Source organism: Vigna unguiculata, chromosome 4, assembly GCF_004118075.2.
Source record: "Vigna unguiculata cultivar IT97K-499-35 chromosome 4, ASM411807v1, whole genome shotgun sequence".
In the NCBI taxonomy this organism is placed as follows: domain Eukaryota; kingdom Viridiplantae; phylum Streptophyta; class Magnoliopsida; order Fabales; family Fabaceae; genus Vigna; species Vigna unguiculata.
The window spans coordinates 38,910,476-38,982,564 of record NC_040282.1 but is presented as its reverse complement, the minus strand read 5'-3'; the positions used below and the strand labels follow the sequence as shown (position 1 = coordinate 38,982,564).

At 30.0% G+C, this 72,089-nt stretch overlaps 6 protein-coding genes across 10 annotated transcripts; 5 read left to right on the top strand and 1 right to left on the bottom strand.

Moving 5' to 3' along the window:
• The first annotated feature begins 11,108 nt into the window (after positions 1 to 11,108).
• LOC114181531 (cysteine-rich receptor-like protein kinase 25) lies at positions 11,109 to 16,000 on the top strand. Of its 2 annotated transcripts, XM_028068004.1 has the most exons (7): positions 11,110 to 12,783; positions 14,203 to 14,343; positions 14,433 to 14,554; positions 14,620 to 14,830; positions 14,938 to 15,175; positions 15,263 to 15,419; positions 15,551 to 16,000. In XM_028068004.1, exons 1-7 carry the CDS (start codon positions 11,265 to 11,267, stop codon positions 15,869 to 15,871), a joined length of 2,709 nt encoding a protein of 902 aa, XP_027923805.1. In that variant the 5' UTR covers positions 11,110 to 11,264; the 3' UTR covers positions 15,872 to 16,000. The 2 variants fall into 2 exon arrangements, with proteins under 2 accessions (XP_027923806.1, XP_027923805.1); XM_028068005.1 differs by lacking the exon at positions 14,203 to 14,343 and having other exon boundaries at positions 11,109 to 12,783.
• Positions 16,001 to 19,906: 3,906 nt separating this feature from the next.
• Positions 19,907 to 23,124, top strand: LOC114181249 (cytochrome P450 704C1-like). Its single transcript, XM_028067652.1, has 6 exons — positions 19,907 to 20,282; positions 20,392 to 20,607; positions 20,694 to 20,987; positions 21,566 to 21,886; positions 22,091 to 22,294; positions 22,645 to 23,124. Exons 1-6 carry the CDS (start codon positions 19,983 to 19,985, stop codon positions 22,834 to 22,836), a joined length of 1,527 nt encoding a protein of 508 aa, XP_027923453.1. The 5' UTR covers positions 19,907 to 19,982; the 3' UTR covers positions 22,837 to 23,124.
• A 3,953-nt stretch (positions 23,125 to 27,077) lies between these two features.
• Positions 27,078 to 29,705, top strand: LOC114181416 (subtilisin-like protease SBT1.3). Its single transcript, XM_028067867.1, has one exon. It carries the CDS (start codon positions 27,145 to 27,147, stop codon positions 29,491 to 29,493), a length of 2,349 nt encoding a protein of 782 aa, XP_027923668.1. The 5' UTR covers positions 27,078 to 27,144; the 3' UTR covers positions 29,494 to 29,705.
• Positions 29,706 to 34,402: 4,697 nt separating this feature from the next.
• On the top strand, positions 34,403 to 40,269 carry LOC114182356 (glycosyltransferase family 64 protein C4-like). Its single transcript, XM_028069221.1, has 5 exons — positions 34,403 to 34,863; positions 36,635 to 37,031; positions 37,713 to 37,876; positions 37,987 to 38,057; positions 39,937 to 40,269. The coding sequence occupies exons 1-5, from the start codon at positions 34,595 to 34,597 to the stop codon at positions 40,095 to 40,097; spliced, it is 1,062 nt and encodes a 353-aa protein (XP_027925022.1). The 5' UTR covers positions 34,403 to 34,594; the 3' UTR covers positions 40,098 to 40,269.
• Positions 40,270 to 47,796: 7,527 nt separating this feature from the next.
• LOC114181979 (receptor-like serine/threonine-protein kinase At4g25390) lies at positions 47,797 to 50,654 on the top strand. 2 transcript variants are annotated; one of them, XM_028068706.1, is made up of 2 exons: positions 47,797 to 49,987; positions 50,408 to 50,654. In XM_028068706.1, exons 1-2 carry the CDS (start codon positions 48,021 to 48,023, stop codon positions 50,637 to 50,639), a joined length of 2,199 nt encoding a protein of 732 aa, XP_027924507.1. In that variant the 5' UTR covers positions 47,797 to 48,020; the 3' UTR covers positions 50,640 to 50,654. The 2 variants fall into 2 exon arrangements, with proteins under 2 accessions (XP_027924507.1, XP_027924508.1); XM_028068707.1 differs by lacking the exon at positions 50,408 to 50,654 and adding an exon at positions 50,225 to 50,357 and having other exon boundaries at positions 47,798 to 49,987.
• Positions 50,655 to 56,727: 6,073 nt separating this feature from the next.
• LOC114181335 (transcription factor bHLH118-like) lies at positions 56,728 to 58,519 on the bottom strand. 3 transcript variants are annotated; one of them, XM_028067762.1, is made up of 3 exons: positions 57,995 to 58,519; positions 57,379 to 57,729; positions 56,728 to 57,262 (listed from the first exon to the last, which is right to left on the bottom strand). In XM_028067762.1, exons 1-3 carry the CDS (start codon positions 58,304 to 58,306, stop codon positions 57,248 to 57,250), a joined length of 678 nt encoding a protein of 225 aa, XP_027923563.1. In that variant the 5' UTR covers positions 58,307 to 58,519; the 3' UTR covers positions 56,728 to 57,247. The 3 variants fall into 3 exon arrangements, with proteins under 3 accessions (XP_027923563.1, XP_027923561.1, XP_027923562.1); XM_028067760.1 differs by having other exon boundaries at positions 56,728 to 57,284; positions 57,995 to 58,512; XM_028067761.1 differs by having other exon boundaries at positions 56,728 to 57,284; positions 57,379 to 57,714; positions 57,995 to 58,306.
• Between the last annotated feature and the right edge of the window lie 13,570 nt (positions 58,520 to 72,089).

Sequence of the window (72,089 nt, the reverse complement as noted above, 5' to 3'; positions counted from 1 at the left end):
GAGCCTTCTAGCGAGCAGTGGGTTCCGCGCGAAGAAAGATACATTGACGACAAAGGTGTCTGGTACTCGCTAAGAGTTTTCTTTTTATTATTTTTTTTGTCTGTGGATATAGATGTACTAATGAATACTTGCTTGTTGTGTTTGGATTTATTTTTTATTCTATATTTGGGGAAGAAGCTCAAATTTTCTTACAATTATTTTCCCTTTTCTTGCGTAGGTTAAGTTATGTGTGAATTTCAACAATTGTAATTGATGTTTAAAATTATCTTATTAATTCAAACACTTGTCCTTGGATGTAAGTGATGAGAGCAAGATGAAGAAAAATGGAGGAGAGAATGAAAACGTGTTAAATACTTTTTATAATATTATCAGTTTAATCGGTATGAAAAGTCAAACTTTTTATATGATTATGGAACTTGTATTAAAAAATAAATACATTCTATATTCTATATTCTATATAATTTTAATTTTTTTTAAATGTAAAATTCAAAAAACTTTGAAATTCCTCGGTTTTAAAGTCGTTTTTAACTTTTAGATTATACAAGCCAAAAACATAAAATGGAAAGTTTTTTATGCGGAATGCAAGAAAAAACATGTGGAGCTGCAAGAAGAAATTGTCGAAGACAAGTATGAAGCGGGCCCTCATTGGGCAGAGTACACCGACTTTAATCTTCTGCTTCCTGCAACCACTTAATTACAGTCTTCACCCCCTACTATAAAAAAATCTTTGGATCCTGACCTAATTCTTCTCCATTCATTTGTTTTTAAAATAAACTTAAAATATGTTAATAGTAGTTAATAAATTAAATAAGTTAATGAATTAATCAATGTAAGTAGTTAATAAGTTAATCGATCTGGTTAGTAATGAATTAGTATAGTTAATATTAGAAATGTCAAAATGGTTTTCAACCCGTGAGCCAACCCGGCTCACTACGGGTTTGAGCCGGGTTGGGTTGAGAAAAATTCAACTTTTTCAAAAGTGGGTTGAACTCAACCCGGCTCACTTAACCCACGGGTTAAACGGGTTCGAGCCGAGTTGAAGGTGGGTTAGCCCACTTAACCCACCAACATTTTTTTTTAAATTTTCTTTTAATTTTTTTAAATTTTTTTAATAATTATTTACTACTCCTATTATATTTGTTCACAATTTCATATTTTTAAATGCTAGAATGTTGCTTAATTATATTTGAATAGTTTGAATGTTTAATTAATTTGATTGTCAAGTTATATAGGTTGATACTTTAATCTTTAACTATAATCTTTATAGTAAATTACTCAAGTAACTGTATTATAAACAATTTTTTCTAAATTAGCATGAAAAAAATGTATAGTTTTTTTATTTATATTTTGTTGAATAGCATGACAGAAAATTTTTAATATTAGTCATGCTTTCTTAGACTATATGGATACTTTCTTGGAAATAATTCTTCATATATTGGTCGTGAGCATAATCAAAACATTGGTTCTTGATTTTATTATGATTGTCATCTCATGGGTTACTTAAAAATTTATTTAAATATTTGAATACTAAAAAAATAAATAAATAATTTTTTTAGGTTACAAAATTTCTAACTTACCATAAAGTGAGCCGGGTTGGGTTCACTCATTTTCAACCCGGCTCGTGGTGAGCCAACTCGTGTGTTTTGACATGTCTAGTTAATATATTAACTATTATAGATAATTAATATATTAGTTGTTATAGTCTTTTGAATGTTTGTAAATTGTATTGTAAATTTTATAAATCAATAGGAACAACTCAAGAGTGGAATAAACCATCTGCCGTTGTAAACCGTGTGTTGCATCTCCACCACTAGGGGTGATTATGAATTGAATTTTTAATGATCTAATCCACATCCATTTTGGATCCAAGTAATTACATTAGATTTTCGATCCAAATCCATTTTTTCAAAAAAAGTAGATTGGATTTTTAAAAATTCAGATCCAAATATTTAGATCAAGTTTAAATCCAGATCTAAATATTCTAAATATTTGGATCAAATTCAAAATTCAAAATTCAAAATTCATTTTTCATAAAATAAATTCAAATTAAATTTTTTAAAACTTGTGTCCATAGGACTGACACCATAGAATTTGACAGATTTTTTGTCGGGGCCAACGAGGCCAAATTTCAGCATGGGATGAACTTGGATGACTTTCAAACGAATTTCGGTCGGGGACGACGTGATCAAATTTGGGCCAAGGTCGACTTGACAAAATTTCAGTCGAGATCAACTTGACTGGATTCGACTGAATTTCGGCCAGGGCCAATTTTTCCTAATACGACCAAATTTTGGCCAGAGCCGACTTGGCCAAATATGGCCACATTTGGGCCAGAGCCTGATCACTCAACGGTCAGAGTTGACTCCACTAAATTCGTCGACCGGGACCGACTTGACTGAACATGACCAATTTTTTATCACAACCGACTAAGTTGAATTTAGTCAAATTTTGTTCGGGAGTTACTCGACCGAATACGGCTAAATTTGGGCTAGTGCCGACTCGACCAAATTTTGGTCATGACCAACTTGACTGAATTTGGCTAAATTTAGGTTAGGACCGACTCACCTAAATATGACCAAATTTCGGTCATGATCGACTCTGCCGAATATGACCAAATTCAGGTAAGGACCAACTCAGTCAAATTTTAGTTGAGGCCAACACGACTGAATTTTGAACGGAGCCGACTCGACTGAATTCGACCGAATTTCGGTCATGGCCGACTCAGTTGAATACGGCCAAATTTTGATCGTGACCGACTCATTTGAATACGACCAAATTTCATCCTAGGCCGTCTCAACCGAATACGATCAAATTTGGGTCAGGGCCGACTCGACCAAATCTTAATCGGGGCCAACTCGATTGAATTCGACCGAATTTTGACTGGAGCCAGCTAGGCTAAATACAACCAAATTTTGTTAGCGGTTGTCTCGGCCAAATACAGTCAAATTTTGTCTAGGTCAACCTAATGCAGTCAAATTTGGGTCGGGGTGAACTCAACCGAATACTTCAAAACTTTGTCCAAGACCAGCTGGGCCAAATTTCGGTCGGGATCGACTTGACAAAATTTGGCCTAATTCAGCCAAATTTTGTATAGGATCATGCCAACTCAATCAAATATGACTAAATTTAAATCTGTTAGTACAAATTTATGGATACAATAACAATTCTTTTATTAAACTTCTAAAATTTTCAATTAAATTGTAAGGTTTAAAGTTTATGAATATAAATTTCAAGGATTAGTGTTTACGGACGTCTCACGTCGCATGTCGCATGTCGTTTGTCTCACGTTTCACGTCTCATGTCGCACATCGCACGCCGCACGTCTCTCACGTCCCACGTCTCTCACGTCTCACGTTTCACGTCCCAATCTCTCACGTACCACGTCCCACGTGTCATGTGTTACGTTTATCGTCTCACGTCTCATGTCTCACGTCTCACGTCCCACGTCCCACGTCCCACGTCCCACGTCTCACGTCTCACGTCCCACGTCCCACGTCCCACGTCTCATGTCTCACGTCCCACGTCCCACGTCCCACGTCCCACGTCCCACGTCCCACGTCTCACGTCCCACATCTCACGTTCCACGTCTCATGTCTCATGTCTCACGTCTCACGTCTCACGTCTCACGTCTCACGTTCCACGTCTCATGTCCCATGTCTCACGTCTTACTTTTGACGTATCACATCTCACGTCTCTCGTTTCATGTCTCACGTACACCTTCCACGTCTCACGTCCTACGTCCTACGTTCCACGTCTCATGTTCCACGTCCTACGTCTCAAGTCTCAGGTTTCAGGTTTCAGGTCTCACGTCTCACGTCTCACATCCCACATCCAATGTATCACGCCCACCTTCCACGTCCCACGTAGCACGTCTCACGTCCCACGTTGCACGTCTCACATTATTACACTGAAATACTTGATTCTTTCATAAAATAATGGTGCTTTGGTTTAGTGGTTCCAATGTATTGCTAAGGTTCTTCTTTGGTGTTTATCTTTCAGCAAAACTAGTTTGGATTCTTTTTTTAAATCCAGATCCAAATATTTGGATTAAGATTTAAATCCAATCCAAATATTTGGATCAAGTTCAAAATCACGAATACATTCTTTATAAAAGAAATTTAAATTGAATTTTCTAAAACTTGTGTCCTTAAGGTTGACACGACTCAGCCTCAGGCCGACTCAGCCTGTTTGGGTCGTCGAGCTGACTCAGCCTGTCCGGGTCGTTGGGCCCGCTATACCTATCAGAATCGTCGGGCTTGCCCAGTCCGTACAAGTCATCGGTCATGACCTGACCGAGTCATTATACTGGCCTAGCCCAGCCCATTCGGGTCTTCGGGCCTGCTTGGCCCGTTTGGGTCATCGGGCCTGCCTATTCGGGTCGTCGGGTCAACTCAGTTAGTCTGGGTCGTTGGGCCCACTCGGCCCATCAAGGTCGTCGAGCCTGCCCAGTCTATACAGGTTGTTAGGAACGACCCGTTTGAGTTGTCGGGCCGGTCCAGCCTAGTCCATCTGAGTCTTCAAGCCTGCTTGGCCCACTCGGGTCATCAGGCTTACCCGACTTTTTCGGGTCGTTGGGCCTGACTGACTTTTCTGGTTTGTTGGGTCCGCCTAGTCCCGTTCGTGTCTTTAGACCCGCCCAACCCGTTATAATCATCAGGCTCGCACAACCCTTCAAGATCGTCGGGCCTTCCTGGTCCGTACAAGTCGTCGAGCAAGGCCCATCCGAGTTTGAATTTAGTCTAATCCATTTCAACATTTAGCCTACCCCAACTAAAAATTTAAATTGAAAATTTGGATTGAATTTTTTGGATTATCCACATTTGAAAATCTTGATTTAGAGAATGAATATTCAATCCATAAAATATATAAAATATATATTAGATTGAAATTCAAATCCATTAAAATAGATTTTAAATTGATTGGATCGGAGCAAAAATGGATCAGATCAAAAAAATTAGATTTTTTGTCCACCCCTAAAAATGAAGATCTTCATCGTCTTCTATTCGATGTTCAAACACATGGAGGTGTTGATTATTACTTTTTCTAACCGATGTTGATTTTTCTTCAGTGATAACAGTTCTTATGATTTTCTCACTTAAAAGTTAATTCTTCTTTGTTACATTATTCAGAATAGTTTTTTAACTATTTCTTCAACCGAAGTTAACTACACACTAAAAATCTCTCAGTTAACACTCATAAAAAAGAATTATACTTGAAGAGGCTGAAAGTTTTCTCTATTAACATGAAAGAACATGACCAGTATTAGACAAAATTAATTTATAAAAGATGTCAACTAAATAAATTATAGTTAATATCCATTTGAATAACATATTTTATTTTCTTTATAAATAAAAATATAAATGGTCAATCTAAAAGAATACAAATAAAATATACATAAAATATCTAAAATTTCAAATGTTTATTTTTGTTTAAATGATTTTTTTTAGAAAATAATTTTAAACAATGTACTAATTTTTAAGGTTATATAAGTTTTATTTGCTAAATGTAATGTAAAATTGGAACTCATTTCTCAAACTTTCATACATTTTGTTATCTAAACATAAATATTGAATGGATATAGTCGTCATAAGCCAATAATATTAAATTTGTTTGTACAAGTAAACAAAATAGCTCAAACATCATCCATAAGTGTGGAATAAAAATTTAACGTAATTTGATTAAAAACAGTGTACCTATGTAGTTTTACAATTTGAGAATTATATCAAAGTTTGGAAGAAAGAAAAAATCTAATTTTACATCAAAATTATGAGTTAAAATCATATTTAGCCTTATTTTTCAAATTTTCTAAATTTTCTACCAAAAGATCATATTTTATTACGTAACTCTTGATAGAAATATAAGTATCCTTTATTAGAAAGTCTCTAGTGTATATGGTAGTGTCAAAGTGGGTTAGAACCCGTACGTTAACCCGATCCATCACAGATTCGAGTTGGATTGGGTTGAAATTTTTTTATAAATTTCAATAGGGTCAATTTTTGACCCGACTTACCAAGAACCAGGCTCGCCTAGGTTGAACCTGTGGTGAGCTGGGTTGGCTCATCAACCCACCCGTAGATAAATGGTCACACAATTTGTTTGTATTTGAGTTGGGTTGAACTGTTTTTCTTTTTAGCCAACATATTGGATTGACAAATGCAAACATAATATTTTTGTGATTTTGGTTTGTATTTGGGGTTGATCATTATCTTGAAATATATTGAAGTTTATTTAGATTTTAATCGCAATTATAATTTAGTTTTTTGGAACTGAAAAAATATATATACTTTTTAAGTGAGTTAGTAAACCAACTCGATTAATACACTAACATGTAATGAGTCAGGTTGAATTCAAAATGTTTAACTCTTTAACAAATGAATCAGAATGAATTGATTTAACGAGTAACATGTGGTGGGTCAACCTTATGAACCGTTTTGACCGTCTAAGTGTAAGTGTATGTATAGTAATTTGATGGAAGGATGATGAATTTCATGGAAACATCCAACATCCAACCTCATAAAACACATGGTAAATGCTGTGCCTCTTTTTGCATCATTGGCACCACCTAACCTTTCATTCTCATGCTCAATTGACTTGACTTACTATTGCAAATCAAACCCGGAAACACTTCCTCGTCATCTTAAAGCAAACAAAAAAAATGATGTACGAAACATGATCCAAGAGCTCGTTGACACATCCATGACTTCCTGTAACATTTTCTTCCTCTTTATCCTTGTTAGCTTCCTGTAACAAGAGTATATTTGGGGTTTAAAATTTTGGACTATTACATCAAAATTAATCTATAAATCCTATTCATTTTCACTAACATGTGGATTCAAAATGTATAACTTAACGTTGGTGTATCTCACACAAATATTAATATTTTAATTTTACTTAATGTTGGTGTATCCCACACAAATGTTATTATTTTAATTTCTATCCATTTAAATGTTTACTCTTATTCTTTTACTTCCTTTACTTACATTTTTATAAAAAATGAAATTTCTTTTATTATTTAGTGTGTGAGTTTGACTGATGTTATCTCTTTATAAATATTCTTTTTTTTCTTAATTAGCATGCGTTTGGCTAATATTACACCTATATAAGTAAAATTTTAATTTTATTATTAGTTAGCTTGTGTTTAGATAATGATAATCCTTTATAAATTAAAATTATTTGTTTTATTCTTCGGCTAGCATTTTTTATTACTTAGAGTGGATTTGGTCGACGCTATACCTATACTAATATAATTTTAATTTTGTTTTACTATTTAGCTTGTGATGCATGATACCACTCCTTTATAAATTAACATCGTAAAAAAAAAAAAATCATTTAGATGATCAATTGAGCACACCATCAAACGTGAACCTTCGCTACATCCAAATCTTCGTATTTCTAAAGTTTACAAACTATGATATCTTTTCTCTTGTCTCCAAGATTGTTTACATCATTTTGCATTGCAAATTGACAAAACCTAGGGGTTCTAAAAATATTGATACTATTAATTCTATTATTCATTCACCTTCTAAACGAGGAACATGACATTTCCATACAATAACTTATTGTAACTCAATTATTTAATAGATAAAACAATGAAAAGAAGCTAATACATGTTTTTGGTTGTGTAATTTTAACTTAAATTTATCGTAATGAGTAAATTTTCAAAAAAAAAAAAAACATATGTAAAGTAATTTGTTTTTTCAAAATACAACTTTAAAAGTGAAATCCAAAACATGACTTCTATGTATTATTAAGCTTTTCCGAGGTGGTCTTTTGATTACATATGGTTTTTTCCATTATCTCTCTTCTAGGAAAGATTTTTTTTTCTTTTTTCCAAAAAAATATTTGTTAAGGCAAAACAGATCCAATTGGGAGTTATTGATGTTATACTCTATGAGATAAATTCAATTTAATTAAGCTATGAATCCAAAAGTTCTTCTCAAATTTAGAAAATTATTTCGTTCAATAACTAAAGATCCTAATTATAGAACGAACAATGAAAAAGATTCTTGAACATCTATATAAGTTTAGGTATTGTTACTCTCACGAACATAGTCCCAAATATATGACTTCAATTCTTTTATATATATATATATATATATATATATATATATATATATATATTAATTAATTAGACTCAAATATAAGAAAATGATTCAGTTCAATAATTAAATATCTGATTCTCAAACTAGCAATCAAAAATATTCTTAAATATAAGAAAATGATTTAGTTCAATGATTAAATATCTGATGCTCAAACATCCAAAAGATTCTTATAACACACACACACAAATTAAATTTTAAATGAGAAAAACTAACGTAAAAAAATTTAAAATGAGAAAAATATATTTAATAAAAATTTAAGGAAGTAAAACAATTTAAAAATTCCGATTTCAATTTTCATTTAATAAAAAATTACTAAAAATATCTGAAAATAAAAATATTATATTTATATAAAAACTTAAAAAGCATAACATTTTAAAAAAAATTACAAATAAAATTACTAAAAATATTTTTTTAAAATAAAAAAGTATTTTCATATCACAATGCAAAAGAAATTAAAAAAAAAAGAAGTACCAATAGATTTTTTTTTCAACACTTTTACCTTTTTTTAAGTTGTTTAAATTTGTATTTAGTTTTTTATGATTTTTAATTTTTTATATAAACATAATTTGAATGTATTTTTTAATAATTTAATTAATAAATAAATATTACAATTGGAATATTTTTCTTATTTTACCTTTTAAGATTTCTAAATTTTTATTTAAATATATTTGTTTATTTTTAAATTTATTCTTATATGTGAATTTTATTTTATAAAAGCATATATGTAAATATTTTATAAAACAAATAATATCTTTTATTATTTAATTTAAATTATAAAGTATTTTAAGATAAAATAATAATATTTCTATCAAACAAAAAAAATTGAAAAAGTAGAATAAATTAAGAAAAGTGAAATCATGGCGATGAAGGACCACCTCTAAAAAAAAGTTAAAATCTAAAATCGATATTTAAAAGTAGGACAATTTTTTTTTTTTGCAAGAAACTAATTGCACATTTAAAAACCGTAAGAAAATTACTTTCAAAATCTAAATTTGTAGAAAAAGGTAATTGTTGTTTTTAAATTAATTTTTTTAGGAAATATTTTACATTTTTTTTTGTAAAAAATTGTTATGAATACTTTTTATAAAAATTTAGAAGAAATTTTCTAAAAAATTTGAAAATTTCACTATAACTAATTACTTACAAAAATATTATTTATCGATTAAAATTCGTAAAAAAATGTAAGAAACACTTTTCTGCAAATTTTTGTAAAAATTCAACAAAAAAAATCTAAAATCTAAATAATTTTAGTATGCTAGTAGTGAAGATACACAGTAAAAAAAACTCTTAAATAATAATAAAATTTAGTGTCCAAAAATTATTAATTACTATGTCACATATTTAAATATCAATTTATAAAAGATAATTATTTAAATAATTAATATTATAAATGAAAATTTTTAATTGATAATTAAATTTTAGAAATTAATTATAATTTTTATTCATTTTTAACTTATAAATTAATATTTAAATTAATTATTATAGTTATCAACATTTTTTTGTAAAATTGGTTATAAATTTATGAGTATGATTTTTTTTCTTAAAAAATTGAAGTTTAAATTTCATCTAAAATATAAAATTTCAAAAATTTTCATAACATTTTCTCTTTTTAGCATTCCCAGAAAATTGATGAAAACGAAGAAAAACCGACGTTAATTTGGTAGGCCGAAAATGCATCCTCTAAACCCAAAAGCTATAATATTTTGCATCGACTTAGGAATCTTCGCAATTTACCATATGTACTAGAAAGCAAAATATAAGCTAGTTAGAAGAGAAAATTCTCAACTAAGAAAGACTTCTCAATTGTCTTTAATTCAACCTTAATAAAAGTGAAATGAATATATTTATTTTCTTAGATGATATACCTCAAGTAATTGGAAAAGGCATTTTATATATAATTTGTAAAATATTTAAATATATAGTGTTTGGAATTTAAAGATGAGTTTAAACAATGACCTTGAGGAGAAATGGAGTTTCGATTGGAGGTTAGTCTATTCCTTCTAGAAAAATCTCAACATTGAGTTTATTTTTTCATTTTAAATTGATTTATTTTAATATTTCATTTGAATTAAGTTATTGTAATTTATTATATTTTAATTTCATTGTTTAAATAGAGTATTTTAGTTATGATCTTTAATGACGTGAATAAAAGTATTTTAAGTATAAGCAATTTGATGGAAGTATTCTGGCCAAAATCCATTTCCTTAAAAGTAGTGTCAAATAAAAAGTTGAAGGTCCAAAATAAAATATTTAAATTTTATATATTTAATTATTATTAATATAAAAAAAATATATATATAATTTAATATTAAAAATTTTGTATATATTTTTAAAAAAAATAATAATTTTGAAATTGCATTTTATATGAAACTTATTTTAAATAAAATTTTCTAATTTTTTATTTTCTTGGATAATATAATATTTGAGAAGACTCTTTTATAATAAATTCTAAAGAATTAATATAAAACATTTTGTCTAATATGAAACGTTTCACTTATAATTTTTTGAATCTTAAGAAATTATTCTTTAATTCAATAGTTAAATTTCTAGGATCATACTTGAAGATGAGTGAAGAAGTAAATTTGTATTGTTTTTTTCTTTAAGGATATTTTTCCTTTTATTTTTCTAAAACAAAATGAATCTATTATTTTATTTTTCATCAATATATTTATTTAAAAAAAAACCAGATTAAAAATATTTTATCAAAATCTAATTAAAAATTAAGAGATAAATATAAAAAATATAAAAAGAATAATATATTGATATCTTTTTTCCTCTTATTTTTTCTTTTACATTCATAATGAGCTGAAAAAAGATATCAATAAATTTTATTAATTTTTACTAGGTTTAACTTTTTATTTTATTATTCATTAGTATTAAATATTATATTTTATAAAAAATAAATAAATCTAAAGAAAATTAAAAAAATCTTGGATGCCCTTCTAAGGTCCCACTGCTTAAGGACAGAACATCATGATTCATTATAACTGGGAGAGACTTTTCTTCGTGAATGATGTCTTTTTCTTCCGTCCATTCATTCTTTCTCGCCTTGTCTATGTTTTCTGTTTACTTGACTTGCCTCGTCGATGACTTACTTTTCCAAGCCAAACACCAGCACGCTTCCTCGTCATAATAATAAAAACAAAAAATGGTTCAGAAAACATGATCCAAGAGCTCGTAAGCACATCCATGGCTTCCTGTAACATTTTCTTCCTCTTTATCCTTGTTAGCTTCCTCACTTTTGCAACTGCTCACGCACAGTCCGACTCCGACCCTGTCTATCTATTCCACAATTGCCCTATGGGCAACACAACAGATGGCAGCACCTTCCAATCCAATCTCAACATCCTACTCTCCTCCTTATCAGATAACGCCCCCGACAACAACGGATTCTACAACAACACTGTCTCTGGACAAAACCCCTCGGACTCTGTCTTTGGACTTTTCATGTGCAGGGGTGACGTCCCTTCTCAGCTTTGTCACCAATGTGTCCAAAATGCAACCCACCGATTATCCTCAGAGTGTTCCTTGGCTAAGCAAGCTGTGATTTGGTACGATGAGTGCACCGTTCGTTACTCCAACAACTCATTCTTCTCCACTTTCTCCACCAGACCTAGAATTGGCCTGTTGAACACTGCTAATATCTCAAACCAGGAAAGTTTCATGACTTTACTGTTTCAGACCATGAACAAAACTGCAAATGAAGCCGCTGCTGCTGTCGGTAACAAGTTTGCAACAAGGCAAGCATATATTTCTGGATTTCAGAACCTTTATTGTCTAGCTCAGTGCACTCCGGACTTGTCACTCAGTGACTGTAGAAGGTGTCTGAGTGGAGTGATAGGGGACCTTCCCTGGTGCTGCCAGGGGAAGCAGGGAGGGAGAGTTCTATACCCCAGCTGTAATGTTAGGTATGAACTTTACCCTTTCTATCGCTCCATAGAAGGACCTGAAGATTCAGGATTTTCAGAAGATCCAACTTATCTAAACCACAATTGCTCAACTAATGTAACTGCTGGCAGCACTTTCAAAATGTATGTAGAGACCCTCCTCACTTACATGTCCACCAATGCCACCGATGGAAAAATGTTTTATAAGGGCAGCGTGGAGAACATTGTGAATGGGCTCTTCATGTGCCAAGGTGGTCTTCCATCTGGGCTCTGTCAACAATGCGTCACCAAAGCAACCCTCCGAATATCCTCAGCGTGCAATTCGTTTCAAGAGGGTGTAATTTGGTACAGCCATTGCATGCTTCGCTATTCCTATCGCTATTTCTTCTCCCGAGTACAAAAAATCCCAACTTTTCAACTGTTGAAAGTCACCAGTGCCTCCAGCTCCGCCCCTGAGCAAGAGTTCTTCGCTTTTACACTATCAACTATGTTGGCTAATCTGGCGAAGGAGACACAGGATAGTGATGAGAGATATCTGACTAAATCATCGAAATTGAATGCTTTACAAACGCTTTATGCGTTAAGCCAATGTACGCAGGATTTATCTAGTGATGATTGTAGGGGCTGTTTGGAAGATATAAATGGAAATATCCCTTGGTCTCTCTTGGGAAGCGTGGGGGGAAGAGTTTTGAATCCCAGTTGCAGTCTCAGGTTTGAATTGTTCCAATTTTACGGCTTTGGTGACCAACCTCAACGGCCAAAATCAGGTGATCCTTCTCCATCTCCCCACAAAGGTAAACACTAAACTCACTGTTTTTTCTAATGTTGATATTTTAGTTTATGAAAATGCTACTTTTAAAACTATAATTTTTTTACAATCATATCCTTACCTATTTTGTATTTATTTTAGAATCGATTATTTTATCTATAACAATATATAAAAAAAAGACATATCTTTGTGACATTTCGTTATTTTAATTTTACACTTAATTATTAATTTAAAAATTAATTATTTTATAAATAATTTACCTTTTACCTTTATTCTAAAAACCTCTTTTTATCTTCAATCGTTATTGTAAGAACTTTTGTTGTGTACATACCTTATTTTTCTAATTTTACATTTAACAACTTTTTAGAAATTAATTATATATTTTTTATTGATCTTAACTTAAATTTTTATGAAAATTAAAAAAATGCAAACACATGTACATTTTGATACTATAATATTAGTCTATTAAAAAATGTGAACACATATATATAATATTAGTCTAATACACATAAGGTATTTGATACTATTTTTAACTTAATCTTAAAGAAGTGAGTTTATGGATCTTTTATTTTATATAATGTTTAATTTTGTATTTTCTACTTAAGGTGAGATTTTGATTAATACTTGAATTATTCTCGATAATACTAAACATTAATAGGAGTTTGCAAGTGACCACAATGAAAAGTCTCGTTCTTACTTTTCTTCTATGTCTATTAATCAAACAACCATATTGGTTCAATTGAGTATTCCTACTTAACATTAGTCTAACACACATAAGGCATTTGATACCATTTTTAACCCAAAATCTCAAAGAAGTGAGTTCATGGATCTTTCATCTTATATAATGTTTAACTTTGTCTTTTCTACCCAATATAGAACTTTGATTCACACTTGAATTATTCTCGATACTATTAAACATTAGTAGGGGTATGCAAGTAACCACAATGAGAACTCTCGTTCTTACTTTTCTTCTATGTTTATTCATCACGCAACCATATTGGTTTAATTCAGTACACCTACTTAATTGCAACCTCAATGGTACTTATTTAGTTTGAAATTGGCTAAAGACATGGTTTAATTATAGTTTATTAACAATAAATTTGATTTGGATATGGACTTTAACTCATGATTCTAATATCATATTAAGAAGTAGACTTTAAATCTAACTCAATATTACAAAATCAGTTTGTGAGATAAAATTTACATCCATTTATAAATTTTAAATTAATCTTATTTCTAATCGATGTGGGAATTCTAAAAAAAACACATTACAAACGTATTTATAGAACAAGAAATATTGTATATCATTTCTTTATGTTATATAAAATTGACAATTAATTCTATAAATTGACTTGAGATCATTAATAAAATAAACAAATTTTAGAAATTATGAGTACATCATGGGCAATTTAACTATACTATATTTATGTTGATTGTTTTGCAGGAAAAAGAAAAGTATCATTATTGCTAACAATGATCTTGATTATTGTACCCACAATTGTTTCAGTGATACTCTTCTTTTTGGTCTACTATTTGATAAAGAGTAAAGTAAGAAAAAGTGCTAAGACTATTCTAAAAGAAAATTGTAAGTATAGTTAAAAATGCATGGTCCTTCTAAATTTCATTATCTTTATCATTTTAATTTTACAATTCATTCTTATATTCTCGATTCAGTTGGTAATGAAAGTGTCACTTTAGAGCCATTGCAATTCAGTTTGACGGTAATTGAAGTTGCAACCAACAACTTCTCAAAGGAGAATAGGATTGGAAAAGGTGGATTTGGAGAAGTTTATAAGGTGAGAACATATGACATATTACTTTTGTATTCAATTTTTCATCTAAATGATAATTTAATTTTTAGGGTATTCTCCTTGATGGACGACAAATCGCAGTAAAGAAACTGTCAAAAAGTTCTAAGCAAGGTGCAAATGAGTTCAAGAATGAAGTTTTATTGATAGCCAAACTTCAACATAGAAATCTTGTGACATTTATTGGTTTTTGTCTTGAAGATCAAAACAAAATTCTAATATATGAATATGTGCTGAACAAGAGTCTCGACTATTTTTTATTTGGTTTGACTTTTCTACCCTTAAACTTTTCATTGTTATTTATGTAGATATTATGTATATTTTTTATAAATTATATATTTTATACTTACATCTCTCACTTGAATATGTAGATTCTCAACAAGCAAATTTGTTAGGATGGTCTGATCGTTATAACATTATTGGAGGGATTGCTCGCGGAATTCTTTATTTACATGAATATTCTCGACTCAAAGTCATACATGGTGATCTTAAACCTAGTAATATCTTATTAGATGAAAATATGATTCCAAAAATTTCAGATTTTGGTTTGGCTAGAATTATTGAAATACATGAAGACCAAGCGAGTACAAATAGAATTGTTGGAACATAGTACGTTTGAAAAAAAAAATCCTTATCATTTCATCTTTACTTCTTCACATAATATGTTTTGATTATATTCACATTTTATTTTTGTAGTGGTTACATGTCTCCAGAATATGCGATGCTCGGACATTTTTCAGAAAAATCAGATGTTTTTAGTTTTGGTGTCATGGTTTTAGAAATTATCACTGGAAAAAGGAATGCAAATTCTTATGATCAACCATATGGTGTTGGTGATGGCCTGTCAAGTTATGTGAGTATATCATCTAAAAATTTGGATCCAAGAAATTTATGCTTTTGCTGCTATAGGGGACATCTTTGATCATCTTTTAGATTGATTCAATTGCAGTTAATTCAGAAATTCTAATTCAAAATTTGTTACAGGTTTGGAGACAATGGAGGAGTGATAGCTTGTGTATATTAGACCCTAGTATTAAAGAAAAATATTGTGAAGAAGAAGTTATTAAATGCACTCAAATTGGTTTATTATGTGTTCAACAAAATCCTGATGCAAGACCAACAATGATGGAAGTTGTTTCATATTTTAGCAATCATTCGATTGAATTGCCAGATCCAGAAGAACCTGCATTCTTCTTGCATGGTAGAATGGATTCAAGACCAGTTCCACATTCCAAACAACATACCAATGGCCACACCCCATTTTCCATTAATGAAATGCCAACGAGTCAATTTCTTCCTCGATAGTGAATTTTTTTCTTAAATTTCAAGTGTCTATAGAATTGGTAATTAGTAACATGTAATGGTCTTAAGACGTTTAAATCCATACGAATTGATGTTAATTTTTTTCGAAGAAATACTCAATTTAGAAAGAAATAGTATGAATCTCCATATCTCTCATGTGATAATACCTATATGATTTGTAGTTAAATATCATAATATAAATTTACTGTGCTGATTTTCTCCATCACATTTTTTTATTTTAACAATAAGATAAATAAATTAATTTAAGTTATTTATTTTGAGCATTCTGGTGAATAATTTTTTTATGTTAAATATTTACGGGACGTATAGTAATAGAGTAAATTAATATGCGGATTTTTTTCAAAACAGGGTTAGTTTTCCTGATATTTACAAAATGGGGGTTGGTTAACTCTTAATTTACATTCCAGGACGATGTTATCATGATCCGAATTAGGTAGAAATATCAAAAAAATTCGTACTAATTGGTATCTGTGGATAAAATCTGCAATTGATAAAAAATAAATATTGTAAATTGATATCCGCAGTAAGAGGTACAAATATTTTTAATACCCAAATATTAACGGAGTGGGTACGGGTATCATAGTATTTGTACTTATGAATACCCATATTCGCTATACTTTAATTTAAATTAACAAAAAAATAAAAAAAACATGATTAAAATATTATCATATTGATTTTGAATAAGTTATTTTTTTATCAATTAGTTTTAAAAAAATCATTTTTATGTAAATTGTCATTTAACACTATTTAAATGAGTTATTTGGAATAAAGTTATGAATGTTATGTATTTTATTTTATTTAAATTTACGATTAAAATATCTTGTTAAATATTTATTTTTATTTTTTTAAATACTCGCGAGTATCCGTGGATATTAAAAAATTATACAAATATCCACATAACGGGACAAATATTTATTTAACAAATAAGGTACGAAAGAGCTATTACACATACTATACTCGCTTGTTGACATTCCTATTTCCAATGACTTCAAATCTGAAATCATTATGTGTAGGAACATTTTTCATGTAAATTTAGTGTAAAAATATTGTCACATTGTGACAAAAAATATGAATATGTCAGTAATAATAAAAAATTGTCTCGAAAGCTTTTTTTTTACTACAAAAACAGAGCACTCATATCTTTTTTTTCTTCTTCATTTTTTAACCCTTGCCAGACAACTTTGTTCATATAAACTTATAATTCATGCACCCTCACTACACTTCACTCCATTCACATATGTGGTGACCAATCACACCCATATTTCTCTATATTAATTAGTTTGAGTTTAGCGACGCTAATCTTTTATAAACTCAAATTATTTGTTTTATTCTTCAGCTGGCTATTTTTACTGGGTTTGGTTGACACTACACCTTTACTAATACAATTTTAATTTTCTTTTATTATTTTAAATTTTTTTATTCTTCAATGTGAGCTTGCTTTGGCACCACCCCTTTATAAATAAAATTTAACTTATTTTATTATTTAGCATGAGTTTGGTTGTTGCTACACCTATATAAATAAAACTTTAACTTTTTTTTATTTAGCATGGGTTTGGGAGACTACTCTTTTATACAACTTTTCAACTTTTTTCAAGATAGGTCTGACGGACTCCAACTTTTTATAAATAAAAAGTAGTTTTTTATTGTTTAGCATTTTGGAAATAAAAATTAAATTTGTTTTTATTAGTGTACCGGCAGACTGTCCCGCTTTGATCTTCAGTTGGAGCTAACTTGTCTCAATCTTCATTTCAGGTCAACTTGTTTTGAATTTTGATCATAATTTGCTTATCTTGTCCTTTGCCTCACCTTCTGTTGGTTGTCTCGTTTTGATCTTCAATCTGACTTACTTTGCCTAACATTTGTTCTAACCTGCTCAACTCGAACTACTTCCTTGACTTGAACTTTGATTCTGGCCAACTCGATTTGACCTTTATTTTGCGTCGACTCAACTCTAATAACTTTGGTCTGAGTAGATTCGAGTTGACCTTGAATTGAAATAACTTGGGTTAACATTTGATCTAGACTAAATGTGTTGTACTTAAAAGTTAATTAAAATTTTATGGTGGGATCAAACCTACTTCATCCTCATCTATCATATGCGACTTTAGGGACTAAGACTATTTTTACCTTACTCATTTAGTAATCCTAAAGAGACTTATTTAGGAGTAGATAAGATTGGACCTAAAGATTATGATTAAATTTACACTTCTAATAACTAGTGATGAAAAATGTCAAAAAATAAAATAAAATCCACGGACACTTGGTACTATTTGTCACTTATGGTTTGCTTGGTTTAGAAAAAATAAAGTGAAAGCAAAATAATTTATAAAAGAAAAAGGAGTAAAAGATATCTTCAATTAAAAAAATTGTAAGGTATAAAAAAATATATAAAAATAATGATATAATTTGATAAAAAGATTAAAACTAGTTTTAATATAAAAAATCATCTTACAGAATTATTAAAATATCTCATAAATAGTCTTAGATTACTAATTTTATTATTTCATTGATAAGTTTTGTCTTAAGAAAAATCCTACCAAATTTTTGTATATAAATTCAAAAGAACAATATTTGATATGAATTTTAGTAAATACTACTATCTTTTCATTAGTTATTTTTTCTCAATCAAACAAACTCAATTAATATTCCCCTCCTACCTTTCGACCCCACTCTCCTCTTTAATTCTATTTCTTCTGCGCGAAACATGGTGATGAAGATCTACCATAACATGTAGTATAACTTTTCAACATATTGGAACTAATTATGGAAATACTTTTTTTCTTAACGATTTTCTTTTTTGGCATATACCTATATACATGTAACAATATATTTAAGGGCCCAACAATCTATTAATTATGTGAATAATTTAGAAAGACATATAGGGGCTAAAAAGAATAAAAGAGTACAGAAAGAATCATGATTCAAATTAGTCACCCTTAATATTATTAAAAGAAATAAAAGGATTTAATATTAAACTTTGAGTACTATAATGTTTTTTTGATGTTTTAGGACAAATAACTATCTTATATAGTTCAAAATTAAGGACAATTTAAATATAATTTTCTTTTTAAATGTTTTGAGACGTTTTTTTTAAATAAAACCATAAAATTTTAGATTTTAATTTTTGGATGCAATAATCGATCATAATAATGTTATATCAACAACCTTATGATCGAAATATTTGTGTTATGTGGAAACGAAAACAAAATTCTAAAAACGAACATTTCTTATTACTAAAAAAATTTATATTTCGTGTTAATTTTGTTTTGAATTTTTTTTTAGAAAATATTTATAAATTTTGTTATGAAAAAAAATTGTAAGAAATTACTGCTAATTTTTTTACAAAATATTTTGTATAAAACACTTTTCGCAATAAATTTTATAAGAAATACTTGCGAATTTTATAATTTTGTAGGAAATAATTATCCACGAAAGAATTACTTGTCAATTAAAATTTTTAGAAAAGATAGTAGGAAAAAGTCTTTTCTTATAAAGTTTTTTAAGAAATTTGCAAGAAAATTCCTATATAATATGAGAATTTGTAATAGTATCTTATCGAGATAATAAAAATATTTTTTAAAATAAACTTTTATTTCCTTTGGAACTTGAGTTGGAGCTTGTTCCACATCCTCCATGACTTCAGAATTTAGACGAAAAACAATATAAATCAACCTTGAAGTTGGTCTTATTAAAAATCAATAATTGAGAGATAACTAATAATTAGCTTACATATTTATTGTTGATGCAGATTAATAAATATATTCACACCGGTCCATTAATATTACCTAAAATGATTGTTACAATAATGGTCACGTAAACCCAATTTAGAAAAAATGAACCACTCTTAAAGTTGGTCTTCTACTTTGAGAACCTATACCTACTTGAAAATAGTTTAGAACGCAATTTAGTTACTTAACCTTTATTGTATGTGAGGATGCAACATGAGAAACTTTTCTACCTTCATGGTCAACATCACATACTATAGTATACTATATAAGCACTTTCCTTCCAATTGCAAATGATCATATAATAATCATTTTGCCAATTATCTCTCTCTTCATCTTCTTCCTGACCAGCTTAAAATCTTCTCATCATGAGATTCTTGGAATTTCATTGTGATCCAATGTTTGCAATTGCAACCTTTGCAGCTATAGCTATAACAGTGTTTGTGATATTCAGAAGTTTCATGTGCAAGAAAGGAAGGTACCATGTGGTTGCGGGAACTATGTTAGAACTGCTGCTCAACTTCCGCAATCTGCACGATTACATGACTGCTCTTGCCAGAAAACACAAGAGTTACCGATTGCTTTGGTTTCGCAGGAGCGAAATTTACACTGTGGACCCTGTCAACGTTGAATACATCCTCAAAACAAACTTTGCAAACTATGTGAAGGTACTTTCGAATTAACCTTATAGTTTTTGTCTGAATAGTTGAATACACAATCTTTTTCACCCTTCCTTCGAAATTTTATCACTTTTATTCTGGTGTGCTGTTGTTACAGGGCTGGTACCACTATGAGAAATTGACAGATCTTTTAGGAGATGGAATATTCTCGGTGGACGGCGAGAAGTGGCTACAGCAGAGAAAGGTTTCGAGCTATGAAATTGGCACCAAAGCAGTGAGAGATTTTAGCCTTCAAGTGTTCAAATCCAATGCAGTAAAACTTGCAGGAGTTGTTTCAAAAACAGCTACGTCAAATAATCCAGTTGATTTCCAAGTAAGATTTTGTTATAAAAATTGGTGAAATCCATTATAAATAAAATAAAAAATCTATAATATTAATCCAATGGTGTTTATTGACAGGAATTGTTTATGAAATCAACCTTAGACTCGGTCTTTAAGATTGTCCTGGGTGTAGACTTGAACACCATATACGGAACATACGAAGAAGGCACTCAATTCTCCAATGCCTTTGATGAAGCAAGTGCTATAACGCTGTATCGGTATGTTGATGTTTTCTGGAAGCTCAAGCGTTTTCTCAACATTGGATCAGAGGCAGTACTTAGAAACCGTATTAAAGAGGTGGATGATTTTGTTTACAAACTAATCACAATCAAGACAGAGCAAGTGCAGCAGAATTCACAATCTGATTTTCCTGTGAGTCAAATTTTTTCACCCCTCTTGTTATATTAAGAGTAAATAATATATGCATTCACAATGGAAGCCTTTTTAAGCTGGCAATGGCATACGGTCATAAATTGTTACATATCATAAGGCTTAACTCGACCTATGGCTTATGGCTTATATTGTGAATTGACTTTATTTCTAACTTGACATCGACTAGAGATAAGGTCAAGTTATAATATATAAGTGGTACAGATCTCACCTTATATCAGAATCATAAATTAAAATTTATCTTAACGAAATTTTATGTTTGTTGGATCTATTATTTCATCCGTTATTGAACTACCCATACCATTAATGTTTAATATCACGTTCGAGATATTCGAGATATATATGTCTCGACGTGTGAGAAAGTGTATTGGAAATTTCACACAAGACTAATTTATAATATATAAGTAGGTTCAAATCTCATCTTATACGTCGATTTTTGTAAAGTTTAGTTAAACTTAAAATTCAATTCATTCTTAAAATGTTGAAATTCTAAGAAAAATTTACGACAATTGAGCATAGATATTAAATTCTTGTGATTTGATATGTATATCTGTTGACAGGAGAAAAAAGCAGATATGGTGTCAAGGTTTCTGGCACTGAATGAGACAGATCCCAAGTACCTAAGAGACATTATTCTCAGCTTCGTGATTGCAGGAAGAGATACAACAGCTGCTACTCTTTCCTGGTTCTTCTACATGCTATGCAAGCACCCTCATATCCAAGAAAAAGTTGTGCATGAAGTTGGAGAAGTAACAGAATTGAAGAACACTTGTAGTATTGATGAACTCGCAGATAGGCTAACCGATGAGGCACTGGGAAAAATGCACTATTTGCATGCAGCTTTAACTGAAACACTCAGACTTTACCCTGCGGTTCCACTTGTAATGAACTTGTGCACTATATGCATTAAAATCAAACGTTAAAAAACCAAAAAGAAACAGCATCAACACTTCAGAAGTTAAAGTGTGAAGAAAGAACTGTTAATATTTGAACAAACTTTAACAATTTATCATTCTGCATTTTATCACCATCTCCCTTAAGAGTCCATATTCTGTCTAAAGATTTTATCTGTGATGATGCTACAGGATGGGAAACTTTGCTTATCAGATGAAACTTTACCTGATGGATTTAGAATTAGGAAAGGTGATTCTATATCATATCAGTCATATTCCATGGGTAGGATGGAATTCATCTGGGGTGAAGATGCAGATGAATTTCGACCAGAGAGATGGCTTGATGAAACTGGAACTTTTCAACCACAAAGTCCTTTCAAGTTCACAGCCTTTCAGGTTAGCTTATTATGAAAACTTTGATAATATGTGAAGAATGTGTTAGGTTTTCACCAAGGGAGTGAAAAAAATCTATAGAAGATATTAAAACACAATAATTTTATAGTTCTTTTTACTTATATAATAGTCATTTTTTCTCGATTTTATCCGGCCTGGTACGTGATACTTTTTGTTGGAAGTCTCACATCGACAATTTCATAATATATAAGTGAAGTGCAAACCTCACCTTACAAGCTGGTTTTGGTGGGGTTGAGTTAGATTTAAAACTCAGTTCTAACATGTTAGATAGCTTGTTAAATGCTTTCTTGAGTAATTGAAACTTTGAAATTGAAGTTGTTGTGACTATGCAGGCCGGTCCAAGAATTTGTCTGGGGAAAGATTTTGCATATAGGCAGATGAAAACTTTTGCTGCTGTTCTTTGTCACAGCTACATATTCAAGCTGCGTGTCCAAAATGAATGGGTGAATTATAAGACTATGCTCACTCTTCACATTGATGGTGGTCTTCATCTGCATGCTTCTCAAAGATTCCAGCCAAACTGAATATCACAACGGTTCTGGTTTATTATCACCAATGGATAATATGTTGGGAATATTATTGGTAAAATAAAGACTGCGTTTGGGTGAATATAATTACTGCAGTTTGAATAAAGCAGTGTAGTGGATGGATTCATTTTCAGTGTAGATTACAATATAATTGTTTAATTTAAAACATAGATTTAATAGCATTTTTTATCTGTAACTATATATCACCTTATTGTGAGATATAAAATGTTACAATAAAATCTTTATTATAATACTTGTGACACCCGAGATGATTATTTTGCATGACATAGTTGGTTTAAGGATATATTTGATAACATTCTTGAAGTAGTTCTTGTAGAAAAACAATTTCAACTTTCATAAATTATAATTAATTTACGAATAAATTATTTTGTAGAAGTTGGATTTGTGCATGAATAAGTTTTACAATTTTTCTAATTAATTTTTGCACAAATTACAACTTATTTATCATTTGTAATGCTTTCAAGAAGGAGAAAAATATAGCGTACTTCTTATTTGCATGCTAGAATATGCTATGGAGAGGTTTTTTATAGAGATGAACAACATCTACTCTCGAATCTCTTAAGGGTGATAATATTAAGGAGATACCAATAACATGTCTTTATATATTAGAGATTTAACATCAAATTAGACTAATTTATAATATATATATATATATATATATATATATATAAATGATAACCATTCCCCTTTTTTTAAGCTAGTTTTATGACAATGTGTATCAAAGATTTCATGTCAACTAAATATTAATTCAATTTATAATATATAGGGAGGCAATTCTCATTTCACTATTATGACATAGATATGTCCTTTTAATATACATAGTAGTTAAAAGATTTTGAATGAAAAAAAAAAAAGATATGATGAGCTTTGGAATAAGTTCACAATATTAAACTTTCTTTAAAAGAAAATGGTAGGAAAAAAAATCAATTAATATTAATTGTGAAAGATGAAAGAGGATAGATAACTTTGATAATAAAGAAAGTAAAAAAGTGGAAGGAAAGAAGTTGGTAAAAAAAATTTAAGTATCATAATAAATCTAATATAATTGTCATAAATATAAGGATTAAATATGTTTTTGTCCCTTAATTTTAGGTGAATTTTGGAATTAGTCTATTTCGAAACTTTGAACCAATTTAGTCCTTCATCTTTCGAAATACGTGAATTTAGTTTTTTTAATCAAATTTTGTTAAGTTTATTTGACATTTCAAACGTGTCTCATAATAGTATTTGACTTAACATTAAAGCAAAAATGTGTTAAACAGTATAAACAATTCAAATACAATCTTGAAATGCCTACGAAACATCAAATAAACCTAATAAAATTTGATTAAAATGACTAAATTCATGTATTTCGAAAGATAAAGGACTAAATTGGTTCAAAGTTTCAAAATAGACTAATTCTAAAATTCACTAAAAGTTAATAGACCAAAAACATATTTAACCCTAAATATAAATACTTTTTTAGGGTATAAAATCCATATTGAAGAAATGCTAATCTTTTTACTATAAATAAAGATAAAGAATCAATTTCAGGACTAATACTTAATAGTCTCTTTGGATTTCAGTTGGAAGACTCAGGTTAGTTTTCATTTTGTATCAGACATGGAGTTAACATATTTAATCATTTTTATTTACATTTAACTACGTATAATTCTGAAATACTTCTTCCAGAATAAGTTCGAATTGTATTTCAAATTTGATAATGCGAAAACATGAACAAATATAAAAAAACACACAAGAGAACAATAAAGAGTTTTAATATTTAGTTACGGTGGGGTGTAAGAAGAAAATTATGGTGTACAACGAGAATCTTTTGAACTAGGTTAGGTGAAATCATGCACTCAAATGGGCCTACTCCCGCCCATTAGTAGCACACAATAGATATTGGGGAGTTTCTTCATGTAACTCCAATATTTTTTCTACACCCCCAACATTTTTGATATTTTAAAAATACTTTTTGACCATTTGATCGAGTAACATATATCTCATTCAAAATGTTGTTTTCGGATGTCGACTTTAGTGAAAGATGTTTTCAGATATCGACATTCGGTGAAAATTGTGAACTTAGGATGTCGAAAAACACATATATTTATATTTTAGTAACCAATTATAATTTTTTATTTATAATAATGACTATTTTAGTAACCAACAATTTTTTATTTTATAAATTGATATCTAAATTGGTTACTATAGTGAGTAACAACTTTTAGTCACTAAAATTTGTTATTAACAAGACATTTTATTGTAATGTTAGTTAACAAAAGTAAATTGTATTTTTTTAATTATTTATACCATAAGGATTATATGTTGGTTATAACTCTAATCCACATGGAAAATTACGTTTTTACATTTGTTATTATGTTAACCAATATAAAATATATTTTTTTTGTCAGTGTTGGATAAGTGGTGTAATTTTATGATGTATCAATACTTCAATTTGCTTTATCTATTTGCGTTCAATACGTATTTTTGTTTGATATTTTAGAATTATTTATTAATATTAAATAAAGTATTCAATCATAAAGCAGTAGTATTTTTATAATGATGATATTATAATTTTTTTGGACAATGTTTAATACGTATGATTTTAACTTAGATTCACACAATAATAATCACATATTTTTAATATTTTTAAGAATTTTTGTACATTTTTTAATATGTATATATCACATATAATGTCCTATTATCTTCAAGATAAATGTATTAACATATCATACACGTGTCATATCTAATACATGTAATGTATTCATGCATTGATCAAAATAGTTTAAGTAAAAATAATTGCTAATTGTGTTTAAATGTACATTTTATTGAAAATTAGATACAGAATGACGAGTTGAACTTGCATTCTTGAAAGATAATGGTATTTTAACACTAATTTTTTCCGTTCATTTGATGCTATCTTTTATTATCCTTTATTAATTTTTTCTTAAATTTAAAAAAAATAATTTTTTAAATTTAAAAATCAACTTTTACATGTAAATGGTGTTTTGAGACTTTTTCCTTCTCAAATTTTTCCACTAGTTTTTTTGGAGTATCCTTTCATTGTTATAGTAGGGAAACAACTTCAAATTCCGTACTCTCTCTCACTATAAACTTACATAAACAAATTCAATTGATTTCACCATACACAACCACCATTATAATTGCAACTATATAATCATTCCTTAAAGTAACTGTGTGACTAACAAGATAGCACAAACTACATTAAGGTCCCCAATCTCATACGTAGCAGCTTGTTCAAAAGTAATGACTAAAATAATTATGCAGAGCACAAAGTGCATGCATCAATCAAGAAACAGTTTTGCAAGGATGTCAGAAGACCTTAACCATGCAGTAACTTCATACCAGCCACCAGAACTCAGACATAAAACAACCACCTACCTTTATGCCGGGACTAGGGATGTCAACTGGGTGGACATGGTATGGGTAGTATTTCTCTTCCCGTACTTTGCCGGTTGAATAAATATTTGTTTCGTATTTGTATTTATAACGGATACCTGCATACTTTTTTAATATTTATGGATATTCACGAGTATCCACAAATATTTAAAAAAATAAAAAATAGATAGTTAATAACATATTTTAATGGTAAATGCAAATAAAATATAATACATAACATTCATAAATTTCAAACAAAGTTTGAATAATTCATTTAAATAGTATTGAATGACATTTTACAAATAAATGATTTTATTTTTGAAATAATTGATAAAAAAAATAACTCTTTCAAAATAAATATGTTAATATTTTAATTTATTTATTTATTTTTTTTTTAATTTAAATTATAGTATAACAGATACAGTTATCCACGAGTACGAATATTATAATACTCCGTACTCGTCCCGTTAATATGTCATACACTTTATCTGCAAATATCCATTTACAATATTCATTTTCTATCCGTTGAGTTTTATCCGCAAATGTTTGCACGAATTCTTTTTTACGTCCATAACTGGAACACAGGAGTCCATAATGATTTTTTTTTATACTATTACGAGCATAAATAATATACTGATTTTAGTATTTTAAAAATATTTTTAATATATTTTAAAATATTAAAATCAGTGTCTATTGAAATATTTTGAAGGCATATCTTAAAAATCGAACAAGAAATCCAAATTCGACAGCGGTCTCTCCATTCTAGTAATTAATATTGCAACCTCAAGATGACAGGTGAATTATGAAGCACAAACCCCTTATATATATCTCTTCACACTTCCTTCCTTTTAACCCAACACCCTTCTTCAAACACTCTATCTTTCTCCTTCTTTGGCATGAAACATGGCCAAGATCATAATGGGAAACATGGGTTGTTTTCTTACAAGCTGTCTCCTAGTTCTAACAATGTTGTTCTCTGCAAATGCTCAATTTGCCAAGAAGACTTACCTCGTTCAAATGGATAAGTCAGTAATGCCAAAAGCCTTATCCAACCACCTTGAATGGTATTCATCAAAGCTGAAATCGGCACTGTCCACATCTCCAGAAGAAACTGATGCGGAGAGTGAGAAGAGAATTATCTACACTTACCAGAATGCTTTTCATGGTGTTGCAGCTAAGTTGACTGAAGGAGAAGCTAAGAAGCTAGAGGCTGAAGAAGGAGTTGTGGCCATATTCCCAGACACAAAGTATGAGCTACACACCACAAGAAGTCCTGCATTCCTCAGGCTTGAACCAGCAAAAGCCCCTAACATGTGGTCAGAAAAGTTTTCTGGCCATGATGTTATAGTGGGAGTGTTGGACACTGGGATTTGGCCAGAGAGTGATAGCTTCAAAGATGTAGGCATGGGACCAGTACCTGCTCGTTGGAAAGGTGCCTGTGAGATTGGAACAGGCTTCACAAAAAGTCACTGCAATAGAAAGGTTGTGGGGGCAAGAGTGTTCTACCATGGATATGAAGCAGCAATTGGTAGAATTAATGAGCAGAAGGAGTACAAATCACCAAGAGATCAAGATGGGCATGGCACTCACACAGCAGCTACAGTTGGTGGCTCTCCTGTGCTTGGGGCTAACCTTCTTGGTTATGCTAATGGCACAGCAAGAGGAATGGCACCAGGTTCAAGGATTGCAGCTTACAAAGTGTGTTGGATTGGTGGGTGCTTCAGCTCAGATATTGTGTCAGCTATTGATGCAGCTGTGGCTGATGGAGTGGATATTCTTTCCATCTCTTTGGGTGGTGGAGTCTCCTCTTATTACCGTGACAGTTTATCTGTTGCTGCATTTGGAGCAATGGAGAAGGGTGTTTTTGTTTCATGTTCTGCAGGAAATGCAGGACCTGATCCTGCAAGCCTCACCAATGTTTCACCATGGATCACCACAGTTGGAGCCAGCACAATGGATAGAGATTTTCCAGCAGAAGTAAAGCTTGGAAATGGTAAAGTAGTGACAGGAGTTTCACTCTACAAAGGGCAAAGTGTGCTTTCAATTCAGAAACAATACCCTTTGGTGTACTTGGGGAGCAACTCTAGCAGGGTTGATCCAAGATCCATGTGCTTGGAAGGGACTTTGGATCCTAAAGTGGTTTCAGGAAAGATAGTTGTTTGTGATAGAGGCCTTAGTCCTAGAGTGCAAAAGGGTTATGTGGTGAGAAGTGCAGGAGGGGTGGGAATGATTCTCACAAACACCGAAGCCAATGGAGAAGAACTAGTTGCTGATTGCCACCTCCTTCCAGCAGTTGCTATAGGAGAAAAAGAAGGAAAAGATCTCAAAAGCTATGTCCTATCTAGTAAAAGTGCTACTGCAACTCTAGCTTTTAAAGGTACTAGGTTGGGAATAAGGCCATCTCCTGTAGTGGCAGCATTTTCATCAAGAGGGCCAAATTTTCTGAGCCTTGAAATTCTGAAGCCTGATTTAGTGGCTCCTGGGGTGAACATTCTTGCTGCATGGAGTGAGGCCATTGGTCCATCAGGTTTGAAAGTGGACAACAGAAAAGAGAAGTTCAATATACTCTCTGGAACCTCAATGTCATGCCCACATGTGAGTGGTGTAGCAGCTTTTCTTAAAGCCAATCACCCTGAGTGGAGCCCTGCTGCTATAAAATCTGCTTTGATGACTACTGCTTACGTTCTTGACAACACCAGAAAAACTCTCACAGATGCCTCAACTGCTAAACCTTCAAGTCCTTATGATCATGGTTCTGGACACATTGACCCTATCAGAGCTCTTGACCCTGGTTTGGTATATGACATTGAGCCACAAGACTACTTTGAATTCCTATGCACACAGAATCTGACTCCAACCCAACTTCAAGTTTTTGCCAAATACTCCAACAGATCTTGCAAACACTCTCTTCCCAGTCCAGGGGACTTGAACTACCCAGCCATATCATCAATCTTTACTCAGAAAACACCCACTTCATTCTCCAGTCCTGTCATTGTTCACAGAACTGTCACCAATGTTGGCCCTCCTGATTCCAAATACCAAGTTGTTGTCTCTCCATTCGAAGGTGCTTCTGTCAAAGTTGAGCCAGAAACTCTGAATTTCACAAAACAACACCAAAAGCTGTCTTACAAGATTACATTCACACCAAGGGTTCGGCAAACATCTCCAGAATTTGGAAGTTTGATATGGAAGGATGGTTTGCACACTGTGAGAAGCCCCATTGTGATAACATGGCTGGCACCACCAATGTGAATTTCAACCTTCTGTAGTGTTTCTTTGTTGCAATAAGAAAATCTTCTGTACTAGGAATTAGAAGTTCATCCTTTTGTATCACCAGAAAAGTTATTATTTTAGTATTCTATCCTATGTTCCACTTCCTCCACCTTGGACTCGATCAACATCTTCTTCATTCACGTATAATTCATAAATTCAAAGTTGCAAAATGCTTAAAAATTTCCAACAAACATGGAACTTATTTCTGATTCTCAAATCTCAGTTGCTGTGATTACATTAACTACTACTCGTTCCTCCACTGTTTTAGTTCATACACTCATGCTTTCCGAATATTCTTTTATTCAATGTTAAGAATTTGATTTTAAACCTAATTCAACTCTACAAAATCTGTTGTAATCCACTTATATACCATGAAATTGTTTTATTTGTAGTAAATGTCCGATCTCCAACATTTAGTATCTGAATTTTGGACTAAGGAATTGAAGAATATGAATACAATATATACACATGCAATTTTTGGTTTGTGCAGAAAAAAATCTGGTGGTCTTGTCCCTTTGGCAAATCATTTACTGCAACAAAACTTGGATGCCACGAGTGAGGATTTCACTGTCACAAACCATTATATGTCGCTTTTGCTTAGTTAATTTCCTTGTGATGTAAACTTTGGTCATCATTTATGACAGTTGAAGTTTAGACAGACCCTTTTGACCATTGGGGACAGAAAAGTTAATGGATAGCAGAAAGATGAGGCAAAGCATTTAGTAATGAAGCTGCACTGTTCTTTTCCAGCTATTTCATTTTCTTCACCTCTCTATCTGTCTGTGAATTTAATTGAGTTGAACAAAAGAGGCTCCTTGCATGTGCATCTCAACTGCTAAGTAGCTGGCCTCATCAAAGAGTGTGGTCCAAAGTACTTATACAGATTCAGACACACTATTCTTTAGTACGTATCATTTTTCTTTTATATAATGCCTTCAAAGTTCACCTGCATGCGCAGGTCCTATAAATCTAGTTTCCAATGTTTTTCTGAACAAAATTCAAAAGTAGGGCATGGTTTTTCGATGATATTGTTGTATATGACAAGACATGTTTTACATTATATATAAAAGTAAAAATGTTCATACTCACTGCAATACAAATAGACAGAGCGTATATATATGTAATTATATGTAGTCTTTTTCTTAATAAATAAACATCTTTGTAAGGAAATTTTGTTTTTTAACTTAATTAACTAATCAAAACCCAACTCAAAAAAGCTAAAATGCACTTGAATAAGATGGCAGGATCAAAATCTGTGAGTCAGAACCAGACTTTTGCAAAGAGTATAACACCCTGTCAAAATCAAACTACTCAGTAACAGTGCTTCAAACCAATGAAAGTAAGACCTTTTGGAGTACTCATTTCTCATCTAAAATGGATTATAAGTTAGGAGTGGGTTTTAACCTTAATTTAATCTTTAAGATGATAAATTTAATAAAATAATAAATCTTTGTTGAAATAGACTTATATGAATTTAATATTATTTTTAAAATTAAATTTTAAATATAATTTAATATTACAAAATTAATTTGTAAGATAAAATTTATGTGGTGAGCGTGAAATCTCCAACATTTATCTCACTAATTTTGAAATGAGACCTACGCATTACAATAAATGTTTATACTATTTTAAAATATTAGTTAGTACATCAAACATTCTAAAAGAAATTCAATTAAATGACTAAATAAATGCTTCTATTAATAATCTTGAATGAATATGTTAACTAATTAACCAGTTAACTTGTTTACCGTACATTTGTAAAAGTCACAAAAGCATACAATCAATTAACATAGATTACTAACAGATTATAATTTAATTAAATAAGATACATTACAAAGAAAACCTTTAAATAATAATTAATTTTAGTAAAACTTGTTAGTTATTATATTAACTAATTTAGACACTTATTTACAAAATAAAAAAAATTATTAGTTACTAAAATAATCATTATTATGAATAAAGATTATAATTGATCATGAAATTAGTTACTAATTAATTAGAGACTAATTTAAAAACTAATTTCTTAGGTAGTTAAAACTTTGTTGTTAATGTTTAGTGAACAATTTATAAACTAATTTATTTCGTAGTCAAAATCATAATAACTAAATTTTAAGAGACCGATTATAATTTTTTATTCATAATATTGACTACTTTAATAATCGATAATGTTTTATTATCTAAATTGATCACTATAATTGTAATTAATAATTATCTTTAATTATTTTTTATCACTGAAATTTAGGTTCATCTTACTAAGGAATTAGGATTGGCTAAACTTGAGGGTTCATTTTTAAAATTAAATTGAAAAGACAATGACTAATTGTATGCACGAGAATGAGGTTCGATGAAATCTAACCTTAACGATTACTTATTATATTGTTTTTCATCTATTTTGTTTTGAAGTGTTTGATAAAATGGCAAAAGAAATATTTATTTCTTCATATTTTAAGTTCCTTAAATATCAACACAATTTGTGGAAACAGTTTTGTTCTAAATGAGTTATCAATCAATTATTGTGCATAAGTATTTTGGAATAACTATTAAGTAATTATTGTTTATTTGTGCTGGTAATACGCTTAACATTAAATAGATCATATTAATACTAATTAAGCTTTATTTATATTTAAGTTTCAATGTTTTTTTACCATCCCAATTTTAGTAGTTTAAATTAATAAAATATGATGTTTCATCATAATGTTCAAAATAGATAATTCAGTATACAAAATATACTAATACAGTCTTACAAAAGATATGACTATAAAATTATATCTTTTATACACTTAAACTAAACTAACAAGCTCTATATATAAACCAATCACTCCTAAAGCTCATCGAGACCTTTACCTACTCTAACATTGAGGCCTTTGTAGCTTTAAACATCTAAAGTTGTAGTATAATTGATCATAACTTCACATGCTCACACAACATGCTCAATGCCTTGAGACCTAGATGCTCCTAGACTTGCAATGGTTTGTAGCACTCAGCTCCACTTGGCCAGGGCTTAGCGCTAATCAACTTGCAACAGTTGGCACTCAGCGACACCATTTGAGGCTCAATAGTGCATTAGATATCAGCAAAATTATTTTGTGGTTTTTTGGCAATCTGGACCTATTTCATAGCTCAAATTGGTACTTCTCTTTTAGGTACTGGTCCAAAATAGATTTAAAATATTTGAGTTGATACCAATTTGATCAATGACTCATATTCTAATTTCTTCCAATTACCACAAGATCAAAATAGTCAAAAATACACCAATTATACATACCAAACAAATTCACTCAAAATAAAATCAATCACATACATGATAAACATTAAATTTATCAAATTCACGCATACAAAAAACAACTAGCTTCCCTTATCTATTATCTAGCTTAAACAACTCTAAAACACTGTTAACTCCATAGGGTGCTCTATTTACACATAGAAACATCACAAAAACGATCAAGACATGTCATTATGATCATCGATAAGTAGAGACTCATATAGAAGATTAAAACCTCACATGCAAGCGGAAAAAACCCACATGCAACAGAAAACAGAAAAAGACTAAATGACTGAAACTCAACTTATACGAATGAAGAAACTCAATCCAAATTGAATTGTTCACCACGAGGATCACCTCCTACAATCTCAGATCTCCAATTAGACGGACAAATAAGAAAAACCGTCAGAGAACTCTAAAAATGTGATTTCTAAACAGATCATGTGTTTTAAAATAATAAAATTCGTTTATAATGATTCTATTTATACTAAAATTTTTTAATATTAAAATAATGGAATCTCACTATTTTTAAATTAATATTAATTTTTAAAACGCCATTCTAGTGTCTTATATTTTTTTCTTATTGAGTCTCAATATTTAATGAAATTTATGTAAATTAAAGAAATAGAAAACAATAAGTCGGAAGATTTATAAAATAGTACTATCAGCTTGTCATATCTAATATTATAAAAAAGTTCTATAAATGGAATATATATATATATATATATATATATATATATATATATATATATATATATATATTTTGTTCCGATCTGTTTCCCATGAAAAGAGATTTATGTAATTAAATCAATAGAGTTATTTTATCTTTTTTTTAATATACGAGTGTTAAATGATGATGTTATCTGTTTCTCTTAATAGGTTAAAATGAGTGTAGATAAATGAGACGAGACTCACTTAAAAAATAAATAGAGTTCTTGGGTTATCCAAATTAGGGAGCCAATAATGGAAACAAAAGGCATATTAAAAGATAATGAAGAAATCAAAATACAGTGACAAAACAAAGGCCAATTAATTTAGGCTATACAAAATTATGATACTCATGTTTAAAGCTGTAAAAATATTTAACCACAAATATATTTTTTTCTTCATAATTTTATATTTTTCATACAACATTTAAAAACAACTTATGGGATTGTTCTGGTTTAAGCACGTTTTCATGTCTTGTTAAGCAACTTGTAAATTTTGAGAGGAAATTTGTTGTCCTATTCAATTGGAGAATTGGTATTTTTTTTCTTTCTTTATTAAGTGAATGTTTAACTTAATTTTAGAAATCTTATCATTAATTTCAGATAATAATATTTAAAATGTTCTATCTATTCATACTTTTATTCCAAAGCATACATTTTTCACACCAACGTTATTTTTACTTATTTGTAAAAATACAATCATATATATAATAAATTTTGTTAAACAAAATATTTAACTAAAATTATTTTATAAACTATTACATTAGAGATTATTTTAAATAATAAATTAACTAGACATGTAATATGAAGTGAAGAAATAATCGTTAATAGGACATGTTAAGAAATAATCGTTATGAGAAATTAATTTTCTCCTACAAGACACACTTTGCGCACTTACAACAATTATGTGTGGTGATATGAACATAAAATAGTTCAGTATGTCGTTTTGAGTTCAAGAAACGTCGTTTTGAAGCAGGTGATCGTGTATGTATCGCTTTGTCGTTTGAAGCGCTCATCACGCGCAAACATGGTGATTGTAATCAACATCACCACCATCATAAGCATCGCCTTCTCTTTGTACGGTTAATCGAATGTTCTTCTACCTTGAGCCATGTCCACCTCCGTTCAGATTCGCGACGCCGGCATCGCCGCGGACGCAGTCGACGGCTTCAACTCTCCGGCGAAGCAGAAAGCAGCCATCCGAAGCGCCTACAGCAACCGCCCCCTTCTCTCCCTCCGCCGAGCCAAACAGTTCCTCGGCGCCGCCAAGTTCAAGCTCTTCTTAGCGCTGTTTGCTCTCTCCGTCGTCGTTTTGATCACCGCCAGACTCAGTTCGTGGATGGGTTGGAACCTTCACAACCCTTCTTCGGGTACTTCAAGGTATAAAAAAATGGATCTGTTTTTCTTCTCTGCAATTTTATTTTATTCTGATGGATCTGTTCTTTTTAGGGTTGATATAGAATGGTTGTGGAAATTAAATGATTTCACTAATTATATGTATAATGGATTATTTATTGTCATAATCTATTATAATCAGAGTTTTTGTTCAGAGGTGAAAATTAGTTTTAACATGATCAGTTTGGTTTGGATTTAAAAAGAAGCCAGTTTTGTTATATGTATTTTTTGCTTTAAAATAGAGCTCCCGTTACTTAATCTTGCAATTGGATATCGTTTGGACAATTTCTCTAAGCAAAAGGTAACATTATGATGTTTTAGGTTCTTTATTTCACCATAATATTTGTCAGCAGAGGATTTTGAGATTCCTATCTAAGGATAGTCATGATGGTAGATTGATTCCCTAACACATTATAGATTTGTAATTGTTTGAGGGAAACAAATGAGTCTATTTAGACAAAGTTCTTTCTAAGCACTTCTGGAAAAGAAAGATTGAAATTAACTTCTTCATAAGCTAGATTAACTTATGTATAAAGTAATTTTAACTTATGAAAAACTTCATTTTATTTTTTATTCTTATTATTTTCCACTAACCTTGTGATTGGGTAGATAATTTTACAACTGTGAAGAAATTTAAATTCATTCAAATTATTTAATTTTTCAAACGTTGTGTTTGGATATAATAATTAACATTTATTACTACCAAATACAAAAATTATCACTATATAACACTAGTGACGTGGATAAAAAAAATTATACAGAGATCGACAAAAAATAATCACTAACTTCAACCATAAAAATTTGGCTAACATCCACGAAAAATCTTGACAAACGGCAACCAAGAAGTAAACTTGACTTACTTCTGCAAATAAATAATCCCAACAATGTCAACCGAGAATAACTTCTATTCAAGTTGGTTGAAAAATAACCTTGACTAACATTATCTGAAACATAATCCTAATTAACATCACCCAAAAAAAAATCATGTTTAACATTAGCTAGAAAACAACCTTGATATTAACAAAGAAATTTCTTACTAACATTTGTTGGGAAATAACAAAAAAGTTAACTTTGGCAATGACAACCAAAAATAAATATGATTCACTTTAACCTAAAAGAAACTCTGGTAGACATTTTTCAAAAAGTGATATCGAGCTAACAATGTCCTGACCATGACATCCCAAATGAGATTGAGCCCACGAAAGAATATGAAGAAAATAATCATCGATTTAGGAGAAGAATTTAAATTCTTAATTTTAAGGTGAAATTTGAAGTTCTCTGATTTTAATTAATTAAATTGATAAAATTAATATATTATAGATTCCTAAAATTTCAATTTTTTTTCAAAATTTTCTGTTCACACAATATATTTTTTGAAAAAAGATTTTAAGTTATTTATAAAAGTGAATTACCCTTTAGAAATTCTCCATCCAAAGACACTGTAAAGGTCCTTATAGACACATGTTCGAATATTTTATTTTGTGATTCTAGCTCAAGCCTGAGTCATTTAGAGTAGTGCTGGATGTCACGTTGCATTGGGTTTGAAAGTCGGTAGTCTTTGACTGTTTTAAAACTAAAAGAAGTGTTTGAAAATTGATAAAGCCCACACTTGTATTTTCTTCTAGTGGTTTTTCCTTGTATGTAATGACATTGCGGCTCTTGCTCCCAGTAGGATTATAGTTGTGGAGTTTGATTTTTTTATGTTTCATAATTTGAGCTGGATCTGCTGATACAACTGATTTAATTCACGATTCAGGGCTAGCTATACTGTGCTTATAAACACTTGGAGGGAAAAATCTCTTCTGAAAGAAACTGTTGCTCATTATGCATCCTGTCGAAATGCTGATGCAATGCATGTGGTGTGGACTGAAGGTGAACAACCATCTGAGAGGCTGAAAACATATCTTAATAAGATTGTGGTTTCGAAGTCTCAGAAAGCTCACAAACCAAACTTTAGATTTGACATCAGTGCAGATTATGAGTCAAACAGCAGGTTTAGGCCAATTAAGGACCTCAAGACTGACGCAATTTTCTCAGTTGATGATAATGTGATTGTTCCATGCTCTACTCTAGATTTTGCTTTCTCTGTCTGGCAAAGTGCACCTTCCACAATGGTGGGATTTGTTCCTCGAATGCACTGGCTGGATAAGGAGGTTAGTTATTGGTAAATTACAGCATTTCCTGTTTCGTTACTTGAATTTGAACCGCTTGAATTTTACATTTTTACTCTCTTTCATTTCTCAATGGTGAAATATGACTTCGAGGTTTGCAATAATTCTTGCAAGTTGGATACTGAAACCTTTAGTATTTTATAGGTTTGGCTGTATGGTCCAATGGCAGAGTCCAACTAAACTAAAGCTTGACATTTAGTTTTGATTGGTCATGTGATGAAGATGAACACTTCGTTAATTGTTTACACAAGAATGGTTGGACTGCAACTTCTACTTACGGTGTTAAGGGTGGGGATGGAGGGAGAGAAAATGAAACTAAAATGGACTTGGCTCTTTTAAAGTGATACTATAGTATCATCCTCATTTTAATTGTATTATGTTTACAATCCTCTAATTTACTTGTAGGTACGCCCTTGCTCAATTTAGAGACAAACTCACTTCAAAGATGACTAATATTGTTCGGAATAATGGGAAAACACATGGCATGTTTTCTACTATATTTTTATTTAGAAAGGGAAAAATAAGAGCAATATGCAGATGTCCATTGTGTTCGTGGGATGTGCTTGATAGTAACAAAATGGAACGCTGATTTACCCTTATTGAATATAACTTGATTTGCTATTTTCATATTGTACCTGACCGATTTCACTTTGTATACTACAGCAAAATAATGTTGCATATTACAGGTATGGAGGATGGTGGTCTGTTTGGTGGATGGGCACTTATAGCATGGTTCTCTCAAAGGCTGCATTCTTTCACAGGAAATACTTGGATTTATATACTCAAGAGATGTCTTCATCAATTCAGGGCTATGTTTCCAGGGACAGGTAATATATATGATTAATTAACCCACAAGAATTTTAAATTTATTCTTATAACTTATTCCTTTTCACATCCTCATTTTTTTTAAAAATTTTAATTTTTTTTCCGTCAACAGAACTTGTGAAGACATTGCAATGTCCCTTCTCGTTGCTAATGCTACAGGTGCTCCTCCAATATGGGTGAAGGGTAATTTTTTGTTCTCTCTTTTTAAGTATGGGATTCAATTTGTTGTTTGCAATCTACAGGAGTAACTAAAGTTTAAAAGAAAACTTTTGTTGAAGATACACTGCTTGTATTTTTCCAATTAAACTAATTCTCATGCATGCTATCGAGCCACAAATTTTTCTCATTATGTGAAAATTGCAAGCATCGTCGCTTTGAAACAGACATGGACATTGTTTAAGCATCATTAAACATGTACACAGCAATAAACATGTCACAGCACAAAATATAAGGATGCAATATGTGCATCTCAATTGATATGAAGTTATTCTTATGGAAATTTCTTAGTTTGAATACATTTTTTTTTTACTTTCTGTAGTGCTTTTTAAAGTTGCTGCGGTGTTGTAACTTGTAGTTAATATTAGTACTTCAGTGTTAGCGTCTAGCACAGACATCGCTCCAATGTCATATCATAACATTAAAATTTCTGAAAACTATATGAATAAAATTATTGCATTGCTCCTATGTTGTAATTTCATTTAGGGTCTGTTTTGGCTGAACTAAGTTATCAGCTGAAAAGCTAAATCTTTAACAAAATTTATTTTGTTGAATTGTTTATACCAAAATGTTATTGAATTAAATTTTTTTTATAAAAGTATTTGTCACTTAATTCATAAATGTAAAATGACATAAAGTGGTTGTATAATTTTTTCATATAAATTCTTTTTTAAACAGACAATATATCTTAGTTTGTAATTATAGCTTTGGTTTTTCCCCATTAGTTTTAATCGCATAATTTTTTGTTTAAAAATCAAATTATTTTATTTCAAATTAGAGTAAATAGTGTAAACAGAGTAATACTGGATAAGCTCATTTGTCAAGTATCCTTATCCTCTGTTAAACAAGCTTCTGAGTTGATTAAATGAGCTGTAAATTATTTAAACTGGCTACCCAGACTCAGCCATATTGTTTTAGAAACACAAGTTATTTGCTACTTGGTTTTTGTCGATAATTAAAAGCATTTGTCAAGGTTTATTTAATGCTTCTTATTCACTCCTGTTGTGTTCCAAAACTATAGTTATTTAATATAAACTTAGATAAAAATACTCTCCACTTTTCAACTACTATTTTGTCTCATTTCCATATAAGTGGACTATATTGATTAATTTTAATTATATATAGGAGTATTGTTGGAAAAAATGGCAAAAAATAAGTTAAAAAGACGGTATTATTAAGGAATAGAAAGATTGATATCCTATGGCACTCGATAGGAAGTCCCTAATTTTTTTCCAGTGGACTGTTAGAATTGGTTGATTCTATTCTCAATAGAACGCAAAACTCATTAATTGCCAGTGATGAATTAATTTTCTATGTTTTTAATTTGTGCCTTAATGATAAAAATCATATCCAAAGTTGTTAGCATAAGGGGTTCAACTCTTGGATTTCTTAACAAAGGTCTGAGATTTTATCAGTTGGACATGGAGTCGCAACGAGAGATATCACTCTACTCCTAAAATGGGTTGCCAACCTATGGGAGGAGAATTATATCTCCTGGTTATCAAAATAAGAAGCATAAAAAACATGCTCTTTCATGGATAAATTTGTAGCTCTATCTTGTAAAAAATTAGAGACGGCTAAATCTGATCCAGGTCTCAAGATAGCCATAATACCATGAATTATGTAGTCTTTGGCAGAATAATCCTCACTTTCTGTATTTCAAAGTATGTGCTGGAAGAAAAAATAGTAATGGACTAATTTTACCATTTTGGGTTGAGAAATATTCTTGTGGTCTTGGAAAGCTAGATAATGATTACTTGATCTCTGTTTTGGGTTGTCCCTTTATATTATCTATCTCTCAACTTGAAGGTAATGAAATATCAAAACTTGTACTTGAATTTTGCAGGCAAAATCAATGAGATTGGTGCATCGGGTATTAGCAGTCTGAGAGGGCATAGCCCCAGGAGAAACAGATGTCTCAATGACTTGATATCGCTTTACAAAACTTCTCCACTTGTGTTAACTAATGTGAAAGCAGTTGGTGCTAGAAACGAATGGTTATGGTAGATTTCTTGATTCATTTATCAGTAACCAACTCGTCGATCCATTCCACTTCCAAAGAAAAAATATAAAGAACAAAACTAAAAAGATTAAATATCATTGGTCAAGGAGCATATTGTGTTTGTGTATCATAGTTTCACACTTCTACAGTAATGTCAACTACATTTTGATTCATTGATATCTGATGCAAAATATGATGCCATTTGAATCTTAGTTTTTTGCTTGTAGTTATTCTGCTAAAGGCCCTGTACCGATGCTCCACTGATTTTCCTGCAAAAGCATGATGCTCCACCTTTTCTTGACCCATCTATCTAGTTAAGCCTTGATAAAACCAAACCCTTTTCTTTCAATGTCTATTCCAAGTACACAATGTCCTTAAAACTTGAGAAAGATTCCCTGGGGTGTAATTGATGGTCATGTGACCGAATCACTTTCATATATAACTTTAAACATGACTTGATAGTAGTAGTACTTTTTATAAGATAAATTAAATAGTTCCAATGGTTAAGATATCATAAAAATGTCTTTGCTAAAGATCTGAGCCCTCTTAAAACCATGTTGAGCATCAAACTTATAATGTCTCACGGTTCATCCGTTTACCTATGCTTAAATCATGATCAAATTGATTGTAATTGAATATCTTTTAATACTATATAGTACATGAAAGACAATATCACACATGACTGGGTAAAACATTTTAACAAGGGTTTCACATTTACATCAAGTTATAACCTCAGGTTGAGCTCCTTCACTTTATCGTATTCTGCATTTTTTTTTACTGTGCAAAACTAGGGTTCAGTTTTCTACTTTATATCAATACTGATTGCAATCATGCATTGTTCTCCATTAATGGGACACTTCAACAATTTCACGTAATTTAACTGACAGTTTCAGTATTTTGCAGCCTCATCCCTTCATTGTGGTGTTCACCTCATCCAACCTGTTATATCTGGCTTCATATAACTCACTACCTACCCATATGGTTACACGTATAAATGGACTAACCAAACTGATCAAAAGAGCATTTATTTTGGCTTCTTCCGTCAGGGTACCAAACAATTGGTTATTCAAATTACTCATTCCTCTGCATAAATAAAATAGCACTGAATATCAATACTTTTTTAATATTTGGGTAGGTTTTCAAAATCAGACAAGTATTTGGATTTTTCTTTCCTTAAAGAACTCTGAAACAGACTGATACAGAAGAAATGGGAGATTTTCTTAAAAAAGTTACTTACTTCATTGAAATTTAAGAAAAGAAAAGGAAAATGAAGAAGTTATATTTTACTAACCTTCTCATTTCATTCATTAATAGTTATAAATGTATATTGTTATTGTATTTCACGCTGGAATGACAACAAAAAGAGGAAAAAAAATTCATTTATTCAATGCATGGAAGATATTACTTATTAAACAAATCAATTACTTGTAGTGGAGATTTCTTGTAATCTTAAACAAAAAACAAAATGATAGTGGAATTCGAATTAAAAATATTTCCTGCAAAAAAGTCAAATCATTTGTGCTACCCTATTGTTTCTTGAAATTCTGTTCTTTGCTACTTTGTAACCAAATTTCCTTTCGCAGACGTGTGAACACAGCTTTTAACAATTATTCTCTTTGACTTAATTCATCAACTATGAATATACTTACTGTCAAAAGAAAAAAAAGAAGATGGACTGAAAAAACCAAATGTCAATAGTTAATTTGAAGTTAAAAGAATTATTAGTAATAGTTTAAATCAACATTTTTAGCTGGAATTTATTTCTCTCAACATTACTACATAAGTCCCAACACCATGCTAGCAATTAATGGGTCAGAGATTTTTTATGGTTGGATTTAAAATACTCAGAAATTATTTTAGAATCCTTTTTTAACTTTTCTTTAAATGAAAGTCACTTTGTACTATATTTCTTTTAATTTTTTATGAATTATTATCTCTAACTCATATGAAAAATGCAAAAGAAAAAACAATTAGGGGCTGAAATTTAGAAAATTAGGTTTGGTAAACTTGACTTTTGCCGCCATAGATTGCGGGAGTTGCTTTCTTGGCTTACCAGTTGCATCCAACTCTAAATAACACACATTCCATTTAGGAAAAAAAATTAGGTAACTTTAATTCTAAATATTTATTTGGATTATGACTGATCTTCAATCTTTATAAAGGATTAAATATGTTTTTGTCCCTCAAGTTTCAGTAAATTTTGAAATTAATTTTTTTTCAAAACTTTATACCAATTTAGTTATTTATCTTTATAAATGCGTGAATTTAGTTTTCTTAACAAATTTTGTTAAGTTTATTTGACATTTTAAACGTATTTTATGATAATATTTGAGTTAACATTGAAGCTAAAATGTATCAAATGGTGTAAATAATTCAAATATGCGCTCGAAACGTCGAATAAACTTAACAAAATTTGGTTAAAAGAACTAAATTCACGCATTTTTTAAGATGAAGAACTAAATTTGTCAAAAATTTTAAAAATGAACTAATTCTAAATTTCATTGCATGGAGGGACCAAAAACATATTTAACTCTTTTATAAATTACAACAACACAAACATAAATTATCTATCAATAAAACTTCTATATGAATTACAAGAGTCTAACTCAATTTATATATATATATATATATATATATATATATATATATATATATATATATATATATATATATATCATTTATACTAATTAGACAAATCTTTATTAGAGGACATGTTTGGAAAATAAATTCTTTAAATTTATATATGAAAAGAAAAAGAAATACATAAAGTAATATTAATTTATGGATAAGTTAATTTATATCAAGTTTGTTTCAAAGTCTCTCTATTTTAGTTTTTAATTTGTATACAACTTAATTGTACCTAATGAAAAATTTCTTTTTAGTTAGTTATGACTTAGTCCCACATGATATCCATTGTTGTGTCCTCCATGGACAAGGATACCCTACAAGTTCAACCACCATCCTTTTCCTGTGTGACTGTGTCTTCATGGATCTATCACTTTCCTCTTTGATTCTAGACAGTGCATGCGTATCTAATACTTTATTTTATAAATTTGAGTCAAATAATTTTGTATGAAAGAGAAATATTTTAAGGAAATGAACCAATTCACACGATTTTGAGATTTTGAGATTTTGAGAGTAGAATAAGTTGTTTATATTCAGAAAATCAAAGTTCAGAATGAAATAAATGAAAATCTTGGACAACATTTTCCAAAAAGGAAAATTAGGATGCAGACACATTTTGATCGGCTTTTTGAGAAAATTAATTATTGAAAAGACATAACATTAATGAACACTAAGTCCAACTTACTTACATAAAAGGATTGATATAAATTTATTTTAAAATTTTAAAAAAATTGTGAATATTTTTTATAAAATATTTAATTTTTTCATTTTTATCGAATGTAAAATGACTCGTAATTAAATCACTAAAGAATAAAAATTAGAAGAGAAAAAGAAAACATAGTATAATCTCGAAATATTTTTTTTTTTAATTTTCATTTCATTAAGACACTAACTACAAAATTAGGTATTTAAAACAATTATTCAATCATCGAGTTATCAAGAAGATTTATTCATCTTAACTTAGATTTCGAGTTTAAAATACGTTTTGGAGGAAGAAATACAGACATTACGAAGATTATTTTATTAAATGAATTTGTTTAAATTAACAAAAAATTTGAGCATAGAAAAACACAGAGAGCTTCTTCTTTTATATGCGAATAAAAAGAAAAACAAAACTTTGTTGTAAAAGTTGGAAAGTGTGTCATAAATGAGAAAAAATAGTTATGGGCAAAACCTGTTTCACTATGATTTTTAATTTTAGAACGATAATAAATAACCATAATTGTCATGCCACTTTCCACAATAAAAGCACTCACACAGTACATGCACAAAGAAATTAATTCATCTCCAAAGATGGATAATTTTCTTTTATGTTAATATAAAATTTTGTCTAAAAATTGCAGAAAAAAGAAAAGATTTTAATGGGTGTAAATGTTGTGATAGTTGACTAAAAACAATCTCTTTTTCTGTGAATAGAAATTCCTCTTTCCCATTTTGGGCTAAAAAGCATAGGTTAATAATTATATTTTTCTAAATTAAAAGAGTTGCTATTACTTGATTTACCTATTTGAATATATTTGCTTAACATTGCATGATAAATCCATATTACGATGAAAATTAATAATAAAGACAAAGGGTTCAAACCCATGCACTCAATCTTTAATTCAAGTAATCAAGTGTTATTATATTTAGAATCTTTCTAATTTATCATGTCTTTAGAGTAAATAATTAATTAATTATCATTTTTATTAATAAGCAAGCTAAAAACATATTAAAAATCAGATGGAACAGTAAACTAACAACATTGTTAAACATTTTCTTTGAAACAAATCAATCCCTAGTTAATTCTTTTGGAGGAAAAATTTTACATAAAACAACAATGAAAAGAATGAAACATTTTTCCTATATGTATATCCCAAATAGCCAAAATTGAGAGATATTATTAATGAGTATTTGTCACTATCACCATACGAAAAAATTGCAATTAGTAGATTACAAAGTCAAAATCTACCAAAATAAAAGAACAAAGAGTTTTTGGTGGTGTTCTACTATTACCACCCCCAAAAGTGTGGGTCATGGATAATCATAACCTAAACAAAGGTTGGTTTGAAGAAAGAAAAGAAGTTGGAAGTTTGAAGAATCATAAAAGGAAGTAAAAAGGAAAATCACCTACTCTCCACTTCTCATGCCAACCTCTCAAACCCTACTTTTCACATCTTCTCTTCATCTTTAATAATTCTTCATATTTTATGTAAACCCTTTTTGTACTTAACATGCTACGACAAAAGTAGTAGGTTTCCCATTAATCTTTCTTTAAGAAAATGTCTTTTTAATACTACAAACTAATTGTTGATAGTTCTTATGAGCAAGGATTTATTGGAAAAAGATAATAATAAATTCATTGGAAAATATAATAATAAGACATCAGTGTTAGGAATTCAAGTATGAGTTTAAATCTTACATGCGTTACAAAAAAAATGCATTTTAGTGACCACCCATTTTGGTAGCTAAATGATCAAAAATCAGTCGCAAATCGTTTAGCGACCGAAATAGAGACTAAACAAAACTAGTAACAAAAACCCTAGTCGTAAACCACTTAGCAACCGAATCAAAATTTGGTCGTTAAATAGCCACCGAAATTATAGTCGCTAATTGATCGCTAAAAAGATTGGTCGCATTTAACTTTTGGAGACCAATTTAGTCATCGAAAATTTCGTAGCTAATTCGGTGGCTAGTATTAAAAATTTAGTGACTCTTATTTTTGTCACTAACAACAAAAAAAGAATCTATGATTTTAAACTAGTTTGATCGCTAATTCAGTCACAAATGTGATAAAATAACGACCATTTTTTCGATCACTAATAATGAATGATGTTTTTTCTAATTAAATTTCTTTTTGGTCACTAAATCGGTGACAAAAACTAGAAATGTATAACTACAAATATGAGTTAGAAATGAGAAAGTAAAGTATTATATAAGGATAAAGACTCATAAACCCATCGTCTTAAGGTTTTTGGTTGAGAGTAGTGTCAATGTCTTATGTGGTTGGACTCAAGTGTCATTAGTGTTGTATCTCCTCAGTAAAACCTCCTCTATAGATCTAACAATCAGTTCAGACAAAAAATTAATACAATTTTTCAATCTAAAATTTTAAGATAATAAATTTATAAATTTTCGTTAAACTTATATTTAAATTTTTCAACAATTTTCTTCTTGAATATAAGTCTCTTCACATTCACATGGATACTTCTCTCTCAAATAATTAGTTAAATACTAAACCTATCTAGTTAATTAACAATGAAAATTAAGTCGATATAACATGCAAAATACTATTCTTTTAACTCTTAGTTGTTTTTGGATTGGCTTGCATTAAAATAAGAGGCAATGAATATGAAACAATGAGTATATGACAGCACGTATAATATTATGAAATTAAGGCACCGATTTTTTTGTTTGTCATAATGTAAACATGGAAAGAAAAATGATACCAACTAGAAAAGTGCCTTTTACACATACACTCAGAGAAAGACAATTGAGTAACATCAAGATAAATACAAGAAAACTACAAAACAAGAAACAGAGTACTAACAAATAAATAAATTAATTCCTGGCCAGGGCTGCAATTGTAGCTCTGCACATAAACACAAGCAAACTAAAAAACAAGAAACAGAGTACTAATGAATAAATAAATATACAATACAAAGAGTACTATACAGAAAAAGATAAGAATTCACAGTTCTAAAGAAGGTCAAAGTCAGAATAGAGTATGCGTAAGAAGTTTGAGTACTAAGAAAAAAAAAAAGCTTATAGGAAACGTATAATGTAGGGTTAGACTTTGATTGTCACAATTAGTAGTATATTTTACATGTTATGCAGAATTAAAAATAAAATTATGTATTTATTATTTTTCTGTATTATAAGTTTATGCCTTTACTTTTTTTTAAAATGAAAATAATTTCATTACTTTTTGTTGTTTTCTTAAATCCCAATTGCCTTATATAGTTATTAGTACTCAAAATTCAACTCTTTTAGACATGTTTTAGGAAAAATAGAAATGACAAGGGGTGTCTTTGCTTCTAAATAGTATTTAGACATTGATACTTGTTCTGTATTACAAAGAAAATTATTCCACTATTTGTTGAATACTTTTCAAAAAGTACATGCAAATTATTTTACATTTTTGAGTATTCATATATGTACTAGTGAATAAAATTGTACTATAAATAAAACAAAATTATTTTAAAAAAATTACGAGTTTAAAGAAAATTGACAAATTTAAAAATACTTAATTTTATAAATTTAAAGTAAAACATAAATTTAGAAATTTTAATTAAAAAAAGTATTCAATTGTTAAGATTTTTTTTCACCAATAAATTTATTTATACAATTTAGTTACAAAAAATATCTAAATAAAATATAGTAATAATAGATAATGGGTAATGACATATTAATTATTCGTATTCACTCGTTAACCAACAAATAATTAACTTATTTAAATAATTCTTTAATATTTTATTGGAAATTTTAATAATAGATGTTAAAGTATGAAATTTATCCCATCCCAAACCGAGAACCTCATTTATTAATGTTTTCAATTTGGTAATTTTTATCGATAAAATTATGATATTATGCTTTGTGAAATATGCTTAATAAAAAAAAATTGTATCAAGTAGAGGTTTAATCAGATACTAATTTATGTTTGGGAGAGCTAAGTTTTACTCAGTAAAAATTAACGATAAAATTATCTTATAAATTAATTGATAGCGGATAAGTTAATACGTGAGTTGACATATTCCGAACTGAATTCTAAATTAATAAACTAATTTATTGAATTAAAAGTTTCTTTTATAGTACAAAAACAAACAATTACACGCTGTAATCTCTAAAATTTATAAATTGAAAGCTTTTAAACTATTTTATTAAATACTCTTTTTTTTATTTATAAAAGTAGTAGTTAAGTTAACTTAGCCATCATAAAATATTTGATTATATTAAGTAATCACATCAGAGTTAATAGGATTGTTTTTAAAACACAAAAATAGTATGATAATGTAGTTGTCAAACGGGTATCCAAACCAAAGAAAAACAACCTCAAGAAAAGTCCAACAAGAAACAGTCATATCTCAACGTTACACACACAAATCACTTTGACACATTGCACTTTCATTCTACACACTCTTCTCCACACACACACACACACACCAAACTCTTAACCACCAAACTCTTACTCTCATATACATACAAAAAAATTTCACAAAATTTCACTCTTCTTCTTCCTCTCTTCATCTCTTCACAACCACAGAACCATGAACAACCCATTCTCCCAAATAACTTGAATCCAACCCTCAAACACCATCTCCAACATGCCATCCCGACAACTCTCCACCTCATCAGAAACACCGCCACGTCATCACCACCACCACTTTTTCATACCTTTCCTCGCCGTCACCCTCTCAGCCTTCTCCCTCCTCCTTCTCCTCCTCTTCCTCTGCCTACACCGCATCGTCACCCGCAAACGCGCCACCCACCCGCCTCCTCCTCCTTCCTCCTCCCCCCCGCACCGCCTCTCCTTCTCCGTCCTCCGCCGCGCCACCAATTCCTTCTCCTCCCGCCTGGGCCACGGCGGCTTCGGTCCCGTATTCGCCGGCACCCTCGCCGGAGCCCCCGTCGCCGTCAAGCTGATGGACTCTGCCTCTTCTCACCAGGGCGAGCGCGAGTTCCACAACGAGCTTTTCTTCGCCTCCAAGCTCCTCTCTCCCCACGTCATCACCGCCACGCACTTCTCCTCTGACCCCAAACGACGCCGCTTCCTCTTGGTCTACGAGCTCATGCAAAACGGTAACCTCCAAGACGCGCTTTTGCACCGGAAGTGCCCCGAGCTCTCAAACTGGAACACCCGCTTCTCAATTATTCTCAACATAGCCAAAGGAATTCACTTTCTCCACTCCTGTGACCCCCCTGTTATCCACGGCGACATAAAGCCCAGTAACGTTTTGCTCGATCGCGATTTCTCGCCCAGAATTGGCGACTTCGGGTTAGCGAGGTTGAGCTCGGAGCTTCCGAGGTTTGAAATTGAGGTTCTGGAGTGTGGTAGTGTTAATAACGATGAAGAGAAGCGGAAGATGAAGGAGGAGGAGGTTGATGATTGCGGATCGGTGGCGAGTACTCACAGTGTTTTTATGGAAGAAGGTAGCTTGGGGGTGGAGCAATCTCCTTCGCCAGAGACTGCGGCGATGATGGCGATGACTTCGCCGGAGACGGGATTGGCGGTGGCAGGGGCGTCGCCGGGGTTTGAGAAGGAGGATGCGAAGAAGATGAACGGGAAAGCGTTGAAGAGTAATTCGGTGAGGGATTGGTGGTGGAAGCATGAGAATGACGTTGGGAGTGGGGAGGGTAAGAAGGTTAAGGATTATGTGATGGAGTGGATTGGGAGGGACGTGAATAAGGAGAGGGTGAAGGGTGGAATTGAATATGGGGATGTGGAGATGGGGAAGGAAGAGGCAAAGAAGAAGAAGAAGAAGAGAAGAGGGAAGGAAATGGAATGGTGGGAGTCAATGGAAGAGGAGAAGTTTGACGGGGCTGTGAAGGGGAAGAGAAGGACCGTGAGGGAGTGGTGGAAAGATGAGTGTTTTGAGGAGAACGAAAAGAAGAACAAGAAGAAGAAGAAGAAAAAGGGTGGGGGTGTAAAGAGTGATGATATTGAGAATGGTGATGATTGGTGGGTGAGTGATGATGCATTGGATAAGAGGAAGGGAAAGAGTAGGAGCAGAAACAACCGTGGGAACATGGATTGGTGGATGGATGGATTGAGTGGTGAGTTATGGAGAGGAAGGAGGAATAACAGCTTTGATTCTGCAAGTGGGGAGATTCCAAAGAGTGGTGGTGTTAGCAGTACTCCTAGTATGAGGGGAACTGTGTGTTATGTTGCTCCTGAATGTGGCTATGGTGGTGATGTGACTGAGAAATCTGATGTGTATAGCTTTGGGGTGTTGTTGCTTGTGATAATTTCTGGGCGGCGACCACTTCAAGTGAGTGGTTCTCCCTTGTCTGAGTTTCAGAGAGCGAATCTACTCTCCTGGGCACGCCATTGTGCAAGAAATGGGAAGCTTTTTGAGTTGGTGGATGAGTCTCTGCAGTTGTTGGATAAAGAACAGGCTCTTCTCTGCATCAAGGTGGCTTTGGTTTGTCTGCAGAAATCACCTACTCGTCGTCCTTCAATGAAGGAGGTTGTGGGGATTCTGAGTGGGGAGTTAGAACCACCCCAATTGCCTGTTGAGTACTCTCCTTCAACCCCTTCTCGCTACCCCTTCAAGTCTAGGAGAAAAGGAAGGTAAGTTTCTGGTTCTGATATCAGATAACACAGTTTCATTTAGGTGTTAAACTAGTATATATATAAATATACTGGCATGACAGAAGAAAAATGTATAGGTATTATTTTTTAAATTACTGTTAACCACTATGGTCCTAGTTCTTTCAGTTTTCTTTCTTCTGATACCATTGTGGATCAGTGGTGTTTGATCTGTGTACATTAGATTTACTTAAGGCATTTTTTCATACTGACTTATAGGCATTCCTGGAGTGATGTTCATATTTGGGTATACCATGGCCTATGTTGTTGTTGCGAGGACTAAGGCCATGTTTGTAGTTTGCAATCTCGATTTTGGAAATGAAATAGCAACATATGATTTTTTACAACAGAAGTTGTTGTTTTGTTGTGTATGTGGTCCATTACTGTTTACTGGTTTTGTAGAATTTGTGTGGGCTTTACAGAGTTTGTATGGATGAGTTTTGTTCCTAGGTTGAAGAGCCATGCTGGTACAAGCAGTAGTAAGCGAACATCGGAATTTGAAATGGTTAAATTCTTTGAAGCAGAATGTTTGTATAAGCTTTTCTCATGTGATTGTGTTAATGGTTGTAACAGTAAAACAGGGCCACTCTTGTTCAAAGATACTATATCTGGTAAGTACTACCGAGTACTGTAAAGGAAATTGTTATACTAATGCTATTTTCCTTTTTAAAAATCTCAGATTGCATGCTAAATTATCAATTGGGACAGAAAACTCACTAAAAATTAAGAGAATAAAAATATATTTAATTTAATTATATAAATTTAAAATGTCAGTTGGACAAAAGGATTTACATTTATAGCCTTGTCTTTTCCATTTAATTTATAAGGGCATTTTCCTCTTATATAGTGAAATTTTTTTTAGAATGAAATGATCCGAAAAGAATTTAAATGGATAGTTCAAATTGTATTACAACAACATATGGAACGTGTATAACACGTATTTAGATTTGGATTTCAAATCGTAATAGTGAATTGCGTATTTGCATTTGAATGAAATAATTTAGATATAGTTTATTTAATTTTAAAATATTAAATAATTTTTTAGTAAATGGTATATAATATTTTAAATTAATATTTAGTAATTTTGATGTGTAAAAATTATGTATTTGTAAAAGGAATTTTGATCTGTCACACGAAAAAGAACGTTTTGATTTAGGAGGGGGAGACATCGATATTTTATCATTTTATTTGTCTTATTTTTTTTTAATTATTATAATTTAACTTTTTTTTTTCATTTTATTTTGTTATATGATTGTATGTTTAATTTTAATTATGTGCATAAAACATGATATTAATTAGGTATATTATTTGAAATTTTATGTAATTAAAATTTCAGTCAATCTCTTATAGTTATTTTTATTCAAATTGTATTTCATTTTTAGTTCCGTTTTATGAAAATTTCTACAATTTTACATGTATAGACATCGTCAAATATGTTGGCAGTTGTTATTTTTCAGCCAAGTTTCAAAAATCATAATGGAATAATGCTTCCACAAAAAAACGAGTAGTAAGTATAAATAATTTATCATCATTCTTTCTATATTGATTTTAAACACAACAACAAAATAATAATCTTAAAAATTTATAAATAAAAAAATATATTTTCTGTATCAATCAAAATACTAATAATTTTTCTCTTTTTTTTCGATCTCTTTTTCTTAACATAAATTACTTCACTTTTCATGTTCTGCTACTCATATCCACCATCTAGTAAAAGCAAAAAGTTGAGGCTTTGATGTCTTACCCTGCTACCTCTAACAATTGTGTTTGCTCAGAAAAATATATTATAGGACTTCACGAAAATTTGTATTAAAAATTATTATTTTGCTTTTTGATGCATAGTATAGCTCAATTAAATACCAAAGTGAGGGAACCATCTCAGTAAACATTCTAAGGAATAATACTGTTTTGGTTTTTATTTTGTTTTTTTTTATTTAATTTGATTTTTTTTTAAATATGTTTAATGTTGTCATTTTTGTTGACGTAATTTCTGTTAAAGTATACAGAGCGATGTTGTTCATGTTACACTTTAACTGTTTTAATTAGCACAATAATATTTTGACTATTAAATTTTGATAACTTTTTTTTACAACATGATGTGTCATTTTTTAAGTGATTTTTGAATATTGAGAATGAAAAAAAAAATGGAAAATCACTTAAAAGATAACACCTAATATTGTAAGAGAAAGTTGTCAAAATTTAATAGTCAAAAAATCATTTTCTTTTAGTTATGATGATTTATCTTTTATTCAAATAAGTTTCTATTTTATTTAAATTAGTTCAATTTCAGCTCATTTTTCATTTCTTTACCCTTAACCTCCAATTTATTATGATTCTCACCATCTACTCCTTCATCACTTCTCTCCATTTCAAGACTCTTACCATAGTTATCACTACCATTATCATTGTTGCCGTCACCACCACCAAATTAGAACCATTCCTACATTTTTCTTGTTAATGACTTAGATCGTGTGCAGTTGTATATTTTGAAATGCGAGGATCCAAATCATGATTCGAGACAAAGATAATGTCACTATTAATATACACGATTAATCGGTCATTTCGTTAAACAGCAAAACTAGATTTAGAAGAACAATTATCAAATACATGTTGCATCAATCACTAAGTTTTCTTTTCATTCGGTACAAAGAAAATCGGGCCCAGAGAGAGAAAAGTCAAACAACAATACTACTGTCACATAAACAATTACATTATCCAATTGAAAGATTTTCTCTCAAGCCCCATTAAATATTTTGTTTTCTATTGACATTCACAATGACAATTTGTTTCTGATTAAAAAAAGTATTTCCATTGTACTGCTGGGATCAATAATGGTATTTATTGTAAAAAAAAAAAAAAACTCATGAAAAAGTAAGAGTTTTAATAGTAAATTGGGGGTGTCACTAGTAATTTCCATCATTAAACTCTAATTTGGAGGCTATTGCTTTCTCCACCCTCACAATTATTAATTGCACTCCACATTTATAGAAAAAGATTCAAATATTCTTCATCACTGCATCGTTGTTGTACCACGCTGTGGAGGAAGAAGAACATAGGAAGAAGAAAGAGAAAATGTGGGAAATAACTCGTTCTGAAAAGTTATTTTAGGAACGCATTTCATGTGTCATTCATTTTTACAGTTTATATAACATTTATTTGTTTATATTTATATTCACCAAATTAATTATCATACATCTTATTTATTTTTGTATTTTAATTTTTAAAATTTTCTGTATCAAAGTGGTTCCAAATAGTATTTTTTTTTTAATTTAATGTCTATTGATCTTTCACACCCACTACATACGTTTCTTTAGAAAAGTTTTATTGGTACAATAACTTTTATACATATGAAGATGCATAGAAATGAAACATATATAGAGACTGATACTTTGGATTAATTTAAGAGCAAAAATCCTATTTCCTTGTCGTAAAACCTTAGAATATGATCTTTTAGAAGTGCCATTAATTTAAAATTAGTGAAACTCAATTATTCTAATATTAAAATGTTTTAATATAAATAGAATTGATATAAACCAGTTTCATTATTTTAAAATACATCAGGTCTCTATAAACTATTTTTTTCGAGTTTACTAACTTTTCTCAAAGGGTTCTCGTCCTTTGTTGATTGAAAATCTAAGACCATAAGTGATCTTCGCGACGAACTCTTCAAGTTGGACCGATTAGTTTTTTTCGTTCCCGTAAGTTAAGTATCAACCCTTTTAGTTGGTCTTCTTATGTTGCATGTGAGGCTTTTTTCGCTTACATGTGTCTTTTTAGTCTTCTATATGAGTCTCTATTGATCAGTGGTTATAACGATATCCAGATCATTCTTGTGATATTTCTATATGTAGATAGAGCATCCTATGAAGTTTGAAGCGTTTTGGTGTTTTAGAACTATTTACGCTGGATAACAAGTAACAGAAGCTGGTATGTTGTGTGAGTTTTTATAAAATTGATGTTTTGCATGTTGCTCATCTCTTGCATTTGGAGATGAAATATGGATGGTTTTAAAGAATCTAGTATAACATGTATGGTTGTGGTGATCTTGTGTGATTTGGATGATAATTATATGTTGAGTGTTTACAAATTGCTTTGGTATGTTGAATGAGATAAATGAAATATGAGCAATTGTGCAATTTGGTACAAGCTTTATCTTTTGTTTGGACACAAAATATTAAAAAAGGAGTACCAAATTGACCAATTGGACAAGTTGAATTTCCCTTAATCACAACACAATTTTTGTTTTCTGAACTAGCGTTGAGCCCCATAATGGTGCCGCTTAGCACCAACTTTTATGAGTTGATTGGCATTGAGCAGTGGTGGCCACTGCAGGTCTAAGAGCATTTAAGCTCTAGAGCATTGAGTGGTGGCATTCTGGCACTGAGCGCCAGTTTTTATGAGGCAAATGATGTTGATCGTCAGATGCCCTATTTTGCAAGTGTAGCTATTTTTAAATTATCTGTAATTGGTACTAAGCATATTTATTATTGACTTTTATTGTTATGATTTGATGTGAAAATGTTGTTGTGGATATATAAGATGATAATTGGTATGGGATGATGTGGGAGCATGTAAAGTTATGATGTTTAAAGAGTTTCAAGGAAAATTCTTTGTGATGGTATTATTAGTGTATGTCTTGATTATTCACATTGAAATAGAGTAGATTGAGTTATGTAGTGAGAGTAGTAGGAGAGGTGTCTTTAGGGATGAGTAGTCATCAATTAAATAGTGGAAGGTCTCATGAATTTATTAGTTTCTGTATAGAACTTGTTGATTTAGTTGAGTGTATAAATAGATGTTATATTTTTATAATCCTATATTTTGTAAAACTATATTAATATATTTTATACACTTTATTTTCTATTTTGAATATTATGATGAAGCGTTTTATTTTATTAATTTTAAACTGTTAAAATGGAATATTATACTCATAATAATAATTTAACCTAGAAATTAAGCTTCCTTTAAACACGATGCTGGCAGAAAACAGTGTTTGCAACTTATGCTTGATGTTGCATATGTTAAATATCCATGTTTACCACTGATAAATGAGTGTAAAATTTATTTTATAAGATAATTTTAAGATTAAATGAAATTTATATTGATATCTGGTATGATATATTACCCACATATATAATTTCTATGAAGCCAATAATAAATACTTAACCTATGCTAGAGATATTTATGGGTATTTACAGAAGAGTTATTTTGTAATTTTAGGTAACATATTTTTGTAATTTTTTTTGTCTTGTAAATAGTAGCATCGTTCAAAAGTTGATATGCTTAAAACATTTTCTTTTATCCTATATTATTGTGGGTTATGTACGGATTTAATCTTCAAGTAATTTTAGTTTGTAATGTAATTTCTGTACTAAATTCACCTATTAGTTTATATTCTTAAAAATCTAATTACGTACGTACTTAGAAGAAATTTTTACTTTTAAGAGTTTGAAATGGTTTACTGCTTATTATTTCTTGCAACCTGCGACACTCCTATATAGCATATGCATAATCACGTATTTAAAGATGAATTAATTCATGCCTTCGAGTTAACTTTGTGAACTAATTTTTAACAAACTTTATATTCTATAATAATAATAATAATAATAATAATAATAATAATAATAATAATAAATTGATGATTGCTACCGGTCTTTTTATAATTTTGATGAAAAAATAACATTAAATAAATATTTGTAGTCATTGTAAATATCTTAATTTTAGCTTTGAAAACTAAAAAATTGTGTTATTATAGTTTTATGAATTTAAATTTTTAACATCTAATCATTTAATTAGTAGATATATATGTAAGATGCATATAATCATAATTATTAATATAAAAGTAATAATTAAAATGATATATTCAATTGTACACGGATAATGAACAAGTAATGATAAGTACTAAAGAATTAAAATTTATGACAACAAAAATATCTTTTTTAAATTAAAATTGGATTTAACTATATTTAACAGGAATTTGAAATATATTTCATCCAAAATATATATAAGATCATGGTATATGTTAAGATATTCCCAAGCACTATATATACACACATATATCAAATGTAAGCTTTTTTCTACTTAATTCTTGCCAATTCCTAATTACAGAAAACTGTCATGCACAAATCATTGTTTGGGTAAACTCACCATAAAGAAAAATGAGAAAGCTCACAGGAAGCATATAAGAATATGTTATAATATATACTTTTTCTTTTCAAAATGTTATTTCTATCATCATTGTCATATCTAATTAATGAGAGAAAAAAATCAAAGTAAATATAAATAGAGGAGTTATATATCTATTTTCATATCAGTAACACTATACGCTATCAGATTATCAATGTAAAGCCACATACAATTCCACACTGATTTTTTTTTCTCTATGTCAAGAACGCAAATACGTGTTCGTCCAACGTTTCAAGCAAAAATTAATGAATTTCTATAGCTAAAGATTCAAAGAATCAAAATACTAGAAAAAATCATCACCTGAAGTTTGCCATGCATTTGCAGTGCAGATACAATTGCTGTTCATTTCTGGATCTGTTAATATAAAAGGAAGCATGGCAAAACCCTTAAAAAAAATAATATTTGTTTATTAGCCATCAATATCTTTGTAATCTCAATGGATAAGACAGATTATTGTGCTAAAGTAATTAACCTCCTAAACTCTACGTTCAACTACAGTTTACATACGAAAAATGAAGGTAAATTAACGAGCCTTGTTAAATTTGATAATGAATCCATTTTATTGCAGAAAACTACGGAAGGAATTGGGAAAAAGAAATGAAATGGTCGAGTTACATAAACTTGCTTTCTTCTTCCCTCGCTCTTCCCAAACAAAGAAACAGAATCCAATCAAAGTGAGAAAATGGGACAGTTGCCATTGCAAAAATTTCAAGCAAACTCATTCAAACAATTAGGTCTATCAAGTTTGAAAGGTCTAAAAGGAGAAATTCGATGGTAATGTGAGAAATTTATGGTTTTGCTGACATTTATTTATTTTTGACAAATAGTTGAATGTGTTGCCATTTGAAGAAGGTTTCTCTTGACTTGTTCAAACTCATTCAACTGTTAACTCAAAAAATAAGCACTGAAACTCTTTAGGTTTTTCTAGGTACCATAATCTAAAATGCATGTCATGGTAAATTTGCTGTTATTGGAGAGATTGTGAACCTAGCTAGCTCCAACAGCAAAGTTAGTCAGAACATCTAAACGCTGGAAATGCTTTCGAAACTTTCCTTCTCAGCTCAGATAGATCTACACAGTAGGAATTGTTTACCTGAGAATCATGGAAAAATGGAAAATAGTAGATATATCATAGTAGAGTAAACTTTTAGAATAAAATTGAAAGCAAACACTGAATTATTTCCTACCTCACACTGCACACTGTGGAGCAATCGACCATTCACTTCTGATGAAAGGAAACTTACAACTTCAAGACCTTCTTGAATCAGTAACTGCAGTAACTTGGAAACTTTAGGCCTTTCCTCTCTGAAGCCACTGGTGATTTCGATTCCTATAACACCATTATTCTCATGGACAGTAAAGTTGCAAGATGTATGCAAACCCTCATGGCTATTATCCATGCTGCTGTAGTTGGAAAGCTTCTTCAGTTCATCTCTCTTTGCAACAAGCTCTTTGATATTGTTCTGCATGTGCTTTATGTAGTTCACTGCCTCGTTCATGTGGTCAGATATTGAACGCTTTCCCTGAAAAATATCACACTAAAACCCTAAGCAACCCAGAAAACTAGAAACACCGCAAAAGAAGAAGAAAAGTTGGGTTTTTTTCTCGGTAAAAATCATCTGAATTATAGAAATAAAGAGAATTCTACTTAGATTCCTACTAAGAGAATGGTTACTAACAGTTAATTAGCTGATAGAGTGGCCTGATTTCCAAAAGGGTATCCACTAAAATTGAAATAATTAAGTGATCTGAAGCAAGGAGTTGTACAAGTTGTAAGAAAATAAAAAAACAAAAGTGTTTGACCTTGATGAAGTGAAGAGGGAGAAGGGATCTGAGAGAGGCATAGCAGGTAGCCATTTCTTGTCTCCTTTGCCTTTCGATCTCCTTGTGAATCATCTTCTTCATATGTTGGTTAGAGTCATGATGATTGTTTTTATCTGGGTGGTAGAAAAGATTCTGTGGTTGGGATGTGGAGAATTTTTTGGCAGAAACATTATCATCCAGAGAAGCATAATCATCCAGAATCAGATCTTGAGAGATTTTGTGTTGCTGCTGCTGGTGGGGACTATTAGAAAACTGGATAACCAGCTCATTGCCTCGTTGTAAAGGAAACATGGTTCGCTCTGAGCTCAATCAGTGCTCTAAACTACCTTAATTTTGGATATGGGGGCTGAAGGAGAAGATACACTTCATTTGGGCTAATTAATAACCTATTTCAACAAAGCTTTTCACATCTCACATGCCAAAGATTCCCCTATACATTCTCAGACAAATGTTAATGACACCTTCTTTTCAAATTTTTTCTTCAAACATATCTATATATACAATCTTAATTATTTCTAGAAAAGTAGTCTTTATAAAGGATTAAACTTGCTTCAAGATATAAAACTTACTTAAATTTAATTATGTCAAAATATGGTAAAAGAAAGAAAAATGAATCATCACACGCCCATGAAAACGAATGATATTATATAACAACACTGTCTCAGCAACATATTTTATAACAATGAAAGAGATGCGAAAAAAAAAGTATTATAAAAAGAGTGATGTCGTAGAGAAAAGGTAGAAAAGGAAAGACAGAAAGACAAAATAAATTACAAATTTAATAAAAAGTAGTATTATTTGAAGAATTAAAATCAAATTTGTCTAGAAAGATAAACAATATTTTTTTATAAATAAAAAAATTACAAAATATATTAAACAGTTTTTAATCCCACGTTAAATATTATCAAAAGCTTTTTTCGTATTGTTTCAGGCAAAGTGTACGTAAGAAGTGACCTCACTTTCAGTTTTATATCATAATTATTTGAGGACACTGTTCATAAATGCGACTCCTACCTCTCCCATTAACGTTCACATAATTAGATAAGAGATTTTGAGTGGTCATCAAAGGTTGAGTTAGTGAAAGGGAATAGTTTCATACAATATCATAAACTAATAATTATTTTTTTTCTTTAAAAGAAGTGTTGGGTTTAGTGTTTTAGAGTGTTTTCAAACGTATTTATTTTCAACGAAAGATGTAAATGAAAAAATAAAATAAAGAAGTTTCATTTCCAACGTGCTCGATCATTCATTTGATCCGATTTTCTTTTTCTACATGTAAATATGTGTTTGATAATTAATTTATTTCTCTGAGTGATTTGGTTTTTGAGAGAGTGTTTATTTTAACCTTATACTTAATTATTAAATAATTTTTATGTTAATTACCACTCCTTGATTTTATCGAAATGATATTAGAATTAATTGAGAAATATGAAATGAGACAGTATTAATTTAAACATTTATATTCCACAAAATTAGATGTCGTTCAATTTCATTAGTTAACTTTTTTATACTATAGAATTATAGACCTAAAAAGTTAATTTAAAATATTGTTATACCGTATTTCTACTACTATTCAAACTTAAAAAAAAATAAAAAATCAAAGTACTGAATATATTTCATATTTCTAAAATATTATATGTATTTAATTATCGTGTAATGTTTTATTATAAAGTAAGGGATCTTAAAAGTAAAGCTTAGAGTTAACAATAATTTATATGAAAAATCACAGTGTGAAACCATTAAAAATAACGGTAAGGGTAAATTGATTGTATTTTTTATTGAAAGAATTTTCCTTTTGGTTTTTTATTAACTTTCCTTAAAATATTAGTTAGCATTTTTCACAAAGTAATAAAAAATATTATATGATTGCGAAAAGGAATTATATGCTTTAGTAACACTAAATTATTCAACAGTCACAATCAACCTACGGCTTATTATAATTTATTGAGATGTACTTGGACCTAATTTATGTTACACATATGTAGTTTTGAGCTTTTTGGGAAAATAAATTTTGCTTTATGCGCCGAGTGACTTTACTATATTATTAAAAGGAACATTAAACGTATAGAACAAGGAACGTGGTCGTTGAAACTTAGCATTAATTGGTGTTTCTTCTTGTAGCACAAACCAAAGCATTTTTATTTGAGAAATAAATTAAATTACATAGATGTTTCTTACTCCTACACTGTCCTCTTAACTATTTAAAAATATTATATTGTATGCTGTTATAAAAAAAGGTTAAATATGGTTAAATTTGGAATTAATTTCTCATCAAAATTTTTGACTAATTTAGTTCTTCATATTTTGAAATACATGGATTTAGTTTTTGTAATCAAATTTTGTTAAATTTATTTGAAGTTTTAAACGCATTTTATGATAATATTTGATTTAATATTTAAGCAAAAATGAATTAAACGATGTAAACAATTCAAATACTATCATGAAATACGCTTGAAATGTTAGATAAACTTAACTTGTTAAAATGACTAAATCCATACATTTCTAAAGATGAAAGATTAAATTGATCAAAAATTTCGAAGAGATATCAATTCTAAATTTTACTGAAACTTCAGGAATCAAAAACGTATTTAATGTAATATAAAAAAATCACACAACATACATATTGTAGTCGTATCCTTTCCCTATCTGGTCACTGTTCTTTTACCTCGCTCTCTATACATTCATTCTAGTTTAACCCTACTTAGCTCAAATAGTAGCTATGGAGAAAATTTTTTAACCCTACTTTACATTTACAATATAATTGAAAAACTTGTATGAACAATTCTCAATTAACTGTAAACCATAAAGCTAGATGCATAACAAGAATCATATGACTTTTCTGAGTTTATATTCAGGAAAAAAAAATTCCACAACATTTTTTTTCCTTTAGTATTGTGAATAATTTTTTTCTCAAACCTTTCTCGTCATATTATTTGTCTTATATTTCTTCAAAAATAAATAAATCACTCCAAGAATATTTGAGAGATGCACGAACACCATAATTCTTTCTGGTGAAAGATCATGTCATGTTGGTTTTGACCCAAAAGAAAACAAGTGAACAAGTAATATAAGAACACTATATATTAGTGGTGACAACAACATTTTAAATAAAAATATGGAACAGTATCAATAGGAAGATTTTTCTGACGGCAGGAACATTTTGCCCTTCAACCTCATTCTAAGACTAAGTTGGCAAATTTAAATTTTTCAGTCGCAAAACATAATATATATATATATATATATATATATATATATATATATATATATATATATATATATATATATATATATATATATATATATATATACTTGTGCATTGTTTATTTAGAAAGATAATAGTGTTTACGAATAGGGAAGCAGCTTATTGATTAAAATGTTTAAAATAGTTTGTTAAAAAGTTTTATAAATTTAATGAAGTATTATTCAGTTTATAATAAATATAAATAAGATAAGAATTATAATATTATTGTTGTTATCATATTAAATTTGATTATATGTATAGAATAAAGAAAAATATCCCATGATAGTAGAGTTGTCAAAACGGGAAACCCGGCTCGACCCATCACGGGTTGATAATTTACTGAGCCAACTCAATCCGGCTAACTTTTTAGCGAGCCAAAAAAATTTGAACCCGACCCGGTCCACGCCCACCACGGGTTGGTGGGTTAAACGGGTTGGCTCACAGATTCACTTAATTAAAAAAAAAATTATTTTTTTATTTTGTTTCAATCAAAACTAAATTGTAATTATAATTAAAATCTAAATAAACTTTAATACAATCCAAATACAAACCAAAACAAAAAAATACAAATTATTTATGTGTTGATAAAAAAAATAACTTAACGTACTTGTGTGACCCCTCTATTTCCGGGTTGGTGAGACAACCCGGTTCACCACCGGTTTAACCCGAATGAGTCGGGTTCTAAATGAGCCCGGTTTATACTAAAATTTGTAAAAAAATTTTAACCCAACCCAAACCTGTGGTAAGCCAAATTGACTTGTGAATTACGATCCATTTTAATAGCTCTACGTGACGGAGGAATTGACTATCGCCGTATCTTAGGTTTTCATATCACCGTCTGCTTTACTGAATCAACGAAACTGTGAAATATCCAAATTTTAAAATGTGAAAAAAGGATTAGAGCACGTGGTATTTTTCAGAAGTAATTGTTCTTCTATTTGTCTTCATTATTATCGAAAAAACAATATAAAGGTCTAAATGTAAAGTTTTGGAAATTTACTTAAAAGAAAATAATGGTGAGTCTGACACATTGTGCCTGGAGTTGGAACTTAACAACACATAAATGTTTAGATGAGTTTATATATATAGGAATTTTAGCATAGAAAGATATGAAAAAAATAAAAATAAAAACAAGTTAAATGAAAGATGTTTTATAAATTAATTTATTCATAAACTAAAATTAACTAATGGATAAATGAATTCTATTATTTTTCTCTTATAGAAAAAATTATTTAAATATGAGTTTATATTTGATTATCTAAGAAAGAATCTGTTAGAAGAAAAATGAAGTTAATATGCTCCATTGCCTTATATCACGGGGCAGTGTCCAACATTAAAGAGCGAATCCTTATCCAAGGCCCTCAAAGATCACAAACCCTAACAACACTTCCTTTATTAGTTTTTTTTTTTTTTAATGGCATCTTAAAATAATAAATAAGACTTAGTGACAAGAGGCCAATAAAAATTGTCTTTCCAGCAAAGCAATATGAAGCACCGTTCAAAAAAAAAAACAAAATCAAAAGGCATTGATCTTCCTTGAAGGTTCGTTTCAGAACAAGTTGTGGAAAATCCCAGAGAATGGAAGTGATTTAGACATGTCAGAAGAAGGAGACAAGGTCAAATGTAGTCAACGATTTTTGGATAATGTTTTTGGGGATTTTGAAGTTTAGGTAGTTGGCACACCATCATTAAACAAAAAGGTTGTTTCTTACTAACACTCACTAATTTAATCTCTTTATCTCTATTACTATTTCATATCCCATGTCTTTAATTGTTTGTATTAATGGCACAAACATCACAAAAATATTCTCAAAATATTCAAGTAAGAGTCAAGTTGAATTAGTTTCAACTCAATTATAATTGATACTAAATTATTTGGCATTTGATATATATTATTACTCAAAAAACTTATATTTCCTATTAATTTTATTTTGAATTTTTTCTTTTGTAAAAAATACCTATAAATTTTATTATGAAAAAAAATTTGCAGAAATTATTGTTGTAACGTCCCATTTAATTATTAGACGAAATTAAAGGAAACGTCACGCAATAAAAGTATAGTAGCGTAGTCTTGGGGTCCTCAACACAACCCCTACAACCTGGGCACACCACGATGCCAATATAAACCAGATACAATTCTAACAAAGAGTGTAGAGTAGGAAAACATAAAACGATACAAAGGCCGTAGCCCTAAAGAAATTGTGAATAAAATAACTCTAGCCCAGATGGCTAAGCAGCAGACTCGCCATTCCCTTGTTGACCACGAGAACTTCGCCCATCTGCTCCCATCAATCACATTGATGATCATCGCAAGAAGAACAGCCACATACAATACAACCATACAAACAAACGGGTAAGCTAGAGCCAACACATATTCATCACACAGTCAAGTACATTATCATCATCCCATATCCATATAACAACCAAGCATGTTATGACTCTTCATTCAATACACTACGACTCGACTCGACTCATCCGGATACGTATAACTTAGTCGGATTCAGCGGATGCTTGTACTTGTGGTGGATACCTCTGCTCAACCCCGAGCTGCTCATCTCCGAGCTATGTGTTACAAGTGTTACGATGGATCAAATTTCTCTCACCACAAGGTTAGCCCTTAATGAATTTCAGGCCTCCTGCTACTCTCACCCCAGGAGTCAGTCCGCTCTAAGTGAGACTAACTGACTCCTTAGAGTGTCAGGATGCAACCTTAACTTGAATCCTTACCTAGTTATACAGATGGGGCACCACCACGGACACCCACTAACAGGGGTCATAGAATTACGTCCCGACCACTGAAGCGCGACCCTGAAAGTCTCACCTAGAGACCCAAGGAATTATGCACTGACACAGATCGACCTCATTCACATAACCAAAATAATAATTACCACGCATAGATATACATCACTCGTACCAACCTTTGAAGCCAACGCCTTTCATGATCCAGGCCCCACTCATTCCAAGACCTCATAGTTTATCCATGTAAATAAGATCCAACTCATCATGTTATCATGCCACTTGAATATTATCCGTCTCATTTAATTCACATGCCAATTCTCATACCAACTCATCATCTACAATTCATGAATCATGCCAAATATACTTCATGCTCCATTATATACATATCACTCATCATACAATCATACTCAACCAAAATAGATCATTCAGAAACCAACAGACATCCAATCACAGCACTGTCTTGCCCAGCACCTCGCTCAGGCTGAGGGGTCTCGTTCAGGCGAGACAGTCTCGCTCAGGCGAGTTCCCCCTCCGCCTAGGCGAGGGCACAAGAACAGGAGCATGAGCAACGCGGGATCTTGCTTTGGCGAGATCCCTCTCGCTTGGGCGAGTTGCCTGCTCGCTTAGAAGTCGAGCTGGTCGCCTGGACGACCTTTCGCGCAAAAATGATCCAGGCGAGTCCTTGTTCATCTCGCCTAAGCGAGACTGGCTCGCTTGGGCGAGAATAACAGGCTTCGCCACTGTTCTTCTGCAACAGTCGTTCTCACCACACCAAAACAACATTCCAAACGCCTTTTAAGCACACAGAGCCTCAAATCAGTCAAAGATCCTCAGTACAACAGTGAAATAGCAGTAAAAATGAAATACACGAGTGGGTTCTAGCTTCCCTTACCTGGAAGTAGTTAGAAGGTGCCTCGACTCTAACCAACGGAGCACGACAGCTCAAGGAGGGGACTTGTGAGCTGAACAAGACAGTGGAACCGAGTTAGGAACTGAGCTCACTGTAAAACCCTACTGTATAAAGAACAGACGCTCATGGAAAAGGAGTGTGAGCGGAAAGATAACTTACGTGGAGTGAGGACAGCTTGATCGAACTTGGAACAGTGAAGAGGTAAACCCTAGTAGAGCTCTAGCGGTACGAAGGGGGAAGGAGGCGGCTGCGAATCTGTGAATGAAGAGAGTGTGAGAGTTAGGGCAGACCTAGTGACTTTATCTGTTGGGCCGGCCTTAGGCCCACTTACAAGGACAACCCACTAACTTTAGAGCAGAAAATTGTGAGCCAAAATTAATGGGTCTTACAACTGCCAAATTTTTTCTAAAATATTTTGTATAAAACACTTTTCATAACAAATTTTGTAGGAAATACTTGCAAATTTAATAATTTTGTAGAAAATAATTATCCCAAAAGAATTACCTGTCAATTAAAATTTTTAGAAAAAATAGTAAGAAACAATCTTTTTTTGCAATTTTTTTTGAAATATTTATAAGAAAATTTTTATGTAATATGAGAATTTTTAGTTGTGTACGTGTGTGTATATATATATATATATATATATATATATATATATATATATATATATATATATATATATATATATATATATATATAATTGATTTAAAAATTAAACTGGTTAAAATATATAATTAATGTTTAATTATTTACTTGACTAATTTTATTTTTAATTAAACTTGTACTTATAGGAAATATATATGACCTTCATGATTGAAGTGTAGTATAATCAAAGTCAATTGTGGAGTAGTTGGTTTGATTAACAGTGCAGTTAATCCATTGACACCACATTTGAGTACCTTTTTCTCAAGTTTGCAATACTTGCTTGCGATTTGATAAAATCACAAAACCAATATATCTTTATTTGTAGCCTGTCCTGTAACTTGTCATTTTCACCTCTCATATTTACCGTTTCTTTGTTTGAACCGATTTTAACCCTTTTGCTTAAAATTTCTTATAATCAATCAAGAGTTTATTCATTTCTTTCATTACTCACTCAACATTAATGCAACTCTTACAAGAATATATTCCAAAAATCCTACCACAAATCCCTTTTCCTTTGTGGATTACCCTACCAAACATGTGCCCGGACATTTTTAGCTACAAATTTTATGTAAGGTTATAATCATACTTGTTGTATTGATGGTTCCATTAGATATTTATAGTCGAAGGTATTGGAAATCTCAAGTCAGTTAGGATTAAGGTAATTTCATAGTATATAAGCTTTGTGAGTCGATTTTGTGAGATTGAATCACACTTAAAATTCACTTCTTATTATGATATCAAAGTCTTGATTTAGTGTCTATTCTAACAAAATTTGTGTTTGTTGGGCATATAATTTCATCCACTATGGAACCATCCATTAATCTCAAGTTTCATGCTCCAAATGTATATACATGAGCAGTGGCGGAACTTGCTCGATATTTATGGGGGTGCCAAAATATACTTAAAATTTATATATTTAATTTATGTATTTAATTATGGATCCGTAAGATTATTTAACTTAATAATAATTGAATCAATACTAAAATTTTTAGTTATATTTTGTTTTTAATGTAAATAATCATATCGTCAGCAAAAAAAAAATCATCTTCCGTATTATTTTGCAGTCTTATTTTGATAATTTTCATTGTAGAAAATTATCTTTTTGATATAGTTGTAGAAATAAGAAGAGTTAAAATAAGACGAGACAGATTAAAAAATCAATGAAATAGATGTAATTGACTTCCTATTTTTGTCAAAGATTGATTTTTTCTATGTTCTTCCTCACAGTAGCTTCCATTTTATCACTTTTAAATAATTAATTTATTCTTTTATTTCTTCATCAATATACTTATGTTTTAAAAAAAATACTAAAAGATAATTTATCATAATCTAAATAAAAATTGTGATATGTAATTAATAAAAGAAAAAATATATGATAATCAAGTCACAATTAAAAACTAGTTATTAAAAAACACTTAGTGCATTGCTTTTTCTTGATATTTATAAAGATGAATATACCAAATGCTCGTGAGATAAAAAATAATATTAATTATTAAACTAATATTTCACTATCAATTGAGAAAAAAAGAATTACTTTTCTCTTCAATAATAGAAGAAAGCATACAAAAATGAGAGCACAAAATAATGAATTTGTGTTCAACTTTCTTTTTTTCTTCATAAACAAAAGAAAACAAAACAAGTAAAAGTCTAAAGTGGATACAATATGTGAGAAACTCAAAAAACAGTGAGAGACAAAATAAAAAATATCTTAATAAATTTATTTATTTTTTATTAAATTTAATTTTATGTTTTATTATTTATTAACATTAAATGTTATATTTTATAAAATAAATAAAAAGATACCTATTTTAATATTTATCAATTCCTAATATATATTTTTATTATTTAAAAAATTTCAAAACATTAAATTTTTTATACATAATTTAAAAAATTAAAAACAAAAAAAAAATTCATATAATATAAATAAAAAAAATCAAAAACGTTGGGGGGGCCACGGCTCCCCCTGTCCCTTCCCGGGTCCGCCACTGTACATGAGTGTGATATGCTGGAAGTCTCATGAAGTATATAACTTTGTGCAAATTTCACCTTACTAGTTGGTTTTGTGAATTTGAGTTAGGTTTAAAATTCATTTCTTAACATGATATATACATCTCAAGTGTGAGATTAAATATTAATGAGTGGTCTGATTTTTCTATACTTAGTGACACAATAGACTAAACAAATGACAAATCTTGTTAGAATATGACTCTAACTAATTGTTCTAATACAATATTAATAAGTAAACCGAAGAATGAGTGGTGTTCTCATGATAGATGGAAGGGAAGGTGAAAAACAAAAAAAGAAAACTAAGGAAGAAAAAAAAACTCCACATGTTAACATCAGGCCATGTGTAAAAAGAAAATCGGTGTGATTCACCGTTTATTATGCCAAAATATATTTAATCTAGTTAGACAATAAAATCTATATCCATACATTTTTTAAGTGTAAAGACTTAATAAAATTGTGTTGTATTGTAGAAAAAAAATTAACAAACATGAACACATTTTTTAAGAAATTAACAATTTCAAATTATTTGCACGGCAACCTATAAAATTAATTGTATTAATAAAAGAAAAATTCAAATGACAGGTAATAAAATTTGAATAAGACACTTCGTGAAGTATAAGGTAGTGATTAAAAAAAAAGTCTTTCTTCGTACTAAATATTAAAGATTAGCCGAAAAGATTTATAAGAAAACTGGATAAATATAATAAAGAAAAAAAAATAATTTTTCTTTTAATCTCAATTTTGGTTTAGATTATTATTTCTTTTTCAATTAAGTCCTAGTTTTTAGAAGCAATTAATTGAATCAGTCCCTTCTCGTTACTACTATTTCAACGCACTAATATATATCATGTGTTAGTTTTTTCAAATTTTTAAATTTTTAAATTTTTATATTTATTTAAAAAATAAATGTCTACCCTTAACACCTTTAACGCCATCTGTCATTAAATTAAACTTAATTCGGTTTTTATATTTATTTCTTATTTAATTTTGGTATATTCTTTTATTGGATCATTATCCTTTTATAAAGTGGGTCTAAATTTATTATTTGTATAGATATTATATTGGTATTTTTATTAAAACTGATTATTTTATTAAGTATTTATGAAATTATTTTTAACTAACTCTGTTTATATTATTGGACTTCATTTAAATAAATTATTTTTAATATCATAAAAAATACGAATAAATAATATAGTTGTTATAAATACTTAATCTTTAAAATTTTAAAATTTTAAATGAAAATAATTTAAAAAAATTATATTTATTATATAATTAAAAGAATTAAAATATATAATAAATTAACAATAAAAATATCTTTTGAATAATTATTATTATAAAAGTAATTTAACATGTAATTATTTTAATTTATTTAATTAAAGATATTAATTAATTTATTTTAACTTAAAAAATTAAAACACTGATATGATTAAGATAGAAAATTAAATGAATAAAAATATCAGTAGAACCTTCATATAACAAGAAAAGATATTTTTAATTTGGATAGGGATAGTTCAACTTAAAAAAAAAAAAATTAAATTTGATTAAAAAAATATAGAAATCGAATCGAATATAATATAATAATATTTGATACAAAATTGATTCATGATATTTGAATCGGCAGTCTCTCAACTAGACAAAAACTTTTAAAAATAAAAAATAAAAAAAATTATAAACTTTTATGTGATATGATTTTAGTACTGTTGATATAATATTAATCGAAACGTCTAATTGAAATAATTTTTCAAAAATTAAAACTTAATTAAGAAAAAAAATAAATAATAGAACCTACCTAAAATTTTCGACCAAAATTAAGATAAAAGAACTAATTAAACCTAAAGAAAAAATAGAAATAAAGAACTCAAGAAGAGACAACCAAATGCTGTGACCTTGTGAAGAAGAAATTACTGTAAATTATAGTTTGGTCAAAACTTTCAAGGAAAAAATTGTTGTTGGTTTATATATATATAAAACTAAAGAATATAGTAGACAGAATTAAAGGGCATTGTTATTGTGAAGATGAATGTGTTAGCCGGAAACCCTAGAATCCTACCCTAGCTAGTAGCATCAATTAATGTATGGCAGCAAGAAATTATATTTTTTTCTGAGCTCTGGCGTTTGAATATTTTTTTAAGCAGAGCAAATCTCCTGTAATCTGTCATCAATTAAATAATAATGTTGAATAATAAATAATTAAAGTGAAGGTCCCATTAAACAATTAATTTGCAAGTAATGCAAACGTTTTGTTGATGTTTTGCTTAATGGGACAGACTTCTTCAAACTCAATATATTATTGGCACTGCCATTGGAATCCCTATACTGCCCTTTCCCTGTGAAAACCATGAGAAAAAAATATATATGGAAAATGGTTGTGCAGAAGATTGTGTGTTTCAGTGTCTCAATCACATGACCTCAACCAAATTAAATAAGGAATCACCCTCTTTTTGGAATCAACTAAGATGATAAAGAAGAACAACGAACGATAGGAAGAACAAAAAACTAAACATAGAAATAAAGTGATGTGATACAAATGAGTTGAGGAGAAAATAAATATTATTATTATTATTATTATTTAGTGGGGTTTTTTTATTTATTTTAGACCTAACTTTTAATGTTCATTGTATTAATCCATTTATTTTAAAACACTTCTAATTAAAAAAAGTTATATATATATATATATATATATATATATATATATATATATATATATATATATATATATTCCTTCACTTGTAGTAAAAATTAAAATTAGTTTTTATTTAAAAATTTAATCAAATTTAGTCTCCAAACTTTTAAATATTTAGATTTAATCATTTTAATTAAATTTTATTAAGTTTATTTGATGTTTAAAATATGTGTTTTATGATAATATTTAAGTTATTTACATCGTTTAACAAATTTTTGTTTCAATGTTAACTAATAAAAGTGTTTAAAACATCAAATAGACATAACAAAATTTAGTTAAAAAAAATTAAATTCATGTATTTCTAAAATTGAAGGACTAAATTGAATAAAAAAATTGAAGAGAGATTAATTTTAATATTCAATGAAAATTACATAACTAAAAATATATTTAGCCAAAAAAAAAGATTACATTAACAAATAGTTAAAAAAATGAAGATAATAGTGACAATGATGTAAATGGAAATATAATTGATGTAGTATATGTTTACACGCATTAAGTAGATTTTGGGTGTCCCTTTAAACCAAAAATTAGGGTAATCCTTTTAGTCATTGGTTCATGACCTAAGTTATTGCTTTCCCCTAGTTTTATTATATGGAAAGAGTGATATAACCTTTTCTCAAAACTTTCTATATTATTAATTCAACTTTTATTCATTATTAAAGTTTCTTTCCCCACAGAACAGACAACCGAAGCAAATTCGAACAGGCTATAGTTGTTCTTTACAATATGGTTGCGATGTGATACATTATCTTTTCTAATTACTCCACTTGAGCATCTTGAAACCTTATGTGTTCCTAAGTGCCAAGAAAACAAAAAATAAGAGGGAAAACATTTATTATTTATAGTTTATTCCCATGTTTGTAATGCATGCTTTTGAAGGGACCACAAGGTTATATTGGAAAAACCTACTCGTTTATATGTTCTTATTTATTGTATTTGTTTTGTTCTCTGTGTCTTTCATGAAAACCAACATGTTGAATTTCTGTATGTAGAGCATGACAGTGCTATTGTACCAAAAATGAGCTTTGACAATGATACAAATTATAAGTATTTATCTATTGCGTGTGAAAAACAAATTAATGTAAGAAATTAAGAAGGAATCTGTATAATTATTGGAGAAGTTAATTAAGCACATTTACATTGTGCAGTGTCATCATATTTTATACTATATTTTAAAGTAGCGAGTTGTTGAGCATCCGAAAATGTACGGCATATATTACAATTGTACTTCAAATTTCTTCTAACAATTCTTTTTATTTAGAATCCATTTTATGATGAAGACAGTGGCGAAACTTCCTAACTATTTATAATAATACATATAAATTATCTACCAAAAGAGGAAACATAATTCTATTGGAACCCAAGATATATAATTATCATGAGTGGAAGGTTGTAAGTGAGGTAAAAATAATAATAATAATAATAATAAAAGAGACCAATTTTAAGAACTAAATTGGTATTTTAATTTTAATATATAAAAAAGAGAAAGAAAAAAATTATATAATTAGAAGAGGCAAAATGAGTCATGGTCATAGGACTAACTCGTTATTCGGTCAAAACAAAAAAGATTGGATTTGTAACCCGTTAACTTATTTTAATTCAATTTGTCTCGGTCTGTTAGCTTTTTTTTTTTTAACTTAACAATTAAAATAAAAGCAATTTAAAATATGTAAATATGTAATAATATTGTAATTAAAATCATTAACACTTACAATTCTAATTATTAGTTATAATATTTAACATGCAAATATAATAATTATTTTAATCTATCCAATTAAAATCATTAATTAATCCATTAAAGTTTAGAAAATATTTGTATAATTAAAAATATTTTTTATTATTTATTTGG

Excerpts from the sequence above, each read along its gene's own strand:
- LOC114181979 (XM_028068706.1), top strand. The coding sequence starts at position 48,021 with ATGCCATCCCGACAACTCTCCACCTCATCAGAAACACCGCCACGTCAT. Across the intron at positions 49,988-50,407 it reads AAGTCTAGGAGAAAAGGAAG|AATTTGTGTGGGCTTTACAG; the intron begins GTAAGTTTCTGG and ends CTGGTTTTGTAG.
- LOC114181531 (XM_028068004.1), top strand. The coding sequence starts at position 11,265 with ATGATCCAAGAGCTCGTAAGCACATCCATGGCTTCCTGTAACATTTTC. Across the intron at positions 14,831-14,937 it reads TCTCGACTATTTTTTATTTG|ATTCTCAACAAGCAAATTTG; the intron begins GTTTGACTTTTC and ends TTGAATATGTAG. Across the intron at positions 15,176-15,262 it reads AATAGAATTGTTGGAACATA|TGGTTACATGTCTCCAGAAT; the intron begins GTACGTTTGAAA and ends TTATTTTTGTAG.
- LOC114182356 (XM_028069221.1), top strand. The coding sequence starts at position 34,595 with ATGTCCACCTCCGTTCAGATTCGCGACGCCGGCATCGCCGCGGACGCA. Across the intron at positions 37,877-37,986 it reads GGCTATGTTTCCAGGGACAG|AACTTGTGAAGACATTGCAA; the intron begins GTAATATATATG and ends TTCCGTCAACAG. Across the intron at positions 38,058-39,936 it reads TCCTCCAATATGGGTGAAGG|GCAAAATCAATGAGATTGGT; the intron begins GTAATTTTTTGT and ends TGAATTTTGCAG.
- LOC114181335 (XM_028067760.1), bottom strand. The coding sequence starts at position 58,306 with ATGTTTCCTTTACAACGAGGCAATGAGCTGGTTATCCAGTTTTCTAAT. Across the intron at positions 57,730-57,994 it reads TCCCTCTTCACTTCATCAAG|TGTGATATTTTTCAGGGAAA; the intron begins GTCAAACACTTT and ends TTAGGGTTTTAG. Across the intron at positions 57,285-57,378 it reads TCCACAGTGTGCAGTGTGAG|GTAAACAATTCCTACTGTGT; the intron begins GTAGGAAATAAT and ends CATGATTCTCAG.
- LOC114181416 (XM_028067867.1), top strand. The coding sequence starts at position 27,145 with ATGGCCAAGATCATAATGGGAAACATGGGTTGTTTTCTTACAAGCTGT.
- LOC114181249 (XM_028067652.1), top strand. The coding sequence starts at position 19,983 with ATGAGATTCTTGGAATTTCATTGTGATCCAATGTTTGCAATTGCAACC. Across the intron at positions 20,283-20,391 it reads ACTTTGCAAACTATGTGAAG|GGCTGGTACCACTATGAGAA; the intron begins GTACTTTCGAAT and ends CTGTTGTTACAG. Across the intron at positions 22,295-22,644 it reads TCAAGTTCACAGCCTTTCAG|GCCGGTCCAAGAATTTGTCT; the intron begins GTTAGCTTATTA and ends GTGACTATGCAG.